A 69,231-nucleotide genomic window follows, 5' to 3' on the forward strand; every position below is an offset into this window, starting at 1 on the left:
AAAGAAGATTCTGAGTTCTGTTAAATAACACAATTCCTTTGGTTTCACTTGTGGCACCATGACACCCTCAGCCTCAGTGTGGAGTTCATACTGAAGTCCCATCTTTAATTATTTAATGCTAGTTAGGAATTGGGTTTTTTTTCCCCTCTGTAGAGGTAAGAACCGACCTTAGGACAGACTCAGCTACCAGAGCAGCTTTTTCAGTGAAGTTCTTGCCTGTATATTTTAGAACTCTCCCCTATTTACTATGGATGTGTGATCAAGGAGCATTGGTGACAAACAGGATACAGGAGACATCCCATCTATGGTTTGGGCTGGCAGAGATGTTTTAAAGGGGGATGTTACCACCAGAACCTACTGTCACATCAGTCCTACAGCTGTAAGAACAATAGAAATGGAAGGGGTTTATTTTATTCACAGTTTTAGTGATTATTTCCTGACATCTGAGATTTTTAATGACTGGAGAAAAGTGGTGAAAGAAGGCCCTTTGCTGGAGAAAGAAGAGTAAATCACTGAGCTTTACTTACTTAAAATACAAACATAATTTGCTCTTTGCAAGTGAATATCTCATTTTGGCTTTGAAACATTAAATGTTTTTGAAGGCTAACAAAGCACAGTGAGGCAGTTCTGAGTGGAATTCTTCACGAGTACAGCTGAGTGCTCAAACAGCTTTTAAACAAAGACTTTGGGAATGCAAAAGGCTTTAAAGCAGCTCTGAACTGTGCTCACCTGCTTGACACCAGGGTTGCTATGTAACATAACACGTACAAATACTCCCTGGGTGGAATATGACTGTGAAAATTTAATACTTTGAAGTAGCCTGTGTAGAAAATGCCCTGTGTTCTTCCCCAGAGGTTGGCTGATGTTGAGCTGTGTGCACTTGGCCTGACCACTGAGTATAGTGAAAAATCCAGTCCTTTAATTCCAGATGAATTAGCCCCACTGAAATTATTTCCCTGCCATCAGCTGTATTTTTCTATATGTTCATGTGACCTGATAATGTCTTACCTGTGTGTGATTTCTCCTTCCATAGACCTTGTATCTGTACTTCCTGTATCGGACTTAGCCATGTGGCCTTGGAACGCTACGCAATGTATGGATCTACTGGGTGTAAATGTTTATATATTGTACAGCACCTTTATACAGACTTCTGAGGTTCTGACTAGAGAGAGACCTGAAAATCGCTCATTGTTTTTTATATAGATATTAAAAACAAATTCCAGTTCATGGCCTGTTGATTCTGCACTGTCTAAACCAGGTTCTTGCTTGGCTATCAGGGGTGTCATGCAGGTTTTACCCACAAACATGCTACTCTTCTGGAAAAGGAATGCAGTTTCTCACTGGAAGTCCTTGATCCCCTGTTCAAAAAACAAATGTTCAGCAAAGACGGTATCAAAACCATTAAGTCCTGTCAAAACAGTACAGTCATGAAGTACTTGTCCTGTAGGTTTATTTGTACATTTTGCTATATAAAATTGTCGTCTCCTTTTATATCTCACAACTTTTCCTTGTATAGAAAATAGCTGTAAACAATTTAGTACTAGCTGCAGCTCTTGTATGGCTTTAGTGCTTGATGTCCCACACCAGTTCCTACTGGTTTCAGTGCTAGCTGCCAGGATTCAGCCCCATTAATCCAGTTTTTCTGTGCATAGCATGGGATGACTTGATGAGGCCAGCACATTCTGGATATTGTAGAACAATAAAGCAGAAGGAAAACTGATATGTACACTGAGAATCTGTTTAAAAACTGAATGCCAGTTCCTGAATTCAGTTTGCAGGAGGCGTTTGGCGCTGCCAGGGCAACCAGAGTTTTACTTCACTGCAGCTTTGGTCTGGGAGATACGGAGTTGCCCCCTCCTAACCCTTACCTCCTCCCCTCAGCCCTCTTCTGTCGTGTCCCCTTCTCAGCCCCCCACCCCTACTCAAACTTCCAGCCTGCCCCTGCCCCATCCCTCTCTCTGCCCTCCCACTCCCCAGCTCACCCTGCCCTATCCCTCTCTTCCCCCCACCGCGAGGCTTTTACTATAGTTCTAAGATCTCATTTTCTTTTAATATAATAGAGATCATAAAATAATAAATCAGCCTTCTGAAAGGTGGAGTCAAGACACTCATCTCTTCCGCGTGTCCTGGGGACCCTCGAACACCACCACAATCACCGGCTTGAGCTGGTCTGGGAAGCACCAAATAAAATAAAATACAAAGCATTAAAAAGATAAAAATTAAAAATAAAAACTAAAATAAAATAGCTAAAATTTAACAATAAATTTAATTAAAAATAAATGAAAAACAAAATAAAAACCGTAAAGTGCTGTAAAGTGAAGTGCCGTAAAAATTCCATAACAGTGGCATAAAGCCAAACTGTCGTAAAAGCTGCCGTAAAGCAAAACTGTCGTAAAACGAAACTGTCGTAAAAGGTGCCGTAAAGCGCGACTGTCGTAAAACTGCCGTAAAGCGCGACTGTCGTAAAAGGTGCCGTAAAGCGCGACTGTCGTAAAAGGTGCCGTAAAGCGCGACTGTCGTAAAACTGCCGTAAAGCGCGACTGCCGTAAAACTGCCGTAAAGCGCGACTGTCGTAAAAGGTGCCGTAAAGCGCGACTGTCGTAAAACTGCCGTAAAGCGCGACTGTCGTAAAAGGTGCCGTAAAGCGCGACTGTCGTAAAACTGCCGTAAAGCGCGACTGTCGTAAAAGGTGCCGTAAAGCGCGACTGTCGTAAAAGGTGCCGTAAAGCGCGACTGTCGTAAAACTGCCGTAAAGCGCGACTGTCGTAAAAGGTGCCGTAAAGCGCGACTGTCGTAAAGCTGCCGTAAAGCGCGACTGTCGTAAAAGGTGCCGTAAAGCGCGACTGTCGTAAAACTGCCGTAAAGCGCGACTGTCGTAAAAGGTGCCGTAAAGCGCGACTGTCGTAAAACTGCCGTAAAGCGCGACTGTCGTAAAACTGCCGTAAAGCGCGACTGTCGTAAAAGGTGCCGTAAAGCGCGACTGTCGTAAAACTGCCGTAAAGCGCGACTGTCGTAAAAGGTGCCGTAAAGCGCGACTGTCGTAAAACTGCCGTAAAGCGCGACTGTCGTAAAAGGTGCCGTAAAGCGCGACTGTCGTAAAAGGTGCCGTAAAGCGCGACTGTCGTAAAACTGCCGTAAAGCGCGACTGTCGTAAAAGGTGCCGTAAAGCGCGACTGTCGTAAAAGGTGCCGTAAAGCACGACTGTCGTAAAACTGCCGTAAAGCGCGACTGTCGTAAAAGGTGCCGTAAAGCGCGACTGTCGTAAAAGGTGCCGTAAAGCGCGACTGTCGTAAAACTGCCGTAAAGCGCGACTGTCGTAAAAGGTGCCGTAAAGCGCGACTGTCGTAAAACTGCCGTAAAGCGCGACTGTCGTAAAAGGTGCCGTAAAGCGCGACTGTCGTAAAACTGCCGTAAAGCGCGACTGTCGTAAAAGGTGCCGTAAAGCGCGACTGTCGTAAAACTGCCGTAAAGCGCGACTGTCGTAAAAGGTGCCGTAAAGCGCGACTGTCGTAAAAGGTGCCGTAAAGCGCGACTGTCGTAAAACTGCCGTAAAGCGCGACTGTCGTAAAAGGTGCCGTAAAGCGCGACTGTCGTAAAACTGCCGTAAAGCGCGACTGCCGTAAAGCGCGACTGTCGTAAAAGGTGCCGTAAAGCGCGACTGTCGTAAAACTGCCGTAAAGCGCGACTGTCGTAAAAGGTGCCGTAAAGCGCGACTGTCGTAAAACTGCCGTAAAGCGCGACTGTCGTAAAAGGTGCCGTAAAGCACGACTGTCGTAAAACTGCCGTAAAGCGCGACTGCCGTAAAGCACGACTGTCGTAAAAGGTGCCGTAAAGCGCGACTGCCGTAAAGCGCGACTGTCGTAAAACTGCCGTAAAGCGCGACTGTCGTAAAAGGTGCCGTAAAGCGCGACTGTCGTAAAACTGCCGTAAAGCGCGACTGTCGTAAAAGGTGCCGTAAAGCGCGACTGTCGTAAAACTGCCGTAAAGCGCGACTGTCGTAAAAGGTGCCGTAAAGCCCGACTGTCGTAAAAGGTGTCGTAAAGCGCGACTGCCGTAAAGCGCGACTGTCGTAAAACTGCCGTAAAGCGCGACTGTCGTAAAAGGTGCCGTAAAGCGCGACTGTCGTAAAAGGTGCCGTAAAGCGCGACTGTCGTAAAACTGCCGTAAAGCGCGACTGCCGTAAAAGGTGCCGTAAAGCGCGACTGTCGTAAAACTGCCGTAAAGCGCGACTGTCGTAAAACTGCCGTAAAGCGCGACTGCCGTAAAGCGCGACTGTCGTAAAAGGTGCCGTAAAGCGCGACTGTCGTAAAACTGCCGTAAAGCGCGACTGCCGTAAAAGGTGCCGTAAAGCGCGACTGTCGTAAAACTGCCGTAAAGCGCGACTGTCGTAAAAGGTGTCGTAAAGCGCGACTGTCGTAAAAGGTGTCGTAAAGCGCGACTGTCGTAAAAGGTGCCGTAAAGCGCGACTGCCGTAAAGCGCGACTGTCGTAAAAGGTGCCGTAAAGCGCGACTGTCGTAAAACTGCCGTAAAGCGCGACTGTCGTAAAAGGTGCCGTAAAGCGCGACTGTCGTAAAACTGCCGTAAAGCGCGACTGCCGTAAAGCGCGACTGTCGTAAAAGGTGCCGTAAAGCGCGACTGTCGTAAAACTGCCGTAAAGCGCGACTGTTGTAAAACTGCCGTAAAGCGCGACTGCCGTAAAGCGCGAGTGTCGTAAAAGGTGCCGTAAATCGCGACTGTCGTAAACCCGAACTTTTTACGGCAGTCGCGCTTTACGACACTACATTTTATGGAACTTTTACGGTACTTTAGAGCACTTTACGGATTTTATTTTGTTTTTTATTAATTTTTAATTAATTTTATTTTTTTAATTTTAATTTTTATTTAATTTTTATTTTTAATTTTTCTATTTTTAAAGCTTTTATTTCATTTTTTTAATTTTCTTTTTTATTTAATTTTTATTTTTGATTTATCTATTTTTAAAGCTTTTTATTTTATTTTTTAATTTTATTTTTTATTTCATTTTTATTTTTAGTTTTTTTTATTTTTAAAGCATTTATTTTTTATTTAAGTTTTATTTTTGATTTATATTTTTTTAAAGCTTTTTATTTTTTTATTTTATTTTTAATTTAATTTTTATTTTTAAAGCATTTATTTTATTTTTTAATTTTATTTTTTATTTCATTTTTAGTTTTAATTTTTTATTTTTAAACTATTTATTTTATTTTTTAAATTTTATTATTTATTTAATTTTTATTTTTTGCTTTTTCTATTTTAAATCGTTTATTTTATTTTTTAATTTTATTTTTTATTTAATTTTTAGTTTTGATTTTTCTATTTTAAAAGCATTTGTTTTATTTTTATTTAATTTTTATTTTTGATCTTTCTATTTTTAAAGCTTTTTTTAATTTTTTATTTAATTTTTAGGGTTTTTTTATTTTTAGAGCATTTATTTTATTTTTTAATTTTATTTTTTATTTATTTTTAGTTTTGATTTTTCTATTTTCAAAGCATTTCTTTTTTTTTAATTTTATTTTTTATTTAATTTTCAGTTTTTATTTTTTTATTTTTAAAGCATTTCTTTTATTTTTTAATTTTTTTTATTTCATTTTTAGTTTTAATTTTTTATTTCTAAACTATTCATTTTATTTTTTTAATTTTATTTTTTATTTAATTTTTAGTTTTGTTGTTATTATTTTTAAAGCATTTGTTTTATTTTTTATTTTTTATTTAATTTTTAGTTTTAATTTTTTTATTTTTAAAGCATTTCTTTTATTTTTTAATTTTATTTTTATTTATTTTTAGTTTTGATTTTTCTATTTTTAAAGCATTTCTTTTAATTTTTTAATTTCATTTTTATTTAATTTTTAGTTTTAATTTTTCTATTTTTTAAGCATTTATTTTATTTTTTAAATTTTTTTTAATTTTTAGTTTTAATTTTTCTATTTTTAAAGCTTTTTATTTTTTAAATTTTCTATTTTATTTAATTTTTTTTATTTTCCCATTTTTAAAGCTTTTTTTTTAATTTTATTTTTTATTTAATTTTTATTTTTAATTTTTCTATTTATAAAGCTTTTTATTTCATTTTATTTGGTGCTGTCCAGACCAACTCAAGCTGGTGATTGTGGTGGTGTTTGAGGGTCTTGTAGTTACCCCGATTAATAGGTAGAGATGATGTTTGGTGGCCACAGTGTTACAGGTAGGGGTTAAACAGTTTTTTAGGGTCTTTCAGGTGATTTTTCAGGGATTTTTAGGGATATTTTAGGGGTTTTTTTGCAGGAGTTTTTTAGGAATTCTCTGGAAATGTTTAGGATACCTTTAGGGCTTTTTCAGGGCTTTTAAAATAATTTTTAGGGTGTTTTAATGACTGTCTTACCGGGGTGCCCCAGCCACCCGAGGCACCCCATGCCGGCGCCGCGGCGCTCCAGCCCAGGCTCCCGTCAGCGCCGCCCGTGGTCGCTTCCCCTCTCCTGCCGCCCCCGCTGCATGGTGGGCTGAGCCGCGCCTTCCCCACCGCACCCTCCCGCTTCAGAGCTGCTGGATGGCGTGGCTCCGCCGCCTCCTGCAACCACGGACGTCCAGGCGTTCCCTTCCGCAGCCGCAGCCGCAGCCCCGTTCCCGTTCCCACAGCTCCGCCGCCTCCCGCACGCCCCGTCCTGCCCGCCACCATGATGACTGCCCGCGCTGCGGTAGTGACAGAATCCACGCATGCGCAGTTGCTACAACCCCAGCACCAGCGATATCACTCCGCGCCGACTCATGGAACCACAGCGCTGCTTCCGGGATCAGCCGCACCCATGCGCAGTTCTATCTCCACGGCCCCGCCGTCACCCCCCACTGCTTTCGCCGCAGCTTTGATACAGCGCAGTCCCAGTTCCGAGGCGCTGCGTGCCGCTGTCCGGCCACAGCCGGCATCCCTGTGCCCTTTCACGCCACTTCTGCCGCCACTGCGTCTATACACGACACCACAGCAGGGGAAAACTGCAGCGCCTTGCATGTATCCTTCGCCAGCACTGCAGCCCAGTTCTCCCAGTCCAAGGAGGAGCTGCAGCACTGGGTGCCCAATGCACACAAGGCTCCCCTGGCACCCCCTGCCCACGCCAGGGCCAGGGTCCCAGGGGCTCCCAGGTGCTGTGACAGGGACTGTGCAGCCCCCACAGCATTGACCTGGCCCTTTGAGAGCCCTCCCCACCACCAGCCCTGCTGCTGGCACCTGATGAAACCTGAACACAGCACCTGGGCCTGGATTCTCCTGCCAGGCCTGAAGGGCAGAGCGAGCGAGGGCGGCTGTGAGGAGCCCAGGAGCCATCCCCAGTGCCAGGGCTGCTGCTGGCAGTGCCCAGAGCACGGTGCAGGGGGGTCTCCTGTGCCACCACCCCATTTCCAGATCCCTCTGCGACGGGAACATGCAGGACACGGCCACCACAGGCCCCTGCACCCTTCTGGGCTGTACCCAGCACCTCTGGCACCCCTTGCCCAGCTCCTCCCTGGTGCCACAGGGCTGCCACAGGCCCAGAGGGACAGCAGGACACACGGACAGATGGCATTGGGCCTTTCATGGCAGAGCAAGGTGACAGAGAGGGGACACACTTGTCCTCAGGTTGTTTATTGGCATCTCCCTCGGCTCAGGGTGCCCTGGCCCTGCCAGGCTGGTGCTGGCTCGCCCATAGGCACTGCAGGGGCTGGGCTGGGCTGGGCTGTGCAGACACCCCCAAAACAGCCACGGCCCCCCCTGGGCATCAACACCCCCCAACACCCTCAGGGCCCTGCACAAAACCCCGTGAAAAAGCCCCAAACCAGCAGAAATGCCAAGGGGAGGCTCCAGCTGCCTCATCCGAGTCCTCCCCAGAGCCCCGAGGTGCAGAATTGGGGGTTGAGCACCACGTGCACCCCACTGGGGCTGTCCTGGGCTTCCAGTCCTGGCTTCACCTGTTCTGGGGGCTGTGCTGGGCCAGGCACCAAGGAGGGCAGCAATGAATCATCCCCTGGGATCCTTCTGGGGGCATCCAGAGCGAGGGGTTCGAGTCCAGAGGTTTAAGATCAGCAGAGCTCCTCTGGCCCTGTCTCTGTCCCCATGTCCTGGGGGAGTCACCGGGGTTTGGCACAGCAGCAGCCCCTTCCCCAGCCCCCAGCACCCACTGGGGTCCAGCAGCAGCTCTGGGGCAGCCCCCAGGGGTGCCAGGGGTGCTGTGGGTGCACCCCAAGCCCCCTGCCCCACCTCCAAGGAGTCTGTGACCCAGAAGCTTTGGCCAAGGAGGGGCCCTGGGTTTGCTCCCAGCCGCAGGGATGGCGCTTGGCATCCAGCACAAATCCCTGGAGCCTGGGGCTGCTCCCCTTCCTCCTCCTCCTCCTCTTCTTCGTCCTTTTCTCTTAATTCTTGGGGCTTTTCTTCAATTTCTTTTTTTTTTTTTCTTTTTTTCCTAATTTTTCCCCCCGCCTCTCCTGTTTCGTTTCTTTGTTGTTGTTTGGTTTTTTTTTTCCTTCTTTTTCTTCTGCTGCAACATCAAACGAAAGAGGAGAAGCCAGCGATGGGGGCTCTGGAGCCGGGGGCCAGGCTGCTGGGCGGGCGGTACAGGGTCCCGGGCTGGCTGCTGGGGGCGTTGCCGGGGGTCTGGGGGGTGGGAGTCCTGCTGGCTTTGGGGCGGAACAGGCTGCCCTGCTGCGTGGAGGCGCTGTTGGACAGCGGGGTGTGCTCGGGCTCGCCCGAGTCGCTCTCAGTGTAGCTGTAAGCCTGAGCACGGGAGATGCCCTTCTGCTGCCGCCGCCAGGAGTTGTAGTAGGTGGGGTCGCTGATGTAGTGGTTGACAAAGGAATGTGCCTTCTGGTGCCCGGGGTCCACCTCGTACTCGCTGTCGCTGCCCTGAAAAACAGGACAGGGCAAGGTGCTCAGGTGGGGACTGGTGCTTTGGTTTTTTAAGATTTTTCTAAGCTTTTGGATGTTGATATTTTTGTTGGGAACTTTTTCACACCCTTTCCGTAAATAACTCATTGTTTTGCATTCTTTTATGGAGGAAGAGAAAGTTGATGGGCTGTTGGTTTGTCCAGTGTCACTGGAGAGGTGGCACTGTCACCCTCCAATCCACTGTCGCTTTTGGAAATCTATAAATGTTAGAGTCAGAAAATAAACTTCTCCTTTTTTTTCACTTTGAGAACAACGGTGTGAGCTTGTGTTCTTTCATATCCTTCAGTGACAGGGGACAGCTCCCAACAGCCCCAAAATTCAATGGGGTCGGGCTCTGCTCCCTGCAATGAGAGGGAACAACCCCAGTGTAAATAAAAGGCATTCAGGCTGCAGGAAGAAGAGCAGGATCAGCCTGTGCCCTGTCGTGGGGGCACAAAGTGCTGGCACTGCCAAGCTCTGAGCCCTCTCTGTCCCTCCCTGTCCAAACCCTGCCCCTCTGCCAGCACTCTGAGTGTCACAGGGGCTGCAGGGGCACACAGCACCTCAGCTCAGCCCAAGGGCTCCAATTCCTTAAATCCCAATTTCTTAAACCTTAAAGAGAAGAAATCCTAATTTCTTAAACCTTAAAGATGAGAAATCCTAATTTCTTAAACCTTAAATCTTGGGGAATCTCCATCTCCAAGACCCCCTTGGAAAGATGGCTTTACTTGTCATCCAAACGGAGTGAACCAAGCTGTGCCAGGGGAATTCGGGAGGAATTTCCACATGGAAAGGGTGGCCTGACATTGGCAGGGGCTGCCCAGAGAGGTTTGGGGTGCCCGAGGAGGGGCTGGAGGTGGCACTCAGAGCTCTGGGCTGGGGAAAAGGTGGGCATGGGGCACAGCTGGGGCTCGGTGATCTCAGAGGGTCTTTTCCAGCCTGAACAATTCTGTGATTTCCAGCGCTTTCCCGGTGCTTTCCCAGTGCTCTTTTGGGAACGCTGGCGAGCACATCCCGAAAGTATTTGCATCCCTAAAGTATTTAATGGCTGGGACGGCTGCAGCATCGCTGGGGGGTTTCTGCCTCTTGCTGAAACAAAACAAAACCTCCTACAAAAGGTTCCTAAGCGCTGGCGAGGCCGCGATGCCCCCGGGGCTGGCGGGGAGGGTGTTTTTGGGCTCTGCCGGTAATTGGATTCAGCTTCTCCGGCGGCGCACAAAGGGCCCATTGAGAGCGGTGGGAACTGCCCCGCGCCAGCGCCAGCTCCCGCAGCTCTTCACAGCTCCTCAAAAGCCACTCGAGCCCCGCTCGGGCCGCAGCGAGAGGAGCCGGTATCTGCCAAGGAACAGCCGGTGCGGGCAGGGGCGGGGGGGCAGCCTGGGCACGGTCCCCTCCCACTCGGAGACAGCCTGGGCACGGTCCCCTCCCGCTCGGGGACAGCCCTAGGGACCCACAGGACCTTCCCCCGGGTGTCAGCCCCTCGGGATCCATCCTGGGGGTGACAGCCCCGCGGCCTCCCCGGGGCTCCACAGCTGCCCGTGGCCCCGGGGCGAAACAAAGGTGGCATTTTGTGGAGTTGGCAGAGCCGCGGGCGTTGCCACCAGCGACCGGGCAGCGCGACAGCCCCCGGTGACCCGTTGTGCCCTGTGCCCTGTCCCCAGCAGCGTCACATCCCCAGCAGAGGGGCCGGGGGCTGTGCCAGCTTCCACCGAGCCGCGGGGATGCCGCTGCTTGCAGAGCGGGATGGGGCGGGAGCAGCAGCACCGAACGCGCCCCGGGACTGCTCGGGGCGGGCAGAGGAACAGCCCCACACGGGCTGGTGGTGCTCAGGGAGGGCTCCCAGCACCCTCCAGACCCCCCCAACCTGGTCCCTGTCCCCATGTGCGGCCCCGGGGCTCACCTGGGAGTCGGAGACCTCGGAGGGTTTCTCGGTCAGGCTGCTGCTCTCGGCGGGGATCAGGTCGTTGTACTTGGTCACGTCCTCGTCCGAGTAGTGCAGGCTGCCGGGGCTGGGCCGGGGCGGGGACCTTGGGGACACACAGAGGGGTGGTCAGCGTGGGTCACCGCCAGCGTGGGGTTGGGCCACTTGGGGACAACCCCGAGGATCCATAGGGCTGCGTCAGGGGGCACCCTCAGCGGTGCCAACCCCTCCCAAGAACCCCAATCCCACTGTCAGGGACTTCCAGGGGGGGACATCGAGCAGATCGGGGTCACCCCTGGGGATCCAAGCTCTCCTCACCCCATGACAGAGCAGGGATGAGCAAAGATGCTCCCCCTGCCCGGGGAGGGGGCTGTGGGGGGGTCCCTACCGGGTGTAGATGCCGTTCTTCCTGCAGAAGGAATTCTTGACCGACAGGCGGCGGTTGTTGAGCTCCAGGGCGGGGAAGCTGCCCTCATCCAGGCTCACCATCTCACCGTGGCTCAGGGCGGCAGCCTTGGAGCTGTTCCCTGGGGGATGGGATGCTCAGCCTCCCCCAGCCCCTCTGCAGGCAGCACAGCACGGCCCGGGTGGGGCTGGGGATGGCCCCGGGTGGGGCTGGGGATGGCTCCAGAGGCTGGGGATGGCCCCGGGGGACTGGGGATGGGCCCGGGAGGGGCTGGGGATGGCCCCGGGTGGGGCTGGGGATGGGCCCGGGGAGATGGGGATGGGCCCGGGGGCTGGGAATGGCCCCAGGGGCTGGGGGTTGTGGTGGTTGCAGAGTCACCAGGGCCTGGGGACAGGCAGGAGGTGCCAGCCCTGCCCTGGCTCAGCCCCCTGCCCTGCCCCAGTGCCCCCAGCTCCTCACTCTGAGCTGTTTGTTTAACGAGGAGCTCTGGATTTTCCCCACAATTTGAGCCCTTGACAGAGCTAAGAAAACAGAGCAGTGTTTGGCTAATCCCAGTGACCTCTGCGAGCCCCCGGGCTGTTCTGCCTCCACAGCTGCCTGTGGGACAAGCCCTTCATTTCATCTCGAGCTCTCAGTGCTCTCTGGGACACCACAGCACGGTTATGGGGTGGCTCTGGGGCTCTGCAGGAGCTGCTCCAAGGCGGGCAGGAGGGGAGGCTCCCACCACTCCACACAGACCCCCAAAGGCAGGGAGAGACCCCAAGAGGCTCCCCCAGGAGCAGGAGGGTCCTGTCACACCCACCACACTCCCTCGCTCACCTGAGTCCGACTTCTTGGAGTATTTCTTGCTCTGCCCGCGGATGATGAGCACGAAGACGAGGAGGAGGATGAAGATGAGCCCCACCAGGGCAATGACCACCAGGAACCACCACTCCTCATAGAAGGGGTTGGTTTTCTGGGCTGGGGCAGAGCAGGGAGGGTCAGAGGGGGACAGGGACATGGGGACAGCCCTCTGCAGAGCACGGGGTCACCTGGGGATGCCCGGATCCCCGGAAAGGGAGGGGGGTTTGGAAAGGGGGTGCTGGCAGTGGGACCGGGGCTCTGTAGGAGCCAGGGGTGGGTTCAGTGATGGCCATGAGAGCAGAGCAACAGCAGGAGCCTCCCTCTGGCACAGGGGGGCCCTGGAACCCACCTGACACGGAGGGGGAAGGGGTGCTGGGGGTGCCGTAGCCGTAGTCATTCACAGCAATGACTCGGAAGTCGTAGCTGACCCCCTGCTTGAGGATGTCCATGCTGAAGGTGTAGGAGGTCACCTCCTTGGGGATGTCTTTGATGAGGATGTCCCAGAGCCCCTCATCTGGAAGAGACAACGGGGCTGGGATTTTAGGGCTGGGATTTTGGGGCTGGCTCTGCAGGACATCCCAGGCCAGGGGTGCTGTCCCTCCATCCACCAGCCCTGCAGGTGCTGCCCTTGCCATCAGCCCCACTCAGCACCATTTTCCTCACAGACACCCCCAGACACCGTGTCCCAACGCCCAACCCAGGTCAGCACTCCCTGCCTCAGTTTCCCCTCTCCTGACTGTCACCATCATATTTTCTGGAAAAATCTCTTCGCCAGGATTTCTCTCTTGGGAAGCTGAGAAGCCTCAGAGAAAAAGGCAAAAAATATTATCTCATTTGCTTCTCCTGTGTTTTGCTGCTTTGGAATGTGTTTGGAGATTGTTTATCCAACAGGTTGTTGTTTGATGGGTTTCATGTGAATTGTTTTGACTTATTGGCCAATCATGGTCAGGCTGTGTCGGGACTCCTTCCAGAGCCACAAGTTTTCATTCTTTGTATTCTCTGTCTGTATCCTTTCTCTATTCTTTAGTATAGTTTTAATGTAGCATTCTTCAATATAATATAGATCATAAAACAATAAATCAGCCTTCTAAGAACATGGAGTCACATTCATCATTTCCTCCTTCATCCTGGGGACCCAGCACACACCACACCCGACCCCACCTGAGCAAATACCACCCATCCCCACGTGAGCTGGGCACGGAGCAGAGGCAGCAGTGGTACCTGAGGGCCGGGCCTCGATGACGTATCTGGTGATGGGACCTTGGCCAGGGTCCCCACTGGACCAGTGGATGGTGATGGCCGAGCCATAGCGGGAGATGAAGGGCTCTCCAGGGGGGCCGGGGGCACCTGGGCACCAGAGCACAGCTGGAGGCAGGGGCACAAACTGGCCCAGAGCCGGGCCAGCCCCCAGCCCATCTCCTCAGCCTGTGTGTCCCCAGTTGTCCCCCGTACCTTCCCCAGGCCCCGTGGTGATGTTGGCCTCGACGTCCGGCCCGTAGGCGAAGGTTCTGGCCCGGATTCGGAAGCGGTAGGTGACACCCTCAGCCAGGTCCTTGACCTTCATCCACAGCGGGCTGCTCCCCTTCACATCCACCGTCACGATCTTGCTGACACCTGCAGGGACAGAGGCTGAGCCGGGTCCCCCCCAGCCCTGCCCGCTGCCCCTGGCCGTGCCCTCACCATCCACGGGCGTGCAGGGCTCGTAGACCAGCCTGTAGCCCTCGAGGACGCCGTTGGGCAGCGGAGGTGGCTCCCAGGACACGTTCACCGAGGTGGTGGTCAGCTCGCTGAAGCGGATGGAGCCGGGAGCGCTGGGGGCTGCCGGGGGACAGGGGCAGCTCAGTGCTCCAGGGGACACCCCCAGCGCCAGCCAGCCCCTGTCCCTGCCTCCACCCTAATGCTGATTGATCAGCAGCTCACACCCCCAGGGCCCCATCCCTGCTGCAGCAAAGATTCCACAGGGGAATGACTTTCCTTGTGTCCTCCCAAAACCTTCGCCATCCTCAAGATTAAAAATTCACCTCCGTGTGACCCCACGCCATGAACCCGCTGGGGTGAGCCCAGCGATGCTCTGCTCAGGACTGCAGCACGAATCCCTGCAGCTGGAGCCACGGAGACACCTCCCCAGGGAGCCCAGGGGCAGGAGGGTGCAGGGGGAGCCGTGCCACGGGCCCCACCTGCCTGCTGTGTCCGTGCCTTCACGGGGACGCTGCGGGGCCCGTCACCTGCCGCGTTGAAGGCGGCCACGCTGACCCAGTAGTAGGTGTAGCCCGTCAGGTTCTTCAGCTTCACGCCAGTCTCAGGCAGGAAAAGGGTCTTGACCCTCGTGCTCTGGTTCTGCCGCTGCTCCTCCCAGAAGTGGATCTGCAGGATGGGGCATGGGGACCTGGATGGGGCGCGGGTCCCACCCAGCTCGCCTTCCCTGAGCCCTCCAATGTCCCTGCCCGGGCTCCAAGTGGTCAGAGGGAACAGAACAGCCTCTCCTCCAGGAGGGCTCCAGGCTGTGCTGGGCATCAGGCAGGGCTGGCATCGCCAGGGTGTGCTGAGATCACCTTCGAGCCGTGCCTGATTCCCACGGGATGGGGACAAGCAGGAGGAATCACAATGGGGGACAAGCAGGAGGAATCACAATGGATGGGGACCAGGAGGTGTCTGGAGCACGGGGCTGGGTGCCACGCTTGCATCCTAATTCATCCCAACAGCACCTGGGCTGCATCCCGACACATCCCGGCTCTACCCCTGTGCATCCCGGTGCATCCCGACACATCCCAGATGCATTCCGGTTCTGTCCCGACACATCCCGGCTCTATCCCGGCGCATCCCGACACACCCCAATATATCCCGGCTCTATCCCTGTGCATCCCGACACACCCCAATACATCCAGGCTCTATCCCGACACATCCCAGCCCTATCCCGGTGCATCCCGACACATCCCAGATGCATTCCGGTTCTGTCCCGACACATCCCGGCTCTATCCCGGTGCATCCCGACTCATTCTAGCCGTATCCCGACAAATCCCAGCTGCATCCCGACAATTTCTAGTTATAGCCCGACACATCCCGGTCGCATTCCAGGGCCGACAGCGCCATCTGCTGCCCCGCCGCCGCTCGGCACCGGATTGGGACACCCGGCATCTCCCCGGGACCCCAACATCCTCCCAGAGCCCCTTCCCCGAAATCAGGCACAGCACCCCCAGTGCCCCCCACCCTGTGCCGCCCAGGGGTTCAGCCCCTCCCCAGAGCCCCCCGGGCGGGTGCCAGCCCCCAGGCGACAGGAGGTACCTTGTAGCCCTGGATGTCGCCGTTCTGGCTCTCCACGGGGGGCGGCTCCCAGGTGACATCCAGCTGCGTGGCCGTCACCGCCTGCACGGCCACGTTCCGGGGCGCTGCGGTGGGCACTGTGCCCAGGGAGGGGACGGGGTCACTGCGCTGGTTCGGGCTCCCAGGACAGCCGAGCCCCCTTCCCGCAGCCCCAAGAGAGGCAGAGCCTGCCAGGACTCACCTGCTTCCCCCACAAACACCTCCTGGGGGGGGCTGGGGGGTCCCTCGCCCACGGCGTTGTAGACGCTCATCCGGATCTCATAGCGCCGGTGCTTGCTCAGGTCTGGGGGACAAAGGGCGAGTGGGACCCTCCCCAGGATGGGGCAGCCCCGCTACCCCGGGGGACCTGGCAGAGACCCCCTTGTTGGGAAGAAGGGGATGTCCCCAAGGAGCAGCTGGATGGGGCAGAGGGGTTCCAGCTGGCCCTGCAGTGCAGGGACACACAGGGGTGGCACTGGGGGACACACAGGGGTGGCACTGGGGGACACACAGGGGTGGTGACTTACTGTCCAGCTCGTACTGGGTGAGGGACACCTCGCTGAGGTTGTGCACGGCATAGACAGCTGGGCAGAAGAACGGGGGGGCTTAGTGCAGGGCAGGGGGGGCTCCTGCCTCTGAGCCCCCATCCCCACACAGCCCCCACCCCACCACGGGCCAGGGGTCCCCAGAAAGGGCCCTGGCACCCCCAGGTGCCAACGGGGCTGTGACAGCACTGAGGAGCATTTCCATCCTCCAGCCCCATGCCCTGAGTGCCACCAGCCAGGTTTGTGCATTGGGGTCCCCACAGAGGACAGGGCCAGGTCCTGCCTTGGCTCTGCCCATGTCACTCGTGTCCCTGTTGCCACTAGAGTGGATGTGACCCTGTTGCCTGCAGGGGCTGAGGACATACAGCAGGATGACACCCAGCAGGATGTCACACAGCCTGTGTTAGGTGCAGACACCCCTGGGAGGTTCAGATTGGTGGACACAATGGGACAGAGCCAGTGACACAAAAGGACGTTAGGGACCACAGACCTGGTGGCACAGGGGGAACTGGTGACAGCTCCAGGGGGCACAGCCTGACCCTGGTACTGGGGAGATGCTGTGGATGCTGCACTGCTCAGATCCCACCTGCCACCCCCAGGCCGCCCCAGCCCCTGTCCTGGGGGCACTCACGGGTGGCGCCGGGGTGGCCGAGGCCGCGCAGGGCGAAGCCCCTCAGGCTGTCGTGCAGCAGCTCCCGGTAGCGCAGCCGGAAGCCCAGCAGGATCCCGTTGATCTTGTCCTCAGCCGGGGGCTGCAGGGCAGGGAGGGAAGGCAGTCAGGGGCTGCTCTGGCCCAGGGCTCCCTGGCACCCTGAGGTGCCACCTGGTGCCACCTCCCCGGGCAGGGCAGGGCAGGGCAGAGGGGACGGTACCTGCCAGCGGATGAGCACCGACGTGGTGGTGTGGGGAGTGATGGAGAGGATGGTGGGAGCCTCCTCGGGGGCTGGGGGGGAGAAAAGGGTGGTGAGGCTCTGGAGACGCCCAGGACAAAGGAGGATTTGTTCCCTTGGGCACGGAACTGCTGTCCCTGCCCCAGGAGGTGCTGACCTGCCTGCAGGGTGGTCAGGGACTCCGACTCCTCGCTGTACTCGCTGTCCCCGATGTCGTTTGTGGCCTTCACACGGAACTTGTAGGAGGTGAAGGGTTTCAGCCTGCAGGGAGCAGAGCGGGATGGGGACAGGGCAGCCAGGGGGTCACCCCCGAGCCACTCCCTCCCACCGCGCCATCGCTCTCCGGCCTCGTACAGCACCTCTCACGCCATGGGGAAACCGAGGCGCGGGAAAACCACCCGGAGCATCACCCCCCACCGCATCCCCAGCCCCTCACCTGTCCACGACGAAGGCGGTGGCGTTGTGGCTGACGGGGGAGGAGTGCAGGGCCCATTCTCCGTCGGGCAGCTCGCGGCTCTGCACGGTGTAGTAGCGCACGGGGGAGAGCCCATCGCTGCCCGGCTCCCAGGACAGCAGCACGCTCCGCGCCCGCACCTCCTCCTGCTGCGCCAGCGGCTTCCCGGGGGGCTGCGGCCGGGCTGGGGGAGGCGAGGGGCTGGCAGCACTGCGAGGGCACCGCCAGCCCCCCGCCGCCGGCCGGGACCCCCATCCTTACCTCTCTTCTCGGTGGTGACCACCAGCGCTTCGGCCGGCTCGCCCCAGCCCTTGCGGCTCTGCGCGGTGACACGGAACAGGTAGGTGGCCTCGGGCTGCAGGCCGGTGGCCGTGAACTGCCGGGCGCTGGCATCCAGCACCTCCACGGCGGCCGCGGTCACCGCCGAGGTGTTCAGGCGGTGGCTGACCTGGTAGGCTGCGGGGAGGGAGCGGAGGGGTGGCGCTAGGGAGGGGACACCAGCCTGGACCCCTCCCCGTGCCGCCCCCTCCATCCCAACCTGCTCACACTCAGCCCGGGACCAACATCCGAGCGAGCGGGGAATTTCACCCCTGAGGGCTCCCAGATGCTCAGGGGATCCCAGGGAGCTGCTCTCTGACAATCCCTGCCCCCCAGGACCTCTGCATCCCTCTGCAGAGCATCCCAGAGTGGCTCACCCCGGGTGCTCCCCACCTACCCAGGATGACGCCGTTGGGGGCTGCCGGGGGCTGCCAGATGAGCCTCACCAAGGTGGTCCTCACTTCAGGAAAGAGGAGCCCCACGGGGGGCCCGGGCACTGCAGGGGGACAGATTGGAGTCACTGGGGAGTGGGGAAAAGACCCCATGCCCTGGGAGCCCTGGGTGTCCTGGGCAGGGGGAGAGGGATCACCCCAGAGAACAGGGATGGGATGGGATCAATCACCCAGATAGGGTGGGATCAATCACCCAGGGATGGGATGGGATCAGTCACCCAGGGATGGGACGGGATCAGTCACCCAGGGATGGGATGGGATCAGTCACCCAGGGATGGGACGGGATCAGTCACCCAGGGATGGGACGGGATCAGTCACCCAGGGATGGGACGGGATCAGTCACCCAGGGATGGGACGGGATCAGTCACCCAGGGATGGGATGGGATCAGTCACCCAGGGATGGGATGGGATCAGTCACCCAGGGATGGGATGGGATCAATCACCCAGGGATGGGATGGGATCAATCACCCAGGGATGGGATGGGATCAATCAGACAGGGATGGGACGGGATCAGTCACCCGGGGATGGGACGGGTCCAATCTTCCAGGGATGGGACGGGTCCAATCATCCAGGGATGGGACAGGTTCAATCACCCAGCCCACCCAGGTGCTGTCACCCACCATCATCCAGTGTCCTCTCGAGGACAGGAGGCCGGCTGGGGACACCATCGCCCATCCTGGTGAAGGCCAGCACCCGGATCTCGTACAGGGTGTACTTGGCCAGCCCGGTGAGCTGGGCACTGTGGGAGGCATTGCCCTCTGCCAGCCAGAACCGGGCACGTGCCTCCGAACCCTTCTCCTTGTACAGCACCTGAAACACAGCCCGTGTGACACAGCCAGTGTGACACAGCCAGTGTGACACAGCCCGTGTCACACAGCCCGTGTCACACTTTGGGGGTGGCACAGTTAGGAGCCCCACAGCCTGCAGGGTGATTCTCCCAGGGAAAGTTGTGCTGCCCACGGGCAGGAGCTCACCTTGTAGCCCAGGATGAGCCCGTTGCAGTCAGCCTCAGAAATGTCACTCCATCGGACCAGCAGGCTGCTGGAGGAGGTGGCCACTGCTGACACATTGCTGGGGCCAGAGGAGGGCACTGGACGGGGGCAACAGAGAGGGTCAGTGGCCACATTGGCCGAGGTGGGTGCCCAGTGCCCAGGTGGGCAGCGGTACCTGACTCCCGGGTGCGCCCCAGCACCGGGGGGCTCCAGGGCCCGGGGCCGATGGCGTTGAAGGCCTGGACCTGCACCCGGTACTCGGTCCACTCCTGCAGGTCCTCGATGGTGAATTCCCTCTCCACGCGGTCACGGATCAGCTGCAGCGCCGGCTGCCCCCGCCCGTCCGCCCGCGCATACCGGATCCTGTAGCCCACCGAATCGGGGCTCCCGTTGTACTCCTGCTCCAGGAGGGGCTGCCAGGGACAGCCACTGTCACTCCTGATGTCCCACAGCCCCTCCGGCTCCATCCCCCCCTTCAGCCACGCAGGCACAGAGCCCCGGCCCCCCCTCACCATCCAGCGCAGCCACAGGCTGGTCTCACTGGCCGTCCTCAGGGTGACGTTGGCAGGGGCCATGTCCGGGGGGGCCTGGAGGGTCTGGATCCTCCTGGAGGGCAGGCTGGGGGGGCTGGTGCCCACGATGTTCACCTGCCGCATGCGGAAGCTGAGGGAGGAGAGGAGAGGGGGGTCACGGCGTGGGCCAAGAGGGCTCCAGTCCCCTGGGGAGGACACTGAGGTCACAGTGAGGGACCCAGGGATGGCACCAGCCTGGCACTCACCTGTAGTAGGTGTAGGGCTTCAGGTTGGGCACCTCCATGGAGCGGGTGTCGGGCTCGTTGGCCAGCTGGTGCACGAGCCCCCACTCGCCGGCCTCGCCGTTCTGGCCCACCTGTGGGGTGGCAGTGGGGTGAGCGGGGTGAGCTGCCCCCATGGCACAAAAATCCTTTCCTTAGGATTTTTTCTCATGAGAATCTGAGAGGCCTCAAGAACAAATGGTTAAACAATGGTTATCTGCTGCTGTGGGATGCAACAGGTGCATCTGGGATTGGTCTCATGTGGTTGTTTCTAATTAATGGCCAATCACAGTCAGCTGGCTCGGACTGTCTCAGTCAGTCACAAACCTTTGTTATCATTCTTTTCCTACTCTTAGCTGGCCTTCTGATGAAATCCTTTCTTCTATTCTTTTAGTATAGTTTTAATATAATATATACCATAAAATAATAAATCAAGCCTTCTGAAACATGGACTCAACATTCTCATCTCTTCCCTCACCCTGCGACCCAAGCGAGCACCACCACACCCCCAAACACCCCCTGAGCCCCTTCCTGAGCCCCCCTGTACCTGTGCCTCCACCTGCCAGCGGGAGATGGAGGTTTTGCCATCGTAACCCGGGCGAAACTGGATGGTGACGGAGCGGGGGCCGATGTTGGAGATGCCCAGGTTGGTGGGGGCACCGGGGAGCTCTGTGGGGACAGGACAGGGTGGGTGGCACCAGCCACTCGCCCCCAGCACCACGCACAGCCCTCCAGCACCCCAACACCACAGTGCTCACCTGGGGGGACCCCTGAGGAGATGGTGGAGGAGGAGAGCTGTCCCTGTCCCTTGGAGGTCATGGCGGCCACCTCGATGGTGTAGGTGGTGAGAGCAGTGAGGCCGGTGACGCGGTACTCCAGGGTGACGTTGGGCAGGTAGTGCGTCACCCGCGTGTTGGTGCGGTTGTACTCCTCCCAGGAGATCCGGTACCCTGCAATGCACCCCTGCAGTGTCACCCCTGCAGTGCCACCCTTGCAGTGTCACCCCTGCATCGCGCACCCCACGGGCTGTGTGGGGACAGGGCAGGTGGGACAGGGCAGGTGGGACAGGGCAGGTGGGGGAGGAAAAGGACACATGAGTGTGACTGCAGGGTGGCAAGGGGACACAGGGGACAGTGCTGCAGAGTGGGAATGGGACAGGAAAAGGGGGAGATGCTCTGGGGGAGGAAAAGGACACATGAGTGTGACTGTGGGGTGGAAATGGGACAGAAGGGACAATGCTGTAGAGTGGGAATGGGACAGAAAAACGGGGAGATGCTGTGGGGTGGGAAGAGGACAAAGGGGAGATGTTGTGGGGGAGGAAAAGGGGACGTGAGTGTGACTGCGGGGTGGCATGGGGACACAGGGGACAGTGCTGCAGAGTGGGAATGGGACAGGAAAAGGGGGAGGTGTTGCAGGGTGGGAAAGGCACCGATGGCAGAGCCAGCACCTGCTGGTGCCTCCCTTACCCGTCAGGATCCCATTCTTCTCCAGCGGCTCCTGCCAGCTGACCTTCAGGGACGTATCCAGGATGTCACTGAAGCTCAGGTGTCCCACGGGGCCAGGCACTGCCAAAAACCACCCAAACACTCAACACCCAAGCGCAGAGCACCCTCGGCACCCACGGGACCCCCTTGGACGGAGCCGGGGGGCGGGCAGGGTCCATGCCGGGGGCCGGGAGCCTCCCCGTACCGTCCTCGTGGGTGCGCACCAGCTGAGGGGGGCTGCGCGGGCCGTCCCCGGGCGTGGTGAAGCACAGCACCGAGGTCAGGTACTCGGCGAACTTGCGCAGCCCCGGCACGTAGCCCACGTGCACGCTGTCCTGGAAGTTGGGCCGCACCGTCACCACCGTGGCCTCGTCCTCGTGCTCCGGCTCCCAGGCGATGAGCTGGGCGAGAAAGGAGGAAGGAGCTGCCATGAAGGTTCCCCGCGCCAAAACCATCGCCTCCGGCCTCCTCTTATTAATTAGGCGTTGATTAACGATCAATTAAGGGTGCGGGGAGCGCTGGATGCCGGCGCTGTTTACGGAGCTGTGATTAACTCCATCGATAACGGATCCCCCCCTTGCCCGCACCCAGGAGGGATGGCTGGGCATTTAATTGGTATTGTGCAAGATAGCCTCTAGCAACTTAATTAAACACTAATTAGGCCCTAAAAATACTAATCAAAAATACTAAGTGGCGTTTAATAGGAATGTTAAATATCCTACTCACGCTGGTTATCTCATTCAGCGGCAATTAAATTCCCGAACTTCTTTCGAGTGGATTAAAACACAAGTTTAATGTTTTAATTCAATTTCATTAATGTAAATTTGAATTAATTGTAATTTGGAATTAATTACAGAGCATGGGAGACTCCGAGCCCATGCAAGTGTTAAATAACAGTAAATATTATTTTAACAGTCAGAAGAGAGCCAATTAAAATCGGGGATTTCAGCGAGGAGGAGCCAAGACAGTTTGTGAAGGTTGACCAAGTTTTCCCCACAAGCTGTTCTGGTTTTGGGAATCACCCTCACCTTGTAGCCCTGGTTGATGCCGTTGATGAACTGGGGGCTGGGGGGGTTCCAGGTGAAGCGGATGGTGGTGGAGTTGGTGGCCTCAGCCTGCACATTCCCTGGAGGCACCGTGGGCACTGCCGGGATGAAGGGACAGCTCACAGGGACAGCTCCACAAGGTCCCCTCCATCAGCTGGGTGCCCACCCCCGGGTCATCCCTGCCCAGCACATCCCAGTCCCCCTGGGGCTCCACACCCATCCTCCTCCCTCCCATCCCACCCCACCAATGGCACCTGATGCTATCAGGGTGCCCACCAAGCCCCTGCTCGCCCCTGCCTACCTCCCTGCAGCGTCCACTCTGTCACCTTCATGCTGTAGACCCCCAGGCCAGCGCTGTTGTAGGCGGCCACCTCGATCTCGTAGTTGGTCCAGATGATGAGGTCCTCCAGGAGGAGGTTGTTGACCTCGGCGTTGGTGATGTTCTTGAACTGGTACCCCACGGGCAGCCCGGCCAGGCAGTACCTGGGCACCAGGGGCCATCAGAGCTGCCACTGTCCCCACCAGCACCAGGTGTGGGCCCCTGGGCACCCCTGCTGGCACCTACCGGATGATGTAGCCCTTGAGGACCCCGTTCTGGTGGCTCTCGGGGGGCGGCTGCCACTGGATCATGATGGACTGGTTGGTGCGGCCGCTGGCGATGACGTTCTGGGGGGGCGCAGAGGGCGGCTCCTCGGGCAGGGACACCCTGCAGGGACAGGGCAGGGTGAGCACTGGGGTCACCAGCCCCCCCAGGACCCCCCCAGGCCGGGACTCACCTCTCCGTGTCCTTGCTGAACTGTCCCCTGCCCACGTCGTTCACAGCACACAGGCGGAACTGGTAGGAGCGAGCGGGCACCAAGCCCCGCACTGTCACCGATGTCACCTCGGGGTCCACGCTGGCCAGCAGCACGGTCCAGGGCGCGTCTGGGGGGAGAGGGGACAGCAGGGTAGGGACCTGGCCTGCAGGACACCGGGGTCCCCAGCCTGGCTGACCCGTCCCAGGGTCCCCAAGCAGCGTCCCCTGCAGCAGGGGTGACACTGGGGACTTGTCCCAGTGCCAGCGGTGCCAGGGGGTGGCAGCAGCCCCTTACTGTTCTCGGAGACCTCCACGACGTAGCGGAGCAGGGGACTGTTGCCGTCGAAGGGCTTGGCCCAGGTGAGGTTGATGGCCCGTTTCTCCTGCGGGCTCAGGGCGGCCACAGGGCTCTCGGGGGCGTGGGGGAGCTGCCTGGACAGGGGGGTTAGGCAGGGAAGGAGGGAGGGGGCACAGCCCCAGGGTGCTGGCAGGATGAGGGGGGTCTCACCGGACACGGAGGTGGGCGCTGCGAGAGTCGTTGCCCCCGGCCGAGATCACCTTGCAGGTGTAGGTGCCGATGTCACCCGACCAGGTCTGGGAGATGTGCAGGGTGCCCACCTCGTCCAGGCGCACCCGGGGGCCGCTCTCAGGGCCCAGTGGAGCCCCATCCTTCTCCCAGACGTACCTGTGCCAGGGGGAGCCAGGTGTGCTGGTGCCCCACAGCCCCCCAGAGAGCACAGGGGACACGGTCTCGCTGTCACAGGGCACCAGGTGGCACTGCAGGACCACCAGCGCGGGGCTGAGGAAGGAGACCCCCATCTCCCTCCCCAGGACAGCACTGACAGCAGCCAGGTGGGCAACCTGGCATACCTGGACTCCCTAAACCTCTCCCTCACCTGACGTCCACACTGGGGTCATGGGTGACCCCGCAGCTCATGACAGCCTTGGTGCCCTTGATGACACTCTGGTCCTGTGGCGGGTCTGTGATCCGTGTCCTTGCTGTGGGGGGGACACAATGACCCACCAGCACTGTGGGGGTGGCACCAGCAGGGACAGCCCCCGTTTGCACCCCAAAACCCAGCGCCCATCCCCGGAGAGCTCCATCCCACAGCACCGGGCTGGCCCCACAGCCGTTGGTGCAGGGTCCCTCCTTTCCCTGGCCCACTGTGAACCCCTTACCCCAGACCACCAGGTCGGCAGAGGCCTCGTCCACGCCGCGGGAGTTGGTGGCCAGGCAGGTGTAGGTGCCAGCGTCGGGCAGGTGTGCGGGGCTCACCAGGAGGCTGCCTGACTCCAGCAGGGTGAAACGGGGCAGCTGCACCGAGCCGCTGGCCAGGACCCGCTCCCCTGGGGACACACAGGGCCCGTCAGCACCACAGCCACCGCCGGGCAGCGAGGACGGGCTCCAGGCTCCTCCCTAGCCCTGTACCTTTCTGCCAGGTGATGGCCGGGCGCGGCGCCCCCGAGGTCTCGCAGTTGAGGATGACGGCCATGCCATCGATCACTGTGCTGTCCTGGGGACCCCGCGTGATGTTGGGGGCGATGCCTGTGGGGCACAGAGGTGCACAGCCCCCCTGAATCCCCTCCCTGTGCTGTGCCCAGCCCGGACCTGACCCAGAAGAGTTTCCTGGGCTCCCTGAGCTGTCCGTGGCCCACCGCCCAGACATGGCACCCCCAGGGCAAGGGGAGGTGGCACCTACTGGTCACGGCCAGGTACGTGGTGGTCTGCACCTCGCCGGCTGCGTTGCGGGCGAAGCACTGGAACATTCCGGTGTCATCAGGGAGCAGCCCGCTGATCTGCAGGCTGCCATCCTGCAGCAGCTGGAAACGGGACAGCTTCTCCAGCTGCAGGAGGGCAGCGTCCTTGTACCAGGCCATCTCAGGAGGAGGGACACCTGCAGGGGTACGGGCACGTCAGGCAGGGGCTGGTGGTGGCGCACAGAGGGTGCCGGGGAGCAGCTCACCCTTGGCTTGGCAGGGGATGGCCACCACCTTCTCCATCTCGGCTGTGATGTGCCTCTCCGGCTCCCTGATGAACTGAGGGGGCTCTGCCGAGGGAACCGGGAAATGGGAACGGGGACAGAGCCTCTCCCCAGGGTCCTTGGGATGACCAGTGCCCCTCCTGTCACCTCCCAGCCCTGCCCCAGCTCATGGCACGCGTGGTCTGGGCTGCTGGTGGGCAGGAGCTGACCCAGCAGGGGCAGGAGCTCACCCAGCACAGACACAAGGAGGTGCCAATGGGCAGGAGCTCACCCAGCACGGACAGGAGCTCACCCAGGATGGACACAGGGAGGTGCCCACGGGCAGGAGATGACCCAGCATGGACAGGGAGTGCCCATGGGCCGGAGATCACCCAACACAGACACAGGGAGGTGTCTATGGGCAGGACACCACCCAGCAGGGGCAGGAGCTCACCCAGCACAGACACAAGGAGGTGCCAATGGGCAGGAGCTCACCCAACACAGACACAGGGAGGTGCCCATGGGCAGGAGCTGACCCAGCACAGGCAGGAGCTGACCCAGGACGGACACAGGGAGGTGCCCATGGGCAGGAGCTGACCCAGCACAGGCAGGAGCTCACCCAGCACGGACACAGGGAGGTGCCCACGGGCAGGAGCTCACCCAACACGGACACAGGGAGGTGCCCACGGGCAGGAGCTGACCCAGCACGGACACAGGGAGGTGCCCACGGGCAGGAGCTGACCCAGCAGGGGCAGGAGCTCACCCAGCACAGACAGGAGCTCACCCAGCACGGACACAGGGAGGTGCCCACGGGCAGGACCTGACCCAGCACGGACACAGGGAGGTGCCCACGGGCAGGAGCTGACCCAGCAGGGGCAGGAGCTCACCCAGCACAGACAGGAAGGCGCCGGCAGTCACGGCGGGGACGCTGCTGCTGCGCAGCACAGCCTGGCACTCGTAGAAGCCGCTGTCGCTCAGGGTGGGGTGCAGGATGGTCAGCCGCCGGCTGTAGTCGCTGATCCCGCTGGACACAGGCACCCCGTCCTTCTTCCAGATGATGTGCAGCTTGATCAGTGGCCTGGGGGGCCAGGGCGTGTCAAGAGCCTTCCCTGGAGGATCCCACCCCCTCCATCCCGCAGGACTCCGGTGGGAAGGGGCCTCCCTCCATCCCACAGGTCCCAGGAGTGTGGTGGGAAGGGGTTTAGGAGCACCCAGCCCCTAAATCTCCCGTGGGCGATGCCAACGGGGAGATTCCCCATCCTCATCCCCACCCCAGGGCTCACCTGGCGTTGGCCACACACTCCATGGTCACCTCCGAGGTCCCGGCCACCACGCTGGTGTTTTTGGGAGGGACAATGATGGTGGGTGCGATGGGATCAGCTGGGCCACCCACATCTGGGGAGAGGGAGGCCAGGGGGGACAACCATGAGCACCCCCTGCCACCCCGGGGTGTCCCCAGAGAGGGCACCCAAATCCCCAGATTGGAGGAGACAAGGGTGACAGGGACCTGGTGGCACCAGGGTGTCCCTAAGCTGTGTGTCCCCCCGTGGGAGCCCTGGCACGCCACCAGGGCCACCAGGCTGGTGGCAGCAGGGAGGAGGGAGCAGGGAGTCCATAAAGCAAAATGATGGCAACAATAAAAAACCCTCATGTAGGCGCTGTAAAAACGCGATGGGCTCGAAAGCTGCTGATAGAGCTGAATCCATAAACAGGGCCTGGGATGTTTATGGAGCTCCAGGACGCCGAGGGACAGGAGAACAGATTGATGGGGATGGGAGACAGGCAGACAGACAGACAGGGATAACCCATCCTAACCCTGTGGAGCAGCAGGAGGGGAGAGGGGGAGAGTGTGACAGGACTGATGTCACCTCAGGGCATGTCCCATGGGAGGGGCTGTCACCACCCAAATGGGCTGAGGGACCCTTGGAAGTCCTGGGGGACCCAAAGGAACTGGAGGAACAAAGCCACAGGGGTGGCCCCAAGGCAGGGGCTGCTCCAGAGCACCAGGAGCTGACAGGGGGACACAGGGGTGGGGGGATGTCCATGGGGTGACACTGCAGCCCCCATTCCACAGCCATCCCGGGGCATGGCAGGGTGATGCTCTGCCTGTGACACAGCAGCGCCTGCAGCACGGCCACGAGCACCTAAATAAATTCTGAGGCAGCTGAAGTGTTAAGTCAGCAGAAGCCAGAGCCTCCGAAGAGATTTACTGCAAATTAAACCTGGGGGCGAGGCAGGGGCTGGGGAGAGGGGGCCAGTGCCCCCCACACTCACTGGCCACCGTCAGGGTGATGGGCTGGCTTGTCTTGTTGTCCCCGTTCTTGTCATTGACCGCCTGCACGTAGTAACGCCCCGCGTCCGGCGCCACCGTGGACAGGATCACCAGGGTGTTCTCCAGCGTGATGGCTCTGGGAGAGCAGCGTGGTGGGGCTGAACCCAGCGAGCTGGGACCCTCACAGCCCACCCAGCACCCACGTGGGACCCCCAGCCTCCCCCCAAAATGGGGGGACCAAGCCCTGCACCCCTCTGTCCAAGCACAGCCCACGGGACAGTGAAGATTCTGAGGATTTCTCTTTTTTTTTTCATTTTTTACTTATTGGAACAATCTAATCTGCTGGAAACATAAAATGCTGTGGGGAATATGTTTTTTTTTACTATTAAATATGAGATAAAGGAGTTTTATCTCCTCAATCCTGCTTTGCAAATGGAAAGGAGACCAGTTCAATTCCTGCATAATGGGGGTTACAAATTCAATTCCTGCCGCCTGCGGCTGCCCAGGGCTCTGGCAGCACCGGGATCTTCCATAGCTCCGTGGGGACACCTGTGTGCCATGTTTGGCTCTCTCCCACCCTCTCCCCCGCCTTCCTCCCTCCTGTTTTCATCTTTTGTTAAGAAATCCCCTTCTCTGGTGACAAACAGAGCCATTAGTCACCGGGCCTGTCCCTGGGCTTGAGCACAATGTTGGTTAAACATCCTCAGTGTGGGGACAAGGGGAAATACAGCCCCTGTGATGCTGGGGAGGGATCCAGGGGGGTTCCAGGGGTGCTCACACGCGGCTGCTGGGGGAGATCTTCCGTCCATCGCGGAACCAGGTGACCTGGGGCTGTGGGAAGCTGGCGATGCGGGGCGCAGGGATGACGGCCGCCTCGCCGTGGGACACGCTCTGCTGCGCCTCGCTGTCCTCAAAGCTCCCCATGTCTGCAGAACAGGGCAGGGAACCATGCCAGGCCTGGGGCTGAGCCCAGGAGTGCAGAGCCACGTCTGGCTGAGCAGCAGGACGGGGTTTGTGGGATGGGCTCCCATGGGATGGTGCAGAGGGGTGGTCCCGGTTCCCTCCTCGGGGGTTCAGGGTGGGGGATGGCTCAGATGCCACCAGCTGCTCGTGGTGATCCATCCATCCATCCATCCATCCATCCATCCATCCATCCATCCCCCCTGTGCTGGGTCAGGGACCCCTGCCCGGGTGTCCCCACCACAGCCAGGCTGCAGCCACAGCAGGGAGGGCTCAGTCTCGGGGCTCCCCAGCCTCTCTCTGCTCCCTATGGCGTGTCCCTGTTGGTTGTTTCTAATTAATGGCCAATCACAGCCCAGCTGGCTCAGACAGAGAGTCTGAGCCACAAACCTTCGTTATCATTCTTTCTTTTTCCATTCTTAGCCAGCCTTCTGATGAAATCCTTTCTTCTATTCTTTTAGTATAGTTTTAATGTAATATATATCATAAAATAATAAATCAAGCCTTCTGAAACATGGAGTCAGATCCTCATCTCTTCCCTCATCCTGAGACCCCTGTGAACACCGTCACATGTCCCAATGCCAGGAGCATCCCAGCACGGCCCTGCCTCCAGCGACAAGGTGTGGCACAGCTGCCTCCATCCCCCCTGCCATTCCCAGCTGGAAGCACACAGCAGCTGTGGGAGACTGGGGGAAGCAGGGGGCATGGAGGAGGGGGGGGGTGGGACAGGGGATGATTTTTATTGACTTCCTTAATTGCTGTAATTAAAAACATGTAAAGAATCCTTTTTTAACGACTTTGCCATTATCATTAGTTGTTAGCACAGCTGCCTTATTAATTTCTCATTATCCTCCTGATTTGTCACTGCTCCTCAGGAGGTGTTTGAGGGGATGGGACTGGGGATATCCCAGAAGCAAGGGGTGACAGAGAGGGGCAGGTCCCTTTGGGGGACAGAGCCACCATCCCAGGCCTCAGCACTGCCATCTCCTCCTTAAATCTCACCAGCACCACCCCAGGGATGCTCTGATGTCCCTGCCAGCGTCATCCCAGGGATGCTCCAATGTCCCTGCCAGCGTCACCCCAGGGATGCTCCAATGTCCCTGCCAGCGTCACCTCGGGGATGCTGCAGGTTTGCATGTGCTGGCCACGATTGGCACCCACAGCGGAGCTGTCCCCCAGCGGCGGGAGCTGGGTGTCCCCGTGCGGTCCCCGCGGGGCAGGACGGTCACTTACAGGCCACCTGCACCTCGGTCTGGCGCTGCAGCAGCGCTCCCATGCGGTTGCGGACGATGCAGCGGTAGAAGCCGGCGTGGGTGCGGTCCAGCGAGGTGATCATGTACCTGCGGGAGGGGAACCAGCCGTGAGGGGACATCCGTGTCACTGTCACAGCCCCCGGCGAGGCTGCAGGTCCTGCACACCCTCCCGATTTACTGCACATGTGCCAGCAGCTCCTTTCCCCGAGGAGGCGCATGTAGGACATGGATGTGCGTGCAGGCTGGGGGACACCCCAGTGTCCCTCACTGCCACACAGGGACTCGCGGCCACCCACACTGGCCATGCTTCCACTGTGCACAAGCTGGTGACCGTCACCCTCCCGGTGCAGGGGCTGTCCTGAGCCCTGCCCCTGCCCCAGCAGTGACGCTGCGTTCTGCTGGTGTCACCCAGCCTGCATCTGAGAGTGGCCAAGTCCAGCACTGCTCCGGTGAATCCCGGCTGAACCCCCCCTTATCACCCTCCCGCCTGCTCTTATCAGCGGCCAGCGCCAGCAGCCGGTGAGCAGATAAAGGAAATCACCACATCTCCCCTCGACTGCCCCCCGAGCATCGCCGCGGTCCCCAAGCCGGACCCTGCTGCCACCAGCGCTGTCCCCAGCCCTGGAGCTGCAGTTTCATCCCCCTGGAAGAGCCGGGGGAGCCTCCGGGGCCCGGGCAGGCGCTGCAGCCTCGCTGCCCCCGACGGGGAGCGCTGCGAGATAAAGCAGAGTGGGAATAAATAAAGCAAGCTCAGCCCTCCTTGCCCAAAAATCTAATCTTGCGTTAAAACCCGCCGCGGGCTCTTTCGGCAGAGCTTTGTTTGCTCTTCTGAGAGCCGAGCGTAAATTAAACTTTCATAAGACCTGAGGAGCGCGTTCCCTGCGCATGGCAGAGGGTGACAGGGGACACGGGGCTGTCCCCTGGCCCGGCGGGACTGTCACCAAAGCCGCGGTGACACCAGCCGGCCACCCACCCACCCACGCGGCGTGCCGGGGTCACCCGTCCCCGCGGGAGGAGGAGGAGGAGGAGGAGGAGGGAGGTGCCCTTTGGGAACGAGACCTTGAGTGTCACGGCTGATATTTAAAAACGCTCCCCAGAGGCTTTAAATAAGATATTTCAATTCCACGGAGCTGTCAGGAAGGGCTGCAGACGCCAGGAGTAATGGGCCCGCTCTCCTTGCCGTGTCCTCGTTAATAAATCACACCGTGACTCCCGAGCACACGCACGCCCACGGACAGATGGATGGACGGACACACAGCAGCACAGAGACACGTGTGGCCCCAAACAGACTCATGTCCTCGCTGCCGTGTCCCCTCCAGATGGGGACAACGCAAAGCCACCAGCTCTGGCACAGCCTGAGGGACACAAACGGGGTCATAGGGAGCACCTTTAGCACAGGCCTGGCAGCGCGGTGTCCCCACAGGCAGGACACTCCATGGGCACAGGGAGCTGTGTCCCCAGCCCAGGACACTCCATGGGCACAGGGAGCCGTGTCCCCACGGGCAGGACACTCCATGGGCACAGGGAGCTGTGTCCCCAGCCCAGGACACTCCATGGGCACAGGGAGCCGTGTCCCCAGCCCAGGACACTCCATGGGCACAGGGAGCCGTGTCCCCAGCCCAGGACACTCCATGGGCACAGGGAGCCGTGTCCCCATGGGCAGGACACTCCATGGGCACAGGGAGCTCTGTCCCCATGGGCAGGACACTCCATGGGCACAGGGAGCCGTGTCCCCAGCCCAGGACACTCCATGGGCACAGGGAGCCGTGTCCCCAGCCCAGGACACTCCATGGGCACAGGGAGCCGTGTCCCCATGGGCAGGACACTCCATGGGCACAGGGAGCTCTGTCCCCAGCCCGGGACACTCCATGGGCACAGGGAGCCGTGTCCCCATGGGCAGGACACTCCATGGGCACAGGGAGCCGTGTCCCCATGGGCAGGACACTCCATGGGCACAGGGAGCTGTGTCCCCAGCCCAGGACACTCCATGGGCACAGGGAGCCGTGTCCCCAGCCCAGGACACTCCATGGGCACAGGGAGCCGTGTCCCCAGCCCAGGACACTCCATGGGCACAGGGAGCTCTGTCCCCAGCCCAGGACACTCCATGGGCACAGGGAGCTCTGTCCCCAGCCCAGGACACCCCAGCAGATCCAATTTAGGGGGCCTGGTCCCCACACACGGGAGCTGGAGGAGTTATTGAAGCAGCAGCACTCGCACACACACCTCAGCAGCTGAAAATAGCCCGGAGAAAGGAAATCAATTCCCGGCGCAGCCCAGCCCGCAGTCATCAACCAAACCGGCACAGACTTTGTTCTCCCCGCTCGCCTTCCACCGAGGCTTTCATCCAGGAGCGCTCGGCTTCGATTTCCTTCCCCCGTCGCTCCTGGCTGGGAGGGGCCGGGGATTGATTTCACCCCCAATGTCGCCCTCCTGTCACCCCTCACAGGGGATGCGCTGCAGGCAGGAGGGGGGGATGCCACCCCACCCCCAGTTCGTGCCACGGCTTCGTGGCCAGGGGTTCCAGGGCCTTTGTTCCACGCGAGGAAGGAGCTGCTCCAGCTGGGACCGCTCCCGGTGGCTTTGTCCCCCCGGCCGGGTGGCTTTGTCCCCCCGCCCCCGCTCCAGCCGGGACCGAGGTGAAGCTGGCCCGGCTCCCGGCGCAGCCCTCGCTGCTGACTCCGCTGTTCCAGGGGTTTGTTTGGCTTCTCTGTGAAGACGGAGCTTGACAGGGCACGGTCCGTGGGGAGCAGCGAGCGCTGACCCCCCCTGCCCCGGCAGGAAGCGGCTGCGCCCCGCTCAGCCCCGCGGTCAGGAGGGGGCTCCGGGGGCAGGAGCCCCGTGCCCGGGGAGCCGCGGGTCTGCAACAGCAGCTTTGGCACCGGATCTGTCTGACAGATGGATGGCTGCACGCTGGGAATGACAACCTGTCCGTCCGTCCGTCCATCCATCCATCCCCGGTCCCTCAGCCGGGCAGGGCACAGCAGCATGCCCAGCTCCTGGCCATGCCCAGCTCCTCATTGTGCCATCCCTCAGGACTGCCCCCGTCCCTCTGGCACAGCCGGGCCCCAGTCCCGGCTGCTGCTGTGGTTCTGTTATTGAAGGGTTGTCCATCCTTTTGTCCATCCATCCATCCCTGATCCCTCAGCCGGGCAGGGCACAGCAGCGTGCCCAGCTCCTCACCGTGCCCAGCTCCTGGCCGTGCCATCCTTCAGGATTGCCCCCATGCCAGCCGTGCCCCAGCCCCGGCTGCTGTCGTGGCTCTGTTGTTGTAGGGTTGCTGAGGAGCGTGGGGCTGACGCTGCCGAATTATTCTTAGATTGAGGGGGTGGAGAAGGGCCGGGAAAAGCGGCAGCCAAAGGATTTGATCCATCAAATTGAAAGCCAGAAGAGCGCAGAAATCTGTGAGGTTCCTCCAATGCCGCCCAGGAACAGCAACAGCTGGATTGGATTTGGGGTGGAAGCAGCACTGCCACAGTCCCCTTTGATTAATATCCTGCATAACGACTAATTAATTCTGGAGGGGACGCGTGTTTGAATAGTTACTGTGGGATAATGAAATGTCAAGTGAGCATTAAAACACACTTAGCAGAGGTTTAACGACTCGAAGCATCCGAGCAGTGTCCCGGCCCCTGCTCCGGGCCAGCGCTCGATGAGGCTGCGAGGCCCCCCTGGAGCTCCATCAGCCCGGCTGAACTGGGCTATTGGATCTCAATTAGCTCCCGATTGGAACGGATTCTCTTTGGATCCACGTGGCCGCTGCCTCTCCTCCTGCCCGGGAGTGTTTTCCCTCCCTCGGCCGTGGGAATTGGCAGCGCCGTAAATCGCTGCCTCAATTGGCCCTGCCAGAACAATGAGCCATTTAATAATTAATGCCCGTGTATTAATCAGCCTCCTTCCTGCAGAGCAGGGACGGAGCGAGCCTCGATCCGTGTTGCGGCATCCGGAGGGCTCTGGTGCATTGCTGAGCACGAGCTTGGCCACCTCCCAGCCCCGGGGGCATCTCCCGCTCCGGCAGTCCCTGTCCTCTCCCCTCTAGGATCCCAGCACGGAGATTCCCTCCTCTGCCACCCCTGCCAGCCCTGACACTGCTGCCGTTCACTGGCACCACTGCCCCGTGCCCACATGCCAACGTTCAAGTGTCCCCAAAGTTCCAAACAAGGCACAGAGACGGGCAGGAGCCTCCCCTGGAGCACAAACATTCCTAGGAAAATCATCCCCCGTGCTGCCCATGCTCCTCACCAGCACTCCTGGGGCTTTGCCGCCTGTGGTGGCACCAGAGGTGACACCAGAAGTGACACAGGCCAGGCTGGAGCCACAGTAACCAGGAAAGCCCTGCTGGGCTCCCACCCAGCCTGGCTGCAACCCTTCCAATGTTCTTCAGCTGCCGTTAATTAACACATTGCATGGTAATTAGTTCCCCAAGGCAGAGGGATGGGCTTCACACCTGGGCTGGCAAAGGGTTGGGCCCACCAGAGCAGGGATGAGCTCCCAGCAGCAATCAGGGGCGATCCATCCTGTTTGCCCCAGGCCTGGCATTTTCAGAGGCTCCTGCCTCCGTATTTTACATAATTTGGGGACAAACTCTGGGCACCAAACCCATTTGGGATCCTCACCAGGCCATAAAGGCACCTCAGAGTGCTGTGTGTGCAGCCAGTTGTGTCCCTGTACCCCCAGGGGACACCCCAAAACAGCCCAAGGGAGGAGCAGGGCTTGGAAGAGCCCCAAATCTGCCCCAAATCTGGGTGAGCCCCCACAGAAAGGAGAAGGAGCTGGATCAGAGGCACCACGTGCTGGAAAACCCACCCCAGGGCTGGCATGGGATGGCATGGGGAGGCTCAGCTGTGCCAGCCCTGCTTGGCAGAGCAGAGCTGGGGCAAAGCCAGCCCGAGTCAGAGATGGAATGCCACTGTTCCAAGCTCCAGCAAAGGGGAGCTGGGCTCTTGAGAGGAGGCAGGGAATCCTTCAGTCGCTGCTGGACGCCTGCACCAGCTGTGGAGGCCATGAGGGGAGGCACGAGGGCTGATTTAGGAGCCAGAGGATGCATCTCCACGGATGGGAGTCTGTCCAGAGGTAATCTATGTGTAAGGTAATTTCCAAAGGCAGCAGGACTCGATGCAGCCCTTAATAGGACAATCTCATGTGATAAATTACCAGCCCCAACTAATCTGCATGTTAAATTTCTTGTATGAGAAATAAATATCCTCAATTCACCAGAGAAGCGCTTCCCTTCCGAGGATTTCATTAAAGACATCAAGCTGCCTGATTTGCATGCTGTGATTCCTCATCCCAGCAGCTCCAGAGAGCCCAGCACAGGAGAGATCCTGGAGGCACAAGCAGAGCTGGGCCAGGGCACCCAGCTGAGAGCGTGGGCACCCAGGCTGCTGTCACCTCATGGGCACCAGAGGGGAGTCCCTGTGGGAGGGAGCAGGGATCTCATGGCAAAACAGCCTCGTGTACCCCGTGCCAGCAGCAGGGAATGGAGGGAGGGGAGGGCAGGTGGTCCCTGATCCCATCCCGTCCAGCAGAAACGTTCCTGGGATCGCAGATCCATGGGCACACACAGAGCCAGGTGATTCCTGAGCCCCCACAGCCCCAGGGATGCTCCCAGGGGAGGATGGCTCCACACACAGACAGACAGACAGACACACACAGAGCCAGGCTGATCCCTGAGCCCCCAGGGGAGGATGGCTCCACACACACACACAGACAGACACACAGACACACACAGAGCCAGGCTGATCCCTGAGCCCCCCAAAGCCCCCAGGATGCTCCCAGGGGAGGATGGCTCCACACACACACACAGACACAGAACCAGGCTGCTGCTCAGTCCCTCGGGGCTCCCTCATCCTGCTCCATCCCCCAGCATCCTCCTAAGGGAAGCAGCTCTGCATGCTCCTGGATCCAAGCTGGGATGTTCCATCCCCAGGGATGCTCCGGGGGGTGAACCCATGGTCACACACAGAGCCAGGCTGGTGCCCAATCCCCCCAGTCCTCCAGGGGGGATGGCTCCACAAGCACACAGCCCCGGGCTGCTCCCCAGGCCTTTTGGAATCCCTCACGTCTCCGAATCCCCCGGGATGCTCCTCGGGGAGGTTGGCTCGGGATGCTCAGAGAGCCGAGTGCTCCCGCCGTGCTCCCCGGGGATGCTCCCGAGGGATCAGCTCCAGGCACAGGCACCGCCGCTGCCCTGCCCGGCTCGGGGCCAGGGGCAGAGCCGGCCCGGTGCCCACCTGGCCCTGGGTGAACGCCGGGAGCCGCTCCGGTGGCGGCGGAACCGCTGCGGGAAGGAAAGGGCGGTCGCCATGGAAACGCTGCCAAACTGGGAGAGCGGCTCCTTCCCTGGAAACGTGGCTGAGCTCCTCCGACCACCCCGAGCTGCTCTGACCACCCTGAGCTCCTCCAACCACCCTGAGCTCCCCCAACCACCCTGAGCACCGAGCAGGGCAGCTCCAGGGGGACGGGGGGACAGCCAGCCCCTGCCCACAGCCCCCCAAATTGGAAATGCACAAAGGCCACTGGGGCCAGAGGGATGCCCTGCTCAGGAGAGGGGCTGGGGAGCAGCAGTGAGGATGATGAGGGTGGAATGCTTGGAGACACGGCCCTGGCTGAGAAACACGAGGTGAAGCCACTAAGCCTGGCTGGGAGCTGGGAGCTGATGCCACCAAGGCTGGCTGGGGACCATGAGTGATGCCACCAAGCCCAGCCAGCCCCCACAGCACAGTGTCCTCTCCAAACCCTTCCTCATGGGCACAGCCAGACTCTGGGAATGTCCTCCTGTCCCTGGACTGACGGACACACAGCAGCACCGAGCTGGGAGGGACTGATGCACCCCAAACCCAGAGCCATCCTCAGCCCCACATGGCCAAGACCATCCCTGAGCCTCCCTGGCCATCAGCACCAGTCCTCCCCTCTCCAAGGATTACTCTGTTTCTAAACTCGTTAACTTTTAATTACAACCTTCCCACTGCCTGAGCGGGCTGGCTCCGCGCCACCGACAGCTCTATTAAAATTCAATTTCTGCCCATCATAACTAATTTTGGTCCTTCTCCTTCTCACCAGCAGCCTCCAGTGCCAGGCACGACAGCCAAGCCCTCGTCTCCACTCTCCAAATCCCCACGGAGCCGCAGGCAGAGCCAAGGGATGCTGGCAGGGTCCAGGGGGGCCCAGCAGGGATTTGGGATTTGCACGGTGCCTTCTCTGCTCCGTTGGCTGAGCTGGGTTTGTTTGGGTTTTGGGTTTTCCCCACGTGTTTGTTTGCTTGGGTTCTCGCTTCCTTCCTTAATCCTTTCTGCCTGAGTGCTGGAGCTCGGGGCTCCAGGGGAGGGGAGGCACCTTGGAGCAGGGATGTGGGGATTCAGGGATGCAGGAATGCAGGGGATGGAGGGGTGCAGGGATACAAGGATTCAGAAATGCAGGGATGCAGGAATGCATGGATTCAGAGATGCAGGGACGCAGGGATTTGGGGATGAAGGAATGCAGGAAGGCAGGGATTCAAGGATTCAGGGATGCAGGAATGGAGGGATGCAGGAATGTGGGGATGTGGGAATGCAGGGATGCAGGAATGCTTGGACTCAAGGAGGTGGGGATGCAGAGATGCAGGGATGCAGGGATACGGGGATTCAGAAATGCAGGCATGGAGGGATGCAGGAATGGAGGGATGCAAGGATAGAGGCATGCAGGGATGCAGGAACTCAGGGATGCAGGGATGCAGGGATGCAAGATGCAAGGAATGGAGGGATGCAGGAACTCAGGGATGCAGGGTTTCAGGAATGCAGGGATGTGGAGCTGCCTGGCATCTCAGAGCACAGACACCACTGCTGGGCCCTTTCCTTCTGAAGGGTCAACTGAGGCACAGATCAAACCCAGGAGAAACTCATGAAAAGGAGGCAGAATGTGTGGTGTTACATTTTGACACCACGTACCATTTAAATAAAATGTGACACCACAAGAATGCCCATTCTGGGTTTGGAGGTGACCCTCAGGCATCCCAGCTCACTCCCAGGGCAGAGCAGGGCCCGGGATCCAGGTCCTGACTCCTTTCCCCTGCCTGGGAAAGAGCTGCATCCCCAACAGGGAACTGAGGGGCTCAACAGGTCCCCGAACCTCCACACCATGACAAGGGACAAGGGTGTCCCACAGGGCCCCCAGCCAGGGACTCAGGGCACTGCAGAGCTGCAGCCACCACGCTCAGGAGGGGACAGTCCCCAAGGAGGGCCCTGGCTGCAGGATCCCAGCAGGGCACAGCCATCACCCAGCCATGGTCTGTGCGTTCCCAGCATCCCAGAGCAGCCCCAGCGTTGCTACAGCAACACGAAGCCTTTGGATTCGATGCTGGGAAGGGGGAACGGCTTGTCTCAACCTGAATTATTGATTAAAACAGAGAGGATGACACACACACTCACGGGAGACGGCGAGAGGTGCCCGCCTTGATTTAAAGGCCATCTCCAAGGGGCTGGAGTCTCTCCGTGCCAGGAGCAGTTGGCACAGGGGGCTGGAGCTGGGCACTCTCCCACAGGGAGCCCCGGGGGCTGTGATGCACAGCCCAGTGTTGAGGTGTTAATCTGCTTGTGCAAACACCTCCTCCCCGCTGCTGACCTGCTTAAAGTCCCGTTTGCTCTGCAAACACAGCCACAGCTCCGGGGCTGCCAGGAGCTGCCTCTGTGCCACCTCCCAGGATGGCAGCCCTGGCACTGGCACCTGCCAGGGACCAGCATGACAGGCAGGATTTGCCACGGATGCTCGGGAACGCTCAGAATCCAGAGTCACCGAGGCTGGAAAACACCTCCAAGGTCATCGTGTCCCAGCTGTGCCCCATCCCCACCTCGTCCCCAGCCCAGAGCCGAGTGCCAGCTCCAGTTCTCCTCCAGGGATGGGCGCTCCAAACCTCCCTGGGCAGCCCCTGCCGAGGCCTGACCACCCTTTCCAGACTCACCTGTACTCCAGGGAGAACTTGGTGAGCTCCTGGCTGTTGTGCAGCCACTTGAACTCCAGGGGCCAGCTGCCCTCGGCCATGCAGGTGAGCACCAGCCGGTTCCCCTCCAGGTGCACCTGGCTCCGCACCGGCTCCGTCTTGAAGTACGGGGAGACATCGTCTGTGGGGAGAGGAGGGAGAGGGATCAGGGCCCCACATCCCACAGACCCATGGAGCACTCAGCACTGCTGCCCCCGGCAGGGCATGGAGCAAAATTATTTAATTTAATTATTAAATTTAATTATTTAATCCTTCCCAGCCCAAAGCATTCCATGATTCCCTTGGCATCACCCTGCTGTCACCTGGCCACCCCAGCCCCCTTCCCTGTCCCTTGTCCCCCCCTGAACCATTCCAGCAGCCCATCCACAAGGGCTCAGCCCGCTGCAGGTTTATCTAAGCTGCTGCTTTGCTTTATTCCCAGCTCCCTTTGTAGCATCTCGGAGCTTTTAACTCGGGGGGTGAAGGGGCGGAGGGGCTGCGAGCCGAGCGAGGCACAACCACTTACTCCTCTCCTGTTTTATTTGCTAAGTAAAACTATAAATCGAACCACACAGCTCCATTTTCTGCTTAACAAATGGAAGCCCTTTTACTTCAAAGGCACATTCATATTCCCCAGCAGCTTTCAAGTGCACGTTCAATCACAGCTCTGGGTTTTTTCTTTGGGGTAGGGCTCTGCTTTCTTGTCTGCTCGAGCTGAATTCCTGCCGCGGATCCCTGTGAGCGGCACCAAGGCAGTGCCCACCACCCTGGGGGTGTGACAGGAGTTTGTGGGAGCCAGAGACACCCCCAGAGCTGCACTGGGGGTCCCTCTCCTCGCTCCTGGCTCCTGCACACCCACATGGAAATGCCCAGGGGATTTACACCATCCTGCCTGGCAAAGGGCAGGCACGGCGGTGCTGGATGCCAGGCGGGTCATTAGGAAGGGAAGGAGCAGCTTGTGGCTCGTTCATTTAATCTTCCTCTCTGACCTTCAGCAGCACCAGCTGGAAGGGGCAGCCCTCGCTCCTCCTGGTGTCCCTGCCTCGGATCCAGGATGGATCCAGGCACTGGGGCATCAGGGCATGGCAGCCCAGCACGTCCTGGGTGGCACAGGGGCAGAGCGATGCCCACAGGCAGCTCGGTGCCCTGGCTGTGGGGTTTGGCACCACTGCTGTGATCCTGACCCGTGGCCATGCTGTTCCCTGGCCTGGGGGGCTCAGGGCAGCCCTGCCACCCTCAGGGTGCCCAGGAGTGGGGACAGAGGTGCCACAGGGCACACAGGAACCCCCCAGAGCAGGACCTGTGCCACCTGTGCACGCCACGTGTCCCCACACCACGGCAGAGCTTGACCTGCAAGGCCGGGGCATCACCCACGCCACCCCAGAGACTCTGGGATTATGGCAGTGCCCAGATGGGGACGTGGCACAGCCAGATGGCAGCTCTGGATCCAAACACCTCCTGCATGAAACCAGTAAATGAGCCATGCACCAGACTGGCATCCACTGGGCACGATGCAGCTGTAGGGAGCATCCAAGCACGGCACCACGGGCTGGTCTCCAGGGAATGCTGATCCCCAGGGAATTCTGGTCCCCAGGGAATGCTGATTCCCTCAGGACCACCAGGCTGTGCTGGAATTCTGATCCCTCAGGACCACCAGGCTGTGCTGCCAGTGCCCAGCTGAGCGTTCCAAGGGCACAGTGGGACTGAGACTTGGTGTGCCCAGTGCACCCCCTGCACCCAGCGCCTGGGAGGCCCCTGGGAGGTGTCCTGAAGGCATTTGGGAAGCGTTTGGGATCAGGGTGCTGCTGGTGCACCTTCCCCTGGGCCCGCCCGCCGCTTGCATCCATCCTAATTTGATTTTAAGCAGCTAAGGCTCATCACGCTTTGAAGCGCCCGAGCCATCTGTTCTGCATTAAGGGGTGAAAAACGGCGCAGAGGAGGAGAGGCGGCTCCTAAATCCACACGGATGGGATCGTTCCGTGCTGATCCGCCCGCCAAGGGCACAGCGGAGCGGCCGCCCCGGCCCCGGCCCCGGCCGTGCCCCCAAAAAGGCAAACCCAGCCCAGCCACGGCAGGGAACAGCGGGGCGGGGGTCCTGAGGGTCCCTTGGGAGGGGTGAAGGTGGCACGGAGCTCGGGTGGAATCTTCCTCACCCTCCTCATCCTCCTCATCCTCCTGGGAGCCCAACCCAGTGCCAGGGGTGGCTGGAGGAGAGGAGGGATCCAGGGAGGGGAAGGTGGCTCCTTAATTCCAGGTCTCCAGAGAGGTCTCCAGGGACAAGACCAGGTGTTCCTGGTGTCCCCAGGGGGTGCCACACCAGCTCTTGGGGGGGACAAGAGTGGGGAGCCCCAATGCTGAGCAGGGCCGTTCCCCTCATCACCAGCCCCTTCTGCAGCCCCCCAGCCTCAGTTTCCCTCTCCAGCTGCACCAGCCGTCCCAGCTCTGCTCCCTGGGGACAGCTGCACTCTCCCACCACCCCTGGCAGGCCCTGGCACCACCAAATCCAGGCTCATGGAGCTCTCACCGTGTCACCACGGAGCTGGCACGGACCGGGGCTGCCATTGCCCTGGCCCTGGGGGAGGGTTGGCGGTGGATGACAGCCACGTCCCCCCCAACACGGAAGGGTCATTACTGCTCATTCCGCCTCTCCCCCATCTGTTGTGACTGTTTACACTCCGCTTGCTAATTAGAGGCTAATTAGTTGGTGCAGAAATTCATCACTTTCCAAACACAGGCGGCAGCGAGGGGCGTCTCCGGCAACATCTGCACATCTGCCGGAGGCACGGGACACTGCGCTGCTCCTGTGCCACCCCCTGCCAGCCCCTGCCACGCCAGCAGTGTCCCCTCCGCAAAGAAAGGCGCCACCAAACCCCTCTGTCCCCATCCTGCCCTCGGGGTTGGGCTGGCAAAGGGAAGGGGGACAGGGACAGGGACAGGGACAGGGACAGGGACAGGGACAGGGACAGGGACAGGGACAGGCCCGGCTCTCTCCCTCCCCTGCCGATGACAATTTAATGCCAGGCCTTTAATGCCAGGCCCTGGCACGGCACTAATCCCGCCTAATGGGATCGCAGCCTTGGCCCCCGCGCTTTAGTTACATCAGGGCCGGGGGGTTTGGAGCCGGGATGTAGGGCAGGGCTCCCTAAGAGCCGTAATGGATCCTAATTCCCGGCCCTAATGGGCGAGCCGGGCACTAAGCTCCCCTCTCTCGGCCTCCAAATCCCTCCTGATGGGAAGGGACGGGGAGCTTTCAGCCGGGAGGGGTCCCGGAGGGGCTGCCAAGGGCTCGGCTCTGCCCGGCAGCTGCTGCCAGGGGGTGGTGGGGACGGGGGGTGCAGCCCCCTCCTGTTCCCGTCCCTCTCAGGGGCAGGAGATGGGGGCAGGAGATCCAATCCCTCAGGCGCCCCTGGCCACCCCCGAAGCTTGTGGGACAGCCGGGTCCCCTCCTGCCTGGCGCCACCACGCAGGGGACAGTACAGTCCCCATGTCTGTGCCAGCCCCCCTTGGGGTGACATCCAGTCCCACCCACGGCGAGGTGACCGGCCCGTCCCTGCTGATCACCACGACCCAGGAATCCCAACGGAGCTGATGCCCAGCAGGACCTGGGGGATGTCCTGGAGCCAGCCCAGCTTCACCTGCAGGCTCCAGGTACCCAGCAGAGCCCAGCCAACACCAGGCACCAGCACCTGCCTCAGGGAAAACAGCTCCATCCTCTTCCTCCTTCCCAACAACCCTTCTTTGGTCCCACCAGGATGCAGCCCTGGAAGTGTCCCCTGCACTGCCCACAGCCTGCCTGGGGCACAGAGAGGGGACAGAGCCATGTCCCTGCTGCCCCCACAGCTTCCCAGGGCCCCCCATCCTTCCTGGGAACAATCACCACACAAAAAGGAGGATGCCAGCCTGAAAAGGAGGATGCCAGACCAGTAAAGAAGGTGCCAACCTCCTCCAGGAGTGGTGGCACAGCCAGCTGGCACTGCCACCACAGACCCCCCAGCACAGGGAGATGGAGCTTCCCAGAGCCCCCCCCATTCTTCCTGGGGCATCATCACCCAAAAATGAGGATGCCAGCCTGGAAGGGAGGATGCCAGACCAGTAAAGAAGGTGCCAACCCCTCCAGTAGTGGTGGCATGGCCACCTGGCAGTGGCACTGAGGAGCTCCTACCACAGCCCCCCCCAGCATGGGGAGATGGAGCTTCCCAGGACACCACCACCCAAAAATGAGGATGCCAGCCTGGGAAGGAGGATGCCAGCCCACTAAAGAAGGTGCCATGAGTGGTGGCACTGCCACCAAGCAGCTCCCACCACAGACCCCCCCAGCACAGGGAGATGGAGCTTCCCAGAGCCCCCCATCCTTCCCAGGGCACCATCACCCGTAAAGAAGGATGCCAGCCGAGTAAGGAAGGTGCCAGCCCAGTAAAGAAGGTGCCAACCCCTCCAGGAGTGGTGGCACTGCCACCTGGTACTGGTACCAAGCAGCTCCCACCACAGCCCCCCCAGCACGGGGAGATGGAGCTAAATCTCCTCGGCATCAGGCTCTCGCTGGCTCCGCAGCACGAAGAGATTAAAAAACAATAAAGAGAAAGCGAAACCCTCCGCTATAATTACCAGCCTTTAGCCGCCAGCGGAGGCAGGAGGGAGGGAGGCAAGGAAAAAAGGGGGGAAAAAGAAACAGAGGAGAAGAAGAAATCCACTAAAATTTTAATAGGAACCACTGCATTTAATTTAACGACACATTTTTTCAATTACCAGAATAATTGTTTTATTCATAAAACGGGTTTCAATAAGAGGGTAATTTTCCTTTGTTTTTATTATTCATTTGTGGAACATATTCGCCGCGCGGGTCCTCGGCGCCGCCGCAGCTGGGGGGGGCTGGGGAGGGGGGAGCATCACCCACAGCCCCCCAAAAACAGCACCCATGGGGACCAGAGTGACCCCCAGCAGCCCGGGGGGGGTCACAGCCTCAGGTGGCACAAGGAGAGGTGGCCCCAAGGGATCCTTCATGGCCATCCCAGGGGTGACAGGGATGTGGTGGCCCTGGGGACAGGTGAATCCCTGCCCACGCAGCCACCCCTTGGCTACAGCCCATTCCTGGCTTGTCAGGTGCCAGATGAGCTTGGGAAGCATCAATTTGTCAGGGGGTGCTGGTAAAGCCACCAGGAGGATCCCATGGCCCTCGTGTCCCCGAGGGCACGGAGCCACCGCCACGGCCGGGCACGGCCCCCGTGGTGCCCCTGGTGACACCTCCCGGGGTCCCTGGTGGTGGTGGCAGTGCGGGGGGGGTTGGAGGCTCTCTCCAGCGCTGCCAGAGCCATTAGTATTCCTGAGACACGGCTCCAGCCCCTTCATAAAAAGCAAACACGGAATTGAAATGCCGAGCGCCGCCGGCACCTGGGGAGCCACGGAGCGCGACGGTGCTGCCAGGAGGGACCGAGGGGACAGGGCTGAGGCTGGGGGAGCCAAGGATGAAGCCAAGAATGAGTCAGCGAGGTTTGGGAGCCTTAGCTGAGCCCTGCTCGCCCTCCTCCCAACAGCTGGGCAGGGGCAGGGCAGCCTGAGCCACAGCCTGCAGCCTCCGAGGGGATCCCAGCAGGGCACACGGCTCCATCCTCCTCATCCCAGCACCACCACAGCCCAAATCACAGAGTCACCCAATGCCAGAGGGATTTGGGTTGGGGAAGTGCTTAGAATCCATCCAGTGCCACCCCTGCCATGGCAGGGACACCTTCCACCGTCCCAGGCTGCTCCCAGCCCTGTCCAGCCTGGCCTTGGGCACTGCCAGGGATCCAGGGGCAGCCACAGCTCCTCTGGGCACCCTCACAATAAATAATTTCTTCCAAGAGATCCCTCCCAGCGCTGACCCTTGGTGCTGAGCCCAGCAGAGCCACAGGGACACCCAGCTGTCCCCTGCTGTCCCCCCAGGCTGGGATGCAGCGGTGCCAAAGGCACCTGGCACAGTCCCACCCATCCCATTCCATCCCATCCCATCCCCAGGGACCAGCCCGCCTGCCCCACACGCCCCCACCCACGGCGTGGCTTTTGATGTGGCTTTTTTTGCCCTTTTTACTAAGAAAAAGACTTATAATTGCAGATGTGACCATTAAATCCTCCCAACTTACTTTGTTCCCTTCCTTCCCTGCTTTCCCCTCCCTCCTTTCTCCCCCCACTGAGACCAAGAGCTTTAAAACTCTCCTTCTGGCTATTAATTAAAAGCAACCTCTCCACTGCCGTGAGTGTACTTGCCATAAATTAATAGCAGCCTTCTTAATCAAATCTTATCTCCTCTCGGAGCGCGGGGCCGGGTGGGTATCCCAGCCTGCCCAGCCATGAAATGCAATTCCCGATGCTCCAGTGGCCTCGGCAGCCCGGCTCCATCCCCTCCTCCCTGGCTCGGGCACCTGGGCGGGCTCGGAGCCTCCACCTGGGCCGGGAGGGAGGAGAGGGGGCCCGGCCACCCTGCGCGGAGGTGGCTCCCGGAGGACACGCTCCATTTCTCAGCCATTTACCGCGTTTATCCGCAGCCCCTGCGGACGGCACTCGGCTGCCTGAATTATTTAGGAGGGGGTTCGGCGCTTCCGAGGCGGCGGGAGAGCCGTGCCGGGGAGTTCTGCTGCCGGGGATGGGGCTGGGAGGTGGTGGGGACAGGGCGCAGCATTTGGGGGGTCAGCTCCTGGGCTGGTGAGCTCACGGTGCTCTGCTCCCAACAGAACATTGGAGAGCATCATGCTGCCATTCCCCCATCCCTGTCCCACCAGGTTTTCCTCCTCCCCACCCATCCCCAGCCCTTCCTGTGAGGTGCCGAATCCCCGACCCCACAGAATTCCCAGAGAGCAGGGACAGAGGGGGACCTGGATGTGGTGTCCTGCAGCTCCTGGGGCTGCTGCTCCAGCCCTGTCCTTTGCAGTGTGGAAAACAGCTCTGGAGATGATTTTCCTTCTGATCTCTGCCCCTCGGTGGGCTGAGAGGGGCACGGGGGGCTCGGGGAAGAGCTGGGAGGCTCCAAGGCTGGCACCCAGTGCCCTGTGGTGACCCTGCTGCTGGAACACATCTGCCCTTGCTCTGGTGCCTCTCGGAGCTGCTCACAGCTCTGGGAGCTGCTGCTCTGCCCTGGGGAAGGGGCACGGGCAGCGCCAGGGGCTGCTGGCCCTGGGCACGCTGTCCCCTGGCTCAGGTCACAGCTCCTGCCCAGCTGGAGATGGGCAGCTCCTCTCCATCCAGCCCCCCGTGTACTTGTGCAGCTGCTTTGGCACCTCCTGACACGGGAAAAAGGATTTCTGGGTGATGGGGAGCTCTGGGGATGTGGGAACACCTCCCATAAAGGGTGCAGGGATGTGTGTCCCTGACCCCAGGAGGGCTGGCAGAGGAGGGGGCTGGAGCTGGGCTCACCACCCCAGAGAGGAGCTGGGCTGAGCCCAGAGCTCCAGCACTGCTGGGCCACTCCCTGCGCTCCCTCAGAGGGGATTTGGGGTTCCCTACATGCCCTAAGCCGATTGCTGAGGTGTGGTAACTGGATTAAGGGGGAGGCTGAGCAAAGGCAAACCTGGAGGAGCTGCTCAGCAGAGCACGGCTCCCGCCCGTGTGACACCGCAGGATTTGCAGAGCTGCAGCTTAAACTGATTTCCATCCCCTAAGCCTCTGGGAAGGTGAAGCTGCCAGAGGGACGTGGGCTCTGCCCCCTCCTCACCCCACAAAAACCCCGCAGGGCCCCACTGTGGGCTGGCAGAGGGGTCATGTCCCCATGGCGACATCCCACAGCCACCCACGTCCTCACCCAGGCACTGGGGTCACATCCCCACGTTGGTCACCACGGCCAGCCCTGCCTGTGACACTGGGTCACATCCCACAGTCTGTGACACTGGGTCACATCCCCACGTTGGTCACCACAGCCACTCCTGCTCATGGCACTGGGTCACATCCCACAGTCTGTGACACTGGGTCACATCCCCACTTTGGTCCCCACAGCCACTCCTGCTCATGGCACTGGGTCACATCCCACAGCCACCCCAACCTGTGACACTGGGTCACATCCCACAGCCCATGGCACTGGCACTGAGACCTCCAGGTGACCCCACAGCGCCTGGGGGAGCAGCACAGTGACCCCAAACCCCCACAGGGCCTTTCAGCACCCAGCAGCCACCCCTGGTGACAATCCCTGCTGGCAGCAGCCACCGCCCGGGGCTCTCGGTGACATCCCCGTGGGTGACAGCCCTGTGGGTGACAGCCCTGTGGCTAATCCAAAGTGACCACTGCAGGGCACAGCCAGGGAGGCCACGGCCTCAGCACCCCCTCCCTGGCAGCAGCCAGCACCCCCCAGAGCCTCCCCACAGCCCTGTCCTGGGGCACAGGTGACACCAATGGTGACCACTGTCCCTGCTTGGGGATGCAGAGCAGCCCCTGAGCGATGCCCCTCAGTGCTGTCCCCTCCTCCTGCGGTCCCCAGCGTGGCACTGGTGTCACCTGCGGGCTGCAGGTGTCACACCTCATCCATCTCTGCTGGAGATCTGTCCTGGCATTCCTGCTCCCAGGGTGGGGGTGGAGGCTGTGGCGGTGATTCCTGGAGCTGGCAGTGCTCAGGAAAAGCCCAGGCAGAGACCAGGAGCCCAGCCAAGGTGGCCCCGGCAAGTGGAACATGGCCAGATCTGTGCTGGCACTGCCAGCAAGAGCCACCTGCACTCAGTGGCTCTGAATGCCCACCCAGAGCATGGCAGCCCCATGGATGGATGGATGGATGATGGATGGATGGATGGATGGATGGATGGATGGATGGATGGATGGATGGATGGATGGATGGATGGATGGATGGATGATGGATGGATGGATGGATGGATGGATGGATGGATGGATGGATGGATGATGGATGGATGAATGGATGGATGGATGATGGATGGATGGATGGATGGATGGATGGATGGATGGATGGATGGATGGACAGACAGATGGATGGATGGATGGATGGACGGACGGACGGACGGACGGACGGACGGATGGATGGATGGATGGATGGATGGATGGATGGATGGATGGACGGATGGATGGATGGATGGATATCCTCCTCCCTCCCTGCATCCCACCAGGCCAGGCCACTGGGACACCCCAGCCACGCTGCCATCTCCCCTTCCTCCTCCCACATCTGTCTCCAGGCCCATACTTATTTATTTATTTGTTAATTAACTGCTGTTTCCATAACAAACGCTCCGGTTTCTCCCAGCCTCCAACAGCCCTGGGGCTGGATTGTTAACTAGGATTTTAATTTGTTAATTAAAAGCAGGATGGCTCCATAACAAGCTCTTCTTCCACAGCCGGGGCTCTTGGCGGGCTCAGGGGGCCACGGGCAGCCTCACCATGCCCAGGTGAGCCTCTCCAGGGATGGGGGACGTGGGGAGGGGGCAGCCCAGCTCCCCAAGGACCAGGGGGGCTGGGAAAAGGCTCAGAATCTCCTGGTGCTGGAGATGAATCCCCTTCCCCTGCAGTCTCATCCTGGCAATCCTTTCCCCAACAGCTCAGCAGCTCCCAGGCCGCGTCCCCGGCCATCAGGGTCCCAAAGCTGGTGACATCAGAGGTCCCAAAGCTGGTGACAAACCCTCCTCTGCCCGCTGCAGCAGAGCCAGGGCCGTGCCAGCATCATCCCCTCAGGCTTCCCATGGACCACAGCCCGGGACAGCCCCCCTGTGGCACTGGGGACACAGCCAGGTGACAACGTGGGTAAGGTAAGGCTTGAAACGCTCCCCGAGCCAACGGAGAAACATCAGCCCTGGCCGGGAAACAGGGATTTATTCACCCCCTCGGCTGGGAACAGAGCGGGGCTGTGTGCTGCCCATCCCTGCCGCTGGAAAAACCAACATTTCCCTCCCGGGAAACCCCAAACAGTCACAGACAAACACAAACACACACAAACACACACAAACACACACACGGCCGCCTTGTGCCTGCCCAGCCCCGGGCCCGGGGGGGCACAAGAGGAGCTTTGTGCTCCGAGGCCCCGGGCAGCCCCCGCGGAACCGGAGTGTGATCCCAACCTGGCCCCGGGGCACCGAACTCCAAACCAGACACGGGGAGCTGCCAGGAGCTGGAAGGGACAAGGGACAGGAGCCACATCCAGCCAAGAGGGGACATGGGACAGGAGCCACATCCAGCCCAGAGGGGAGAAGGGACAGGAGCCCCCCCAGACCTGGGGACACCCCCAGGACTGCCCTGCTGCTGGTGGCACTGACAGACATTGTCCTGCTGAGCCCATCCCCGCACAGGACAGAGCCCCATCCCCAGCTGGGGATGTTGAACGAGGCTCCGGACTTAACTCCTTCCCCAGCAAACTCCTTGGGACGGCAGAAACGCTCCGGAGCCCGCGATTACGCGGCTCCGCCGTATCTGGGTCACTGCTGTGAGTCACGGACACCCGGAGAGTGACTCAACGCTATTAGAGGGGCCGGATCCTGCGGCTGATTCTCCCGGGAGAGGCTCCAAAGCGCGGAGGAAGGGAAGGATGGACGGACATCACCGCCAGACCCCCCCCAGCAGGCAGCGGCCGGACGGTCCCGGGGCAGGAGAGGGATCAAAGTGCATCCCCATCCTGCACTTCAGCCCTTCCCAGCCCTTCCCAGCCCTTCCAGCCATTCCCAGCCGAGCCCGGAGTTTCCCCACATGGATTTGGCAGGAACAGCTCCACACGCAGCTGCCAAACGAGGCAGAGGTCCCAAGAACCCGGACACTGTCCCCAGTGCCACCCACCCCAAGGAGTGACACACAAGCCCGGGGCTGGGTTTGGCCCCATGGAACACGCTGAGCGCATCCTCGAGGAATTCCTGGAAGGACACACACCACAGCCCTGCGGCCGTGAAGGGCTGGGAAAGCAGAGCCACCACAGGCCTGCCCTGCCAGAGCCACAGCAGCACCTGAGATGTCCCTCCTGCCAGGGACACCCGTGTCCCACCCCAGCCCAGCCCCGCAGGATGCTCAGCAGACAGACAGACAGACAGACAGACAGACATACACACAGCAGCCGCTTCCCAGCCTGGCCCCGAGAATCCCAACGAGGCCCAACCCAAAAAAACGGCGGGGGAAGAAAAACAGAGGAGAGAAACCACAAGAAAAGCCCCGCTCAGCCCTTCCCAGGGCACTGACGCAATGGAGTCGCTTTTCTCCATCCCTTTTCCAGCCCCGCGGGATGGAAAAGGCTCTGCCAGGCCCCCCTGCCCGTGCCAGGCGGGATGAAGGCTCTGGAGGCCGGAGTCCTCCTCCCTGCAGCACGGCCCCGAGCCAGCGGGCCCCGGGCACTCGCCCATTTACTGGGGAGTTGCCCAGACATCCTTTTTCCTAAGTATTAATTAGTCGTTGCGTTGCTCACTTGAAACAGAAATAGCTGTAGCATGACGGCGAACATGAGTTTTCCTTGGAAAAGCTGCTTTTTTTTTTTTTTATTCCAAAGCTTTTCCTTCCCAGCCAGCCCTGTTGGCAGGGTGGGGGAAGCACAGACAGCCTGGCATCCCCCCACGGACAGCCCTGAATTTCCAGGGCAGCGCAGCAAACCCTGGTTCATGGCATTTATTCACACACTTGTGGCTCTCCCAGCCAGAGGGGCTTTTCCAGCCGGAGCCAGCGATTCCAGCCTGACGTGAAGCTTATGGGGAGAAGCCAAGCGAGCGAGAGTCCCCCGGGGAAGGGCTCCGGCAGCTCCGTGCCCTGCTCCCCGCACGCCGCTCGCTTCCACCGCCAGGAAAACCGAGACAAGGAGGCGATGAAGGCACCCATCCTCTCCCTCCCCGCCGGGGCCGGGTGCCGAGCGCTTCCAGGTGCGCAGCCGGCGGGGAGGGCTCTCCCGACGGCGGCAGAGCTCGGAGTGAAACCTCCCACCCTAATGAGTTGATTTTATTAGTTTGCGAATGCATTGAGAACTCATTATCAGAATAAACATCAGCTCACTCCAGCGAGCACGGCAGCGCCGCAGCTGCGGCCGCACCCCGGGACAGCCCGCGGGTCCCGGCACCCACCGGGGGGGCCGGGGCAGGGGTGCCCACCCTGCCAAAGCCCTTCGTGCCCTCCGTGCCATGCGGTTCGCTTCCCCCTTGCACTGCGGGGCTCCGGGTGCCCGCTGGAGCGGGACAGCTCTGAGCTCCGGCCACCCCAACAGCTCCCTTGGGAGCTGGGAGCTGCTGGAAGCGGCTCCGGCACCCTCGGGAGCCTGTGCTGGAGCTCGGGAGGGTCGGAAGGGCCCCCCCGGGACAGTCAGGGCTCGGAGAGCGCCGAGCCCGGGGCAGGGCTGTGGTGGGGCACAGCGGGAGCATTGTCCGGCTCGGCAGGACGCGCTCGCTCCCTGTGCAAGCAGCAGCTAATCCCATTTCATCCCCAGCACGGCCATCAGCTGTTTGTCAGGCATGCAGGGGGCGGGGTGCTGAAACCAGAGCTATTGTGCCCGCCGGTCCCAGCCCCCTCCAGCCGTCCATCCATCCATCCATCCATCCATCCATCCATCCATCCATCCATCCATCCGTCCATCCATCCATCCGTCCATCCGTCCATCCGTCCTTCCGTCCATCCGTCCTTCCGTCCATCCATCCATCCCAGCCCCACGCTGGGCCCAGCTGGCATCGTGCCCACGTCCTGCTCCATGCCCAGCCAGCCCTTCACGCTCTGCCAGATCCATGCAGGACCCATCACCTCCCTCCGAGCTCTGAGCCTGACCCCTGATAAGCCCAGGCAGGGAGGAAGAGGAGGAGGAGGGGAAGCACCGAGCGTCCCACCCTGCAGAGACCCCTGGGGTCACCCAGCGCTCAGTTTCTCCCTGCAGGGGACACGGGCTCCTGGAAGGAGCACAAATGTCCCCAAAAACCCCCAGCCCAGCCCAGCCCATGCCCCAAGTTCCTGGGGGTGGCCCTGCAGGATGGGGACAGAGGGACAGGTGCCCCAGGCCATCCTGTCCCTGCAGCCAGGAACAGGGAGCACGTGTGTCCCTGGGGAAATGCCCTGTGGATCCAGCAATTCCCACTTAAGGGGGTCCAAACCCAGCATTTCCCTTCAACAAGCTGAAGGAGTCCCACCCCTGGGGCTCCACACCTCACAGCCACCCCTGACAGCCAGAGTCCTGTCACATTCCATGTCCCTGTTCCACACAAGGCACAAGGGACACTGCTCCAAGCTACAGGCAGCAGGACCCTGCCAGACCCCCAACCCCTCCCAGCTTTGGAGACCCCAATGTCCCAGAGAAACCCCTCCAGGGCCCACAGAAGAATCCCCATCCCTCTCCCGGCCCTGGCAGGGGCACGGAGCTGGGAGGGCTCAAGGTTACAGCTGAGGACTGGCAGGTTGTGGGCTCACCCAGCAGTGCAGAAAGCAATTAGCTACCAGGGCTAAAATTAGCTCAGCGGCTTCTTCTGCTAATGGTCAAAGTCATCAAGGCTTCCCTGCACCCGGGGCTTCCTCATGGACAGGGAGGGAGGGATGGGAGCCAAAGGAGCAGCTCACGTGTGCCCAAGTCCCCTTCCTGCTGCACCCAGTGCCACTAGGCAGCAGGACACCACAGCCCCATTGTCCCCACCACCACCCCTGCCCTGTGCCTCAGTTTCCCTGCACCGCCCAGGCTGGAGGGAAGCTCCTGGAATGTCAGGGTGGGCGGTGGGGACAATGAGGGCTGGCAGGGAGGGAGAGTGGCTGCAGCACAGGGGACCCCAGCATTCCCGGAATGGCCACCGTGCCCTCCCTGTGGCCAGCCGGGATGCCCAGCTGCTGGCACGGGCAGCAGCTGCTCCTGGGGCCTTCAGAGAGTCATGGAATGGCTTGGAAGGGGCTTAAAGCTCTTCTTGTCCCACCCCTGCCATGGGCAGGGACACCTTGAGGTTCCTCCAAGCCCCCGTGGTGGTGACACTGATCCACATTGGGAGGTGACACCTCGGATCGTCCCCAGTGTCCCCAGGGGTGGCCCTGCTCGAGCCAAGAGCCCCCAACCCCAAGTCTCCATTCCTGGGGGCCCCATCAGAGCTGAGAGACAAAGGGGGCCGGGGAGGACCAGCTGCAGCCCGGGAATGTCCCCTGCCCTCGGCCCCCGTTCCCAGGGATCAGGTTTCCCAGTTCCCAGGCAACCCGAGCCCGGCATGGCTTTCCAGGCAGGCATTCCTGCACCCCCGGGGCTGGGGGGGCGAGGGGAGGGTGGGGCAGGGGCCACCAAGGGGGCACTGCCTGCCCGGGGCACAGGCAGGTGCTGGGACTCGGGCTGGGGAGAGGTGAGGCAGCCCTGGGAGAGGGGTGCAGGGCACACCCCCAAAGCTGGGAAATGAACGCCCAAAACTGGGAAATGAACGCCCAAGAGCTGGTCCCCAAACCCACGGAGGGTGCTGAGGGCAGTGCCCACGCCTGTGGCATCACCAGCATGCCCAGGGTGTGAGGGATGCCAGGGAGGGTGTGAGGGATGCCAAGGAGGGTGGGAGGGATGCCAAGTGGGGTGTGAGGGATGCCAAGGGGGTGTGAGGGATGCCAAGGAGGGTGGGGGGATGCCAAGGGGGTGTGAGGGACGCCAAGTGGGGTGGGAGGGATGCCAAGCATGGCCAGCACAGCAGGGAGCTGCTGCCAGCACATTCCTGCCTGCTGGCTGGGCAGAGTGATAGGAACACATCCTGAGGCTGGATCCACCCCCATGGATGGGGGAACCCCAACTCAAAGCAGCAGCCATGGGGATGAGGGTGGTCCCTGGCATCACCACCACACCTGATTGATGCTGGCACCACGGCCTTCCCAGCAGCTCCGTGCCATCCTCCACTGCACTGGCAGAGAAGCTCCCAGGACACCCCAGTGCCCCCCACCCTGAGCCATCCCAGCCCCTCAGGGCTCCTGGATCCCCTCGGCTGCTTTGGAAGTCCAAGGCCCAGTGCCAGGAGGCACCGGTGGAGCCACCAGCCCTGGCACAGCGGCGGGCACGGCGGGGGCTCAGCTCTCCCTTCGTTAGCACAATCACATCACCACTGACAGCAGCATATTTCTCCCCGGCCGTTTCTCACCCAGCCACGCGCCAGCCACTCGTTAACGAGCTTGGGGCAGTAACGAGGGCTCAGAGGGGAGGGCACCCTCCACCACCCAGCGGGTTCTGCTCCCACATGGTGCTGCCCCACAGGGCCGTTTCACCCCGGGCACTGCCTGTGCTGCTGCTGCAACCAACACACCCCAGACCAGTTGGTGTAGGGCCTACAGTGATGTGAGCGTGGCTGGAGCTCATCCCCAGGCAGGAACCAGCCACAGGCAGAGGCTGGGGACAAGGACACGGCTCGTGGAGTGGCAGAGGCAGGGTGACCCCTCGTTGCAGCCTCCCTCCTCGCGGTTTAACTATCGGCGCTTTCCCAGGTACTCAAGCAGCCAAGGATCCGCCTGCTCCCTCCTTGCTGCTCTCCTCGAGCTCCTGCCTGTGCTCCTGCTGAGCAGAAATGCCACCTCAGCCCTGTCCCCGTCACCGAGGGACGAGCAGCACTTGACGCTGTCACTCACCCTGGTCCCCGGATGGCACCGGGGCAGGAGCTGCTCAGCCACTGCCGGCTCTCCCTGCCCACCAGTGCGGCAGCTGGAGGTGGGAACGAGCTCCCATTTCCATCCCAGCTCCCATCCTGCCTGTTCTCCTCCTCAGCTGGCTCCCCAAAGCTTTGGGGAGCAGCGCAGTGACAGGCACAGTGACACCGCCTGCCTGGGACAGGACCGTATCCCCCTCCCTCGCGGTGATCAGGTCATCAAAATTTCATCATCGCTGTGCCCAGGCACTAATGGCTTCCCAAGCAGCATCAAATTTTAATCTTCCCTTCCTCTCCCCTAAAAGCCACTCTGCTTCCTGAGAGCTGGTGCCTTGCACGAGGCCACCAGCGAATGTGGCAGTGCTGGCAGGGACAGGAGAGCCAGGGCCATCCCCTCCTGCCCTGATGCCACTGGCACAGAGGAACCAGCAGCTCCCATCACCAAAGTCCTGGTGTGAACACCAGCATCACATCCCCAGCAAGGGCAGGGGCTCGTCCTTGCCCCCCTCCTGCCCAGCCCCACAGGGCACCGTGTGTGCAGACGTGCCCAGGCTCCACACACGGGGACAGAAGATGCTGGAACTCCCCTGCTGCCACCTCTAATAAGCCTCTTTGGTGGAAGCTGCCCATGGCAGGCCCCTGCCCCAAATCCCGTCTGGAACCTTAAGCTGCCCAAATCCCTCCTGGGACTGGCCACAGCCTCCTCAATCCCATTAGAGGTGCTGTGCCCACACGGGGGGTCCCGGGCTGTGCCCCCAGCACTGGCTGTGGGGAAACTGCATCTCACAGAGAGTGAGCAGGAGCGGGCTGGGGACCCCCAGGCTCCCCCCAGCTCTTGGGGATCCCTTTATTGCCTTGTTCATCAGCCCAAGGGGTGATGGTGGGGTGCCCCCAGGCCTGGCACAGTCCCCAGGCCCAGCACAGGTCGCACTGCGACAGCTCCAGCCCAGGCAGCGCTGCCGGCTGAGCCTTCCCCCAGCTCCGCACTGGGCTCCGGGTAATTAGCGCCAGGCCCCTAATCAATAAGTTATTTTTTGCCACGGGTAATTAATAATTACACAGCACAGACGGGCTGTAATTAAACTTCCATCCTGTCTCTCACGGGCAGCAAGGGGCCTTTTTTAAGCAAGCACAGGTATGGAAGTGCCTCACCCCGTGCCCGGGCAGCCCCTGCGCCCTGGCTGGGGAGGTCTCGCTCCATCGCCTCCTCCTTCCCTCCCCGATTGATCCCGTTTTCCTCGGCTGCCAGAATCAATAGCACTGGCACAAAGCTCTGCTGGCCCTCACTGCCAGCCCTGCCTGCCCCACCGCAGTGGGACAGACCAGAGCCTGGAGGAGCCCTGTGCCGGGCTGCTCCCAGCTCCACCGCCCTGCTCCCTGTCCGTGCCAGCGGAGAGCGCCAGCACCCCACGGGCACGGCGGGCGGGAGGTGACCCTGCTGGCGTGTCCCCAGTGCCACCCGAGGCAGGGGAGGCGGGCACGTGCCAGGCGTTGGGAATGATCCCTCCAGCACGCCCAGCTCGCTGGTGGCCGCTGCCACGCCGGGCACCGAGCAATGTCACAGCGTCCGCGAGGATGTGACACGCGCCGCAGAGAGCCAGAGCCGCCAAGCTCAGCTCCTGCACCAGGAGAGCAGAAAAAAGCCCCTTGCCCACCCCTCCAGAGCGCTGGGGCACGGGCAGCCCCACATCTCTCAGCCCACAGCCCCACAGATCAATGGAAGGAGGGTGGGTGACCCCAGGAGCCCGTCCCGCGGGCACGGAACAAACGGATCGCAGGGGAGCCGGCAGCCGGAGACGCCAGGCAGGAGAAGAGAAACTCGGCAAGGGAGTGAATCAATCAAAGAGACCTTCAGAGCTCCCCACACAGGGCCTGCCCGGATAATATACTGCCGCTTTAGATGTTATGTTCTGAACTTAATTACTGAGAAATTATAGCAGTGCTGGGGGAGGCTCAGGGGAAGCGGGAGCACGGGAGCGCTCAGGGACTCCTGGCTCCACTCGCTGCCACAAGCAAGGGCAAGAAATGTCGTGGGTGAGGACCCCCGGCGCTGCGCTCTGCTGTGCCCCCCCATTTCCCGTCTGGATCTGCTCAGCCCAAGCGCAGGGACAGAGGCAGCCGCGCCGCAGCCCTGCCAGCCGGGAGCCTCCTCTCTGGGCCTGCAGGGGAGGGGACCACAGCGTCCCCCCGGCCCCTCTGAACCCCAGCTGCACCCCGAAGGGCCACGAACTATTTTTATATCCCTGTGGGCTAGCGGAGCAGCTGGAAGCAGCCTGTGCTGTGCCCGAGCCCAAAGGGAGAGCAGCAGAGAGGGGCTCACCCTGCCCTGCAGCCCCCAGGGGTTGTTGGGGTGCAGTGGGAGCCCCAGGCACCCACAGGGGGGTCTCGGGGGTACAGACCCCACCAGCCCCTGCCAGTTTGTACCAGCGGCTGGAAGTCGACAGGACCAACATCAGGGTATGAGCTGCTCCCTGGGAATCCCCCAGCCTCGCAGCCCGGGGTTTGTGCTACAACGGGGGTACCCTTGGGGCAGGGTGGGGGGGTATGGGCAATGCTCACCCCTCGGGGTTGCCCACTCTCCCGAAGGTGATCCAGCACAGACTCTACCTCATGCTCAGAGCAACACGTTCGCCCCATCCCCATCCTGAGGGCAGTTATGGGCAAGGGGGAGGCAGAGCAGAGCCATGCTGCTCGTCCCCCTGAGCCACCACGGTCACCGCGCTGCACCCGGCACCGGCGGGCCCCGAGTGCTGGCTCCGGGGAGGCTTTGCGAATATCACGGATGCCGCTCTTCCCCCGGTAGGAGCTCCGGAGCCGCCTGGCTCCCATCCCCCGGCTGGCGCACCGATCTCCCAGCGCGGGCTGGCAATAGGCTCGGTTGAGGGGTGCAGCGCGGGGTCCCCCCGTCTCCCGCCGCCCTCCGCATCCCCTTACCTTGGGCGCCGGCTCCTGGGGGGCCGGGCAGGGCGAGCACGGCGAAGCAGAGCAGCCCCCAGCTCCGGAGCCGGGCCATGGCTCTGCCGAGACAAGCTGGGGAGGTTGCGGGGGGAGAACTTCCCCGACTTTATAATCCGGGCGGCTCCGGCGCAGGGATCCCCGCAGCAGCGCTGCTCAGGGGGAGGCGAAGGCGCCGGGGCGAAGGGCTCCTCGTGGGGCTGGGGGCGGTCCGCGGGCAGCTCCCCACCATCGGCGGCTTCCCCAGGGACGTGCGGAGCCGGGACCACCAAATCCGGAGCGGAGCCGGCAGCCGAGCCCCTCCCCGAGCGCTGCGCCCCGCGTCAGGGAAGGGGACGGGAAGCGCAGGGCGCCGCGCCCCCGGCCCCTCCTGCCCGCCCGGGCTCCATGGGGGCCGGGTCCCCGCCGCTCCGGGGCCGAGCGAAAAGTTTGGGGGCGGGGGGCGGCCCCTCCCCAGCGCTCAGCTCTTGCCGAGGGACATCCCCTCCTAGGCGGCTCCGGGCGACAGAGAGAGGATTCGTCCCTGGCGGGGAACGGGGGAAAGTGCGGCGGCGGCGGGCGGCGGCGCGGGGTCCCGCTCGGAGCCGCCGGCGGTGCGCGGCGGGCGGGCTGGCGGCGCCGCGCCGATCCCTCTCGGCGCTCCGGCCGCTGCTGCTCCTCCTGCGCTGTGCGGCGGCGGAGTGAGCGGCGGCGGCGGGGCTCGGCGGAGCCGGGGGCAGCCCGAGCCGGGGAGGCGGGGAGACGGCGCGGCCCCGAGCGCTACCCAGCGGCCGCGGAGGGAGCGGGCGCGTCCCCACCGGCCGCCCCCGGTTCGTGCGGAGCGGGCGCGTCCCCCCCCTCCGCTCCCGGTGCCCCCGCTGTGGAAACAGCGGCTGCTGTCTGCAGCTCCCACCCTAACCCGCCCCTCGCTGCCCCAGTCCCTCCGACAGCACGCAGAGCATCAGCACCCGACCCCTGCGAAGGGGACACAGCTCATCCCTCAGGTAGCTCCAAGGCAGAACTCAATGACACAGGATTACCAGAGCAAACGTTTCAAGGTTCTCAAAAACAAACCTCAAAAAAACCAACAAAACCTTTGACCCCAGAGATGACCCAGCAGCACCTCCCTGACAACGCACCACCTCATCAGGCCTGATCCCGCAATTCCTCAAGCCCAGAGCTCCCAACAGGATCACACATCCTTCAAAGATGTCTGTGCTTTCTGCTAGCACAGTGCCTTGCATTAGGTGGGGGAAAGCAGCTCAGTCACGGCTGCTACCGAGCATTAACACCCAAGGACCTGCACCATCTGCACAGGAGGAAATATCCATCCGGAATTCTGGATCAGCCTCCTGAGCACACACACGGCACCTCTGAGCCAAGGGACCTGCGAGGATCAGGGTGAAACGAAAGCATGAGCAGATTAGCCTGGAGCCAGCCCGGCAGTGCCGGGTCACACCAGGGCAGGGACAGAGGGAGCACTCTCCCACAGGCACTGACAGAACTGCCTGTGCCGTCCCCGGTGTGCATTTCCACTGCAATGGAACCCTCACGTGGAAATCCTGCTCAGCCCTTGGGGGGGACAACGCCTGTGAGCACGTTGCGTATTTGGAGAGCTACTGCCAAATTTCCCATCGACCTCTTGAAGAGAGACTGAACAATAACCCAGCTCTTGCCCACCCCGGCATTAATCAGCTCCGTGGCTGGCATTCTCAGCTGAGATGACGGGATCAATGTGCTGTGGGAGGCAGCAATCCTGGCTCACCCCTCAGGGAGGTGTTTCCCGATGCTGGAGTGAGAAGAGGGAGAGGCTGCCCTGCCAGGGGTGAGCTCAGCCCCCATCGGGGGTTCAGCCCCGTTCCCCAGGCACCTCCACACACGCTGCAGCCACAGTAACGCTCAGCACGCTCCCAGGCCCCTGCAGGATCGGGGCTTTGTTCCATGAAGAACAGGAATTCCTGTCTCCAGGGCCATAAATCCGGGTCTGACCCTGGTGCCAGCGCTGATTTATGGTTATTACCATTAATCTTGCTGAGCTGTGAGTGGTTTATTACCCACTTGCACAGGTACCTGGCTCCCCACGGTCACCCAGACTGATTGAGGCTGGATCTCACATCAGTGCCCCCACCAGAGCACGTCCTCCCCTCCCCGTCCTGCCTGCTCTGTGCCAGCTCTCCTCTGCCCAAAGCCCTCCAAGCAGGAGCAAGTTCCAGCAGGCAGCACCACACCTGTACCTGTCTCCAGGAGCGTGTGGAAGAGCCTGGAGCTGCTGGCACATCCCAGGGATCAGAGAGGGCAGCGTGGCCCCACTCTGCCCCCCACCCGTGTCCCTGAGGGCATCCCAGGTGATGTCTGGGTGTCCTCCCCATGCTGCTGGGCCACCCTGCCCCACACAGGGCCTTTCTCCATCTCCCACGAGTTTTGGCCCCCTCCTCCACCAGCATTTCTGAGAATCCCAACTTAACCTACAATTTGGGGCAGCACCGCTCATAATTCCAGCAGGAATCGTGACAGCGCATCCCCACAGACCACCGCGAGCCACATCGCACGACTCCTGCCCCTCCAAGGCTTCTCTAAAAGGGGTTTTTGAGCTCCTCTCTCGTCGCTGACCCCTGTCCGGGGGTCTCCGGCCCTCACGGGCAGTTCTGCATCCCCGAGCAGCGCTCGGAGCCCGGCCAAGGCGGGGCCGGTCCCGGAGCCGCCGGCCGCGGGCAGCAGGAGCCCGCCCGGGGCTATTTGCGGATGTGAACGCTGTTATTTTGCCTCCTGCTTGAAGAGGGCGCATCAAAGTCAAACCCAAAATACGGCGCTGGGCTTGAATTAAAAAACTCTTGTCTGAAACCAAGGCAAGTTCCAAAAAAAGATCAAGGCTTTGTTTGAAATGTAAAAAGTCTTTGCTGGGTTGTCAGGAGCTTTGGGGACCGTCAGCACTATCCAGAGGCTGCAGGACAACAGCCAAGAGCTTCGGCTGTCCTCAGCATCCCTCGCGTTCCTCAGAGGAGGCGCTGACTCCCAGCAGCATCCCCGCTCCTGGAGCGGAGCGGCAGCCGGGGAAGGGCGGGGAAGCGCAAGGAGAGGTCGGAAGCGCTGCCTGTGAGTGAGAGACTCCAGGAGCTCAGTCCTTCTCGGCTATCAAAGGGCACAGGAGATGGATGGAAGCACAGGCTGTCAGCACCGGCGCAGGGAAGAGAAATTGGATCCGGGAGGCTGGGCAGCCTCACGGGCAGCAGGGTAACGAGCTCCCACAGGCAGGAGGAGAAGCCAGAACCATCCAGACCAGCAATAACGTGCAGGTTTCTAACAGGGAGGATAACTCCAGCTGCAGCAAGGCTCCCTGACACCTTCTTGCCTTTGTAATTAAGATTGAAAGGGGCTTTTTTCTCCAGAAGCATCAGCTCTGCTGGAAGAGTCAACCCAGGGTAGCGCTGCAGGCCAGAGCAGCCTCTGCAATCATTTAATGCTCTCTTCAAACCTGGGCTTAGCAGGTCCCTTCTCCCCAGAGCTGCAGCTCGGGTGAGTCACAGCCACCTCATCACTCCCTGGGCCCTCAGGGCCCTCCCCAGCCCTGGGAGGCCACACGCAGGCAAACGCCCCATTTCTGGCAGGGCTGAAGCTGCCTCTCCTCGAAGGGCATCAAACAGGGCTCCACGCTGCCCTCGGGTGCTGTGCAAGGAGCCTCCAAACCGGCTCAGAACAGAAACATCTTAAATCTTTCACGAGTTAAAAAAGCACCGAGGGTGGGAGCAGCACCAGGAGCTCGCCCTCTCCTTCCTGCCAGGGCTGCTCCTCGTCCCAGCCCCGGGGCTGTCTCCCAGCAGCAGCTGCTTGGGGCACCTCAGCCCAATTAAGATCTTCCTGCAAGGCCGTGCTCAGTGCTGAGGGGGCTCTGAGCTGGCAGAGAGCAGAGCAGCATCTCCAGCCCTGGGGGCAGGACTCCCACAGCTGAGCAGGAGCTGGCTCCGTCCTTGGAGAGGTTTGGGGACGAGCCACGAAGGGTCAGGGTGACCTGGCTCTGGCTGCCACCCCTCTGCACCCATCAGATGGGCCCAAGTAACCCAAAAGCCACTGGAATGGGGGGGTTAAGGGTCCCACCTTCCCAGGAGGGATGTGGGGATCATGGGACCCTTATTGAGCCCAACCAGCCCTGGTTCCCCTTCAGAAATGAGGGTTTGGCGCCACCAGGGCTCCCAAACCCACCCTGGTGCTGGCACTGAGGTTCCTTCTGCCCTGAACCCCTCTGAGCACCCCAGAACAGCATTGAGGTTCCTCCTCCTGCCCTGAACCCCTCTGAGCACCCCAGGACAGCACTGAGGTTCCCTCTCCTGCTCTGAACCCATCTGAGCACCCCAGGACAGCACTGAGGTTCCCTCTCCTGCTCTGAACCCATCTGAGCACCCCAGGACAGCACTGAGGCTCATTCTGCTGCTCTGAACCCCTTTAATTGAGCATCCCAGGAAAGCATTGAGGTTCCCTCTCCTGCCCTGAACCTCCCTAAATGAGCACCCCAGGACAGCATTGAGGTTCCTTCTGCCCTGAACCCCTCTGAGCACCCCAGGACAGCACTGAGGTTCTTCCTCCTGCCCTGAACCTCTCTGAGCACCCCAGGACAGCCCCTCACTCTCTGGGTGGAGAGTGAGAGGGGCTGAGGGTGGGCCTGACACCATTCTGGCTGCTCCAGACCCTCCCTGCCTCGCTCACGTCGGTGTTTCCTCCTTTGAGGCTGCAGGTATCGGGGGGGAAGGAACATTTCTAACACTGGAACTATGGAACCAGGACCCTCCCAGCCCCAGACACACAAACTGCTCCTCCAGTGGCCTGCAAAGCCGAGTTTTCCTTTTCCCATGGGCTGGAAAGGGTCGGGAGAAGCCCCAGGATGAGGCAGGATGGGGACAGCTGGCTCCACTCAGCAGCAGGAGGGCAAAGGTGCAGCCCCCACTGCAGAGCTGACCCCAGAGCCCAGGACCACCAGCACAGAGACACCCAGTGAGCAGCACCAGCCCCCAGCAACAGCCCAGACCTCGGGGCTGAGTTTTTAAATCAGGAGATTAAAAATTTAAACGAAGGCTCTGGCTCATTTTAACATGATTTCTTAACATTTAAAGGCCACCTTCGGAGCGTTCCTCGGGAACAGCAGCTGGGCACCAGCCAGGTTTGCTGGGGGCTGCATCCAAGGCTCTCCCTTCATCACATGCTCCAGAAGCTGAGGGTTCTGAGGCGCTCACTGCTGACCCCCCCAGCAGCCAGGGCCAGGCTGGGGGTGCCAGAGCCCCCCCAAACCCACTCTCCTCAGCCAGAGTGTCTGCAGTGACCCCATCCCTGGTTCCCACACCCAAAGCTCAGAGAAGTGGGGTTTTTTTTGGAAATGCAGACCCAAAAAGACTTGGGGGGGACGCCAGAACAGTTTTTAGGAGATGTCATGTGTGCTCTCACTCTCCCAGCATCCCTGACCTTGCCATCCCCACCTGCAGCACCCACACACCTGTGGGTGCCCACAGCAGCCCTGGGCTCTTTTCACAGCCCATAATTTGGGGTTCCTGCCAGCAGAACCCTACAAAAGCAACAGAACCCAAACCCCACCTTGCCAGTCCCCAGTGGGCATCACCTGCGGCTCATCCCTCCTGGAAAGGGCCCAGCATTGCCTTGCCTGGCACAGGGTGGGCATCCCAGGGCAGCTGCACTGAGCCCACAGCCCCACTCTGCTCTGCACTGGGGCAGGAGATTTAACCCAGAGCACCTGAAAATCCTCCAGGTGTGCTCAGGGAGGAGATTTCACCCAGAGCACCTGAAAATCCTCCAGGTGTGCTCAGGGAGGAGATTTCACCCAGAGCACCTGAAAATCCTCCAGGTGTGCTCAGGGAGGAGATTTCACCCAGAAAACTGAAATTTCCCCAGGTGTGCTCAGGGAGAAGATTTAACCCCCTGCACCTGAAGTTCCTCCAGGTGTGCTCAGGGATGAGATTTAACCCAGAAAAGCTGAAATTTCCCCAGGTGTGCTCAGGGATGAGATTTAACCCACCTGCACCCAAGGGTCCTCCAGGTGTGCCCAGGGGGTACCTGGGGCCCCCAGCCTGCAGCTTCCCAACTCCCTCCTCTGCTGCCAAGGGAAGGGGGGAGCCCTGTCCCTGACAGGATCCTGCCTGTGGGTGATAAATAATGAGTGAAAATCGGGGAAATAGTAAATAATATATTTACAGACCTGCATAATGGATGACACCGAGCTCAGGCTGCAGCGAGAGAGCCCTGCCTGGCAGGGGGGTGGGCACAATGAGGACACTGTGAGGGGGACACGTGGCTCTGGCAGGCTCCCCAAGCCTGTCCCCCCATAAAAATCAGCCTTTCCCTTCCCCACTTGTGTTCCCACAAAGCCCCCAGGGGCCTTTTAGGGAGATGTAATTACCAGCTCCTCAATCAATCCCATCAGCAGCAGCCAAACCTCAAAGTGAATTATCCCATAATTGGGTTGGGATGGGGCTGTGGGGGCACCCGCAGGAAGGGAGGGTCCCTGCCCAGCCCCTCCCCACACCCAGCCCACCCATCCTGCTGGATTTGCTGTCCCACCCAGCTCTGCCCTGCTCTGCTCTGCTCCCCCTGGGGCTCTGGGTGGTCCTGGGGTCCCCACAGCCCCAACATCACCCTGTGTAACCCCAGGGAGTGTGGAGACACTCAGGAAATGGATTCTGGCTGGCTCCCACCGAGGAATTCTGCTTCCAAGGGGCCCTGGGTGGGATTTGCTGTCTCTGGTCACCCCTGAGAGCTGTTGGCTCATTAAGCATTGGCGGAGGATGAGGTTTGGGCTGGGGTGAAGGGGCAGCTCTGAGCCCTGGCCCTGCTCTCCCAGCACATTCCTTCCCTCAAAAAACATCCCTGTGGGATCCAAGGGGAAAGACCCAACAGCTGGAGCAAATCCCCAGCACAACCCCACAGGCAGGACTTGGGGGAACCACGCTGGTGCCTCAGTTTCCCTGGAAGAGGCCCAGCCTGGCTATACCCTTGGTGAGATGGGGACAGGGATGACACAGAGCCCTTCCCAACCAGTTGGTGCCACCACCTTGCTGGGAGGGAGGCTGGGAAAGATCCATCTCGCTGCCCTCTGGATGAAAGAGCTACATTTCAGATAATTCCAGATAGTAAATTTTTTGAGTCCCTATAAGCTAAAATCAATATTGGCACAACTGTGCGTCATTAAAAACTAAATGAACATGACAAAGCCAAACTGCTGCCTATTAAACAAATGAGTTTCTATCCACACAGGCACAGCGGGTTCTGAAATCCTTTATTCCGGGAGCAGAGCTTTTATCCGAGGGGTGGGAAGGGGCGGGAGCAGGGCTGGTGTGTGCCTGTCCTTCCCAGGACACCAGGACACGCTGGACAGGAGCTCAGCCCTTCCCAGGACACCGGGACATGCTGTACAGGAGCTCAGCCCTTCCTGGGACACTGGGACACGCTGGACAGGAGCTCTGGGACACTGGGACACGCTGTACCAGAGCTCAGCCCTTCCCAGGACACCAGGACACGCTGGACAGGAGCTCTGGGACACTGGGACACGCTGTACCAGAGCTCAGCCCTTCCCAGGACACCAGGACACGCTGGACAGGAGCTCAGCCCTGCTCTGGGACACCAGGACACGCTGTACCAGAGCTCAGCCCTTCCTGGGACACCAGGACACGCTGTACCAGGCTGGAGCAGCCCAGAAGGGAGCGGGGAAAGCCACAAGGATGTGACCTTGGGGTGGGGACACCGGGACAAACCAGGGGGCTCTGGGGATGTGGAACAGGAGAGGGACAGGAGAGGGAGGGTCCTGTGGGGATGGTGCTCTGGGGATGGTGTAGCAGTGCAGTGGTGACACAGCGGTGACACAATGGCAACAAAATGGTGACACAACCTCAATGTCATGGCAATGACACGGTGACAGAATGGTGGCACAATGGCAGTGCAACGGTGACACAACGGTGACACCACAATGGCAACACAACAGTGCAACAGTGACAAAATGGGACTGCAAAGGTGACACAACAGTGACACGATGGCAGTGCAGTGGTGACACAAAACAGTGTCATAGTAGTGCTGTGATGACACAATGGCAGTCCAGCAGTGACACAACAGTGACACAACAGTGGCAACACAACAGTGACACAACAGTGGCAACACAGCAGTGCAGCAGTCACAAAATGGGACTGCAATGGTGACACAACAGTGACAGGATGGTGACACAATGGCACTGCAACGGTGGCACCGTGGTGACACAATGGCAACACAACCACAATGTCATGGCAATGCAACGGTGACAGAATGGTGACACAATGGGAATGCAATAGTGACACAATCGTGTCACTGTGTGATTGCCATTGTGTCACCACTGTGACAACGTATCACAATGGCAGTGCTGTGGTGACACAATGGCAGTGACACGGTGACACAACAGTGACACAACAATGGCAACACAGCAGCGCAACAGTGATACAACGGTGACACAACAGTGACACAATGATGACACAATGGCAACAGAACCACAATGTCGTGGCAATGCCATGGTGACACAGTGGTGACACAATGGGAATGCAGTGGTGACACAACAGTGACACGACCATGGCAACACAACAGTGCAAAGGTGACACAATGGCAGTGCAATGGTGACACAACGGTGACACAATGGCACTACAGTGGTGGCACAATGGTGACACGATGGCAGTGCAATGGTGACACAACGGTGATACAATGGCACTGCAATGGTGACACAACAGGGACACAATGGCACTACAGTGGTGACACAATGGTGACACAAGGGTGCCACAAAACACAGCAGTGTGACGATGGCAGTGCCATGGCAATGCAAGAGCTGCTCCCCATGCCCAGCACTGCCTGACCCTCCTGGAATTGTGACAGGAACCTGCCCCAAACCTTCCCAGCCCAAATCTCGGCAGTGCCCCCTCCCCTCCAGGGACTGGGAGGGCTGACCCTGCCTGTCACCCTCTCCTGCCACATCACTGCAGGGGACACTGCCAGCCGCCCACGGCCTGTCCCTGCGCTGCCATCGCCGTGTCCTGATTGTGTCCCAGCTCTCCTCGCACACCCGCGGTTTCCATGCCAGGAGGTGCTGGGAGGGGGAAGGGGCCGGGGCTGCCGCCTCCCCCGGGCCCCAGCGCCCCCAGCAGCCGGCGGGAGAGCCGGGCAGGCCGGCAAAGCTCAGATCGCTCAACCACGAGCGCCGGAGGGCGGCTGAGCCGCTCCCAGCCGTGCCAAGGGCTCCGGGGGCGCTGGGAAGGGCTCGCTGCCACCTCCCTCCGCAGCGCCCCGGGCTCTGCCGGGCTCTGTGCCCGCCGATGGCTCCTGGTGGCACTGGGGACCTGCTCCAGCCCTGCCGTGCCCTCCCTGGGGACACCCCCCCATCCTCCCCGCTGCTTCCCCCACCAGAACCTTCCTTCCGCTGCTTCTCCTCTATTTAACATTTCCAATTTCTTCTCCTTACTCCTCATCTTTTCCGTTATGGTTCCCATTTCCTTTTTTTAAAGCTTTCTGGCATGGAAATATTTTATTTTTGGGAGCTCAGGGAAGGCCTCGCTTGGCACAGGTTCCCTGGACATCCTCTGCTCAGGCCAGTTTGGGGGAGGTGATCCATGTAGGTCCCTTCCAACTGGAAATATTCCGTTCCTTTCTATCCAGAAGTGCTCCATTTCTGCAGTCTGCTTAGGATTTGGGGGAATAAAAGGAAAAATGGGGGGTTGGGAGATTCTGATTAGGATTTGAGTGAGCAGAACCCGCTGTCCCGTTCTCTGGAGGACTCCAGAGCCTTGCTGGGCTTTGGGGGTGATGAATTGTGTCCACACGTGGAATTTTGGCTTCCTGGAGCCACCAGCTGCCCATGGTGCAGGGTGCAGGGTGATGGATTGTCCCTCTGGGGACACTGTGGAGCATCCCAGCTCCTGCCTTGGTGGCACTGAGGGCTGTCACTTGTCAGCAGAGTGTGAAGTTCACCTCTGTGAGGAGGAGAAGTGACTGAGAATGGAAAACTGAGGCTTGGGAGGGATTTTCCCAAGGAAAGCGTGCAGGATTCAGCCAAGGCCTCCATCCCCACGCTGCCTGATGCTCCAGCAGAGGGATGGATGGCAAGCTGGCTGCATCCCTGATCTGGAATTTCTCCCACAAGGATCTGGGGAGAAGCTGCACCCCCAGGAATTCTGGATACAGGCAGAGGAGTCGATCCCATCCCTACAGAACCGAGGCCACGAGGGCTGGGAGCTGCTGGGGGAAGTTTTATGGTGCTTGAATCAATCAGTGGGAATCCCATAAAAGTCAGTGGGTATAAATGGGTTCCTGGGATAGGTTTTGACATCCAATTGTCTTTTCCATTTCAGTTGTCATAAAGCTCTGCACACCCAGATATACAGCCCGAGCCGGGGTGCACACCAGGAAATGCTGATGTGCAGCCACGTGTGCCACAAGCCCCGGCACACGTGCACAGAGAGGCTCTGGACACACACAGGGAGGAGCCCCCACCCTCCTGAGGACCCAGGGATCCATTTCCCTGCCGTTAGCCACGGCAGGAGCAGAGCATGGGTGACAGGGGATCGATCTGTGAGGCTGCTCCAAAAAAAAACCTCATTTAAAGGAAAACTTAGATGAGCAAGCAAGTCGTACATCATCTCCCTGTGAATGGTTCGTCGGGCTCGGGGAGGTGAGACAGGGAGAGAGGGGAGGGAGGAGGCTCCCTGGTTTGGATCCCATTTCTGAGATCCACATGGGGACATGGGGAGCCTGAGAGTGGGGGTACCCCCCTTCCCCAGCCCCCCCCCTGGAGCTGGAATCACCAGGAGCAGGTGACTCTGCCCCACTGTAGCACCTCCAGATAAAGAATTTTGGATCCTTTCCTTCTGCCCATCTGGCACGCAGGGAAGGGATGTGCAGCAACAAAACCCCTGGCTCCAGAGTCTGCTTTTCCTCCTCCTCCTGCCTCATCTTGGCCTCTTTGGAAATGAGAGTTGAAGAAGGACTGGGAGGAAGAGGAGGGACGGTGTCGTGCAAAGATCTCACACAGGACACCTGGAATCTCTGGGGTTCCACAGTGGAGAGCAGCACCCCTGGGTCCTGTGATGGAATCCTGTCATCCCTAGGGTCCCACACCAGAGTTCTGTCATCCCTGACGTCCCAGACTGGAGTGCCACCATCCCTGATGTGCCAGACTGGAGTGCCACCACCCCTGACATCCCAGACTGGAGTGCCACCATCCCTGACATCCCAGACTGGAGTGCCACCATCCCTGATGTCCCAGACTGGAGTGCCACCATCCCTGACATCCCAGACTGGAGTGCCACCATCCCTGATGTGCCAGACTGGAGTGCCACCATCCCTGACATCCCAGACTGGAGTGCCACCATCCCTGATGTCCCAGACTGGAGTGCCACCATCCTTGATGTCCCAGACTGGAGTGCCACCACCCCTGACATCCCAGACTGGAGTGCCACCATCCCTGATGTCCCAGACTGGAGTGCCACCACCCCTGACATCCCAGACTGGAGTGCCACCACCCCTGACATCCCACACTGGAGTGCCACCATCCCTGACGTCCCACACTGGAGTGCCACCATCCTTGGGGTCCCCTGCCAGCTGGCACTAGTGCTCCTCAGCCAATAACTCACACCTGCCTCTGCCTCCCTTCCAAATCCATCTCTCCGGAGAGCAGGAACGTGCCGGACAGGATTTATCCCCTCCCCGGGGCGGGTGGCTCTGTGCAGCAGATGCCACTTTGTGTCACAGCCTGATTTCTCTCCCCTCCATTCGCAGCTCATCATCAGCTCCGGCGGTGACCGCTCCCCTAAATCACCGTCCCTGCTCTCTCTGGGATTGATGCCGCGATTTTTCTCCTCTCCAAAGAGGCTCCCGCCGGCTGCGGCTGGGGGCTGGGACAGAGGGGCTCCGAGCTGGCCCCCAATCCATGGGGCACTGGGTGCTGGAAAAGGGGGTGCCCGGGCACGCACAGCCCCGCACCAACGCTGCTCCCCGCGTTCCTGCCCGGCAGGGAGGGCACCCAGAGCCGCGGACCAGCCGGGGCTTGTCCCCAGCACAGCTCCCCGGCTTGGCAGCGGCTGCAGCCCCGCGGCCCTGCCAGCTCTGCCTGCCTGGCAAACAGCGGCGTCCTTCTGGCTGCCGGCAGGGCTGGGAGCTCCAGAGAGGATCCTGGCTGAGAATTCCAGAGAACATCCCAGCTGAGAGCTCCAGAGAGCATCCCAGCTTCTGGCAGGGCTGGGAGATCCAGAGAGGATCCCGGCTGGGAGTTCCAGAGAGGATCCTGGCTGCCACCAGGGCTGACAG

General features: G+C 60.0%; 1 protein-coding gene across 4 annotated transcripts; it reads right to left on the reverse strand.

Annotated features, from left to right (window-relative positions):
• Nucleotides 1–7,588: 7,588 nt before the first annotated feature.
• SDK2 (sidekick cell adhesion molecule 2) lies at nucleotides 7,589–57,583 on the reverse strand. Of its 4 annotated transcripts, XM_036404778.2 has the most exons (45): nucleotides 56,926–57,583; nucleotides 38,498–38,657; nucleotides 29,546–29,652; nucleotides 28,131–28,278; nucleotides 27,355–27,488; nucleotides 26,364–26,475; nucleotides 25,968–26,158; nucleotides 25,084–25,167; nucleotides 24,820–25,014; nucleotides 24,549–24,665; nucleotides 24,299–24,466; nucleotides 24,016–24,118; nucleotides 23,628–23,804; nucleotides 23,415–23,551; nucleotides 23,100–23,247; nucleotides 22,889–23,029; nucleotides 22,625–22,806; nucleotides 22,306–22,421; nucleotides 21,483–21,678; nucleotides 21,260–21,358; nucleotides 20,552–20,743; nucleotides 20,341–20,462; nucleotides 19,779–19,888; nucleotides 19,513–19,663; nucleotides 19,176–19,413; nucleotides 18,983–19,098; nucleotides 18,629–18,818; nucleotides 17,954–18,052; nucleotides 17,500–17,694; nucleotides 17,221–17,422; nucleotides 16,942–17,045; nucleotides 16,767–16,837; nucleotides 16,526–16,646; nucleotides 15,877–15,933; nucleotides 15,552–15,653; nucleotides 15,332–15,447; nucleotides 14,227–14,413; nucleotides 13,730–13,867; nucleotides 13,502–13,663; nucleotides 13,271–13,396; nucleotides 12,399–12,563; nucleotides 12,026–12,166; nucleotides 11,189–11,327; nucleotides 10,780–10,906; nucleotides 7,589–8,858 (listed from the first exon to the last, which is right to left on the reverse strand). In XM_036404778.2, the coding sequence occupies exons 1-45, from the start codon at nucleotides 57,002–57,004 to the stop codon at nucleotides 8,502–8,504; spliced, it is 6,522 nt and encodes a 2,173-aa protein (XP_036260671.1). In that variant the 5' UTR covers nucleotides 57,005–57,583; the 3' UTR covers nucleotides 7,589–8,501. The 4 variants fall into 4 exon arrangements, with proteins under 4 accessions (XP_036260671.1, XP_036260672.1, XP_036260670.1 ...); XM_036404779.1 differs by lacking the exons at nucleotides 38,498–38,657; nucleotides 56,926–57,583 and adding an exon at nucleotides 32,746–32,804; XM_036404777.2 differs by lacking the exons at nucleotides 38,498–38,657; nucleotides 56,926–57,583 and adding an exon at nucleotides 31,789–31,954.
• Between the last annotated feature and the right edge of the window lie 11,648 nt (nucleotides 57,584–69,231).

The sequence above is a fragment of the Molothrus ater genome, chromosome 19, assembly GCF_012460135.2.
Source record: "Molothrus ater isolate BHLD 08-10-18 breed brown headed cowbird chromosome 19, BPBGC_Mater_1.1, whole genome shotgun sequence".
Taxonomy (NCBI): domain Eukaryota; kingdom Metazoa; phylum Chordata; class Aves; order Passeriformes; family Icteridae; genus Molothrus; species Molothrus ater.

Bases quoted from the DNA above. Each gene is read 5' to 3' on its own strand.
- SDK2 (XM_036404778.2), bottom strand. From the start codon at position 57,004: ATGGCCCGGCTCCGGAGCTGGGGGCTGCTCTGCTTCGCCGTGCTCGCC. The intron at 17,046-17,220 runs GTGAGGGGCTGG...TGCTCCCTGCAG, and splicing joins ACCGCCTTCGTCGTGGACAG to GCTGAAACCCTTCACCTCCT. The intron at 13,397-13,501 runs GTACGGGGGACA...TCTGGTGCCCAG, and splicing joins CACCACGGGGCCTGGGGAAG to GTGCCCCCGGCCCCCCTGGA.